General features: G+C 55.9%; 1 protein-coding gene across 1 annotated transcript; it reads left to right on the top strand.

Annotated features, from left to right (window-relative positions):
* Positions 1-14,807: 14,807 nt before the first annotated feature.
* On the top strand, positions 14,808-68,109 carry ATP13A3 (ATPase 13A3). Its single transcript, XM_060242871.1, has 32 exons — positions 14,808-14,856; positions 15,166-15,339; positions 15,484-15,642; positions 15,981-16,051; positions 16,160-16,240; positions 18,008-18,077; positions 19,065-19,199; positions 20,104-20,176; positions 20,539-20,670; positions 20,787-20,966; positions 21,473-21,630; positions 22,166-22,354; positions 25,037-25,098; positions 26,268-26,418; positions 28,700-28,816; positions 31,175-31,192; positions 31,303-31,456; positions 31,549-31,669; positions 33,595-33,719; positions 35,830-36,008; positions 36,392-36,514; positions 37,239-37,318; positions 42,263-42,305; positions 42,398-42,507; positions 42,896-42,992; positions 43,087-43,159; positions 43,254-43,431; positions 43,891-44,081; positions 44,591-44,679; positions 65,608-65,688; positions 66,718-66,807; positions 67,891-68,109. The coding sequence occupies exons 1-32, from the start codon at positions 14,809-14,811 to the stop codon at positions 68,086-68,088; spliced, it is 3,750 nt and encodes a 1,249-aa protein (XP_060098854.1). The 5' UTR covers position 14,808; the 3' UTR covers positions 68,089-68,109.
* Positions 68,110-69,096: the final 987 nt, after the last annotated feature.

Genomic DNA, 69,096 nt, shown 5'->3' with positions numbered 1-69,096 from the left:
TCCTGGCCCCACTGGTGGACCTCCTGGTGGCCCCTGGGGGTTTTGGCCTGCTGGACTAGAGGGGCGTGGCCTGGCCCAAGAGGGCTTCTCTTATGCTCTTATGTGTGGGGCAGGGATGCTCTGTGTGTGGGGGGGCTCCTGGTGTCCTGGCCCCACTGGTGGACCTCCTGGTGGCCCCTGGGGGTTTTGGCCTGCTGGACTAGAGGGGCGTGGCCTGGCCCAAGAGGGCTTCTCTTATGCTCTTATGTGTGGGCAGGGATGCTCTGTGTGTGGGGGGGCTCCTGGTGTCCTGGCCCCACTGGTGGACCCCCTGGTGCCCTTGGGGGTTCTGGCCTGTGGACTGGAGGGGCGTGGCCTGGCCCAAGAGGGCTTCTCTTATGCTCTTATGTGTGGGGCAGGGATGCTCTGTGTGTGGGGGGGCTCCTGGTGTCCTGGCCCCACTGGTGGACCCCCTGGTGCCCTTGGGGGTTCTGGCCTGTGGACTGGAGGGGCGTGGCCTGGCCCAAGAGGGCTTCTCTTATGCTCTTATGTGTGGGGCAGGGATGCTCTGTGTGTGTGGGGGCTCCTGGTGTCCTGGCCCCACTGGTGGACCTCCTGGAGGCCCCTGGGGGTTTTGGCCTGCTGGACTAGAGGGGCGTGGCCTGGCCCAACAGGGCTTCTCTTATGCTCTTATGTGTGGGGCAGGGATGTTCTTGGTGCTTGGGGGGTGGGCACAGTGGGGGGGGCGGGGCTTCTGGACCTCCTGGTGGCCCTGGGGGTTTTGGCCTGTGGAGTGGAGGGGCGTGGCCTGGCCCAACAGGGCTTCCCTCGTGTTCCTCGGCCTCTCCCAACCCCCTTGAACTTCTGGCCAATGACAGGCGGCTCTTCCAACGGCTGGTTTTGGGGGCGGGGCCTCCGCCTCTCCCTCCCGCGCGCGGCCTCGGCGTCACTTCCTGCTGCGACGGGGCGGAGGCGGAAGCAGGCGGCGGCGAGGCTGGTGGTGGGTGGGCGGTGGGAGGGAGGGGACCCCGCCGCCCCTCTTCCCCCCCCCCCGCACGAGGGGCCCCGGCCGGAGGAGGAGGAGGAGGAGGAGCGCCGCCCGCAGGGGTCCGCCGGGGAAGCACGTGCCAGGAGGGAGGGCGGCAGGCAGGCAGCGCCCCGTGTCCCTCGGCCTGCCCGGCGGGTGGAGGTAGGCTTCGTCCCCCCCGTGGCCCGCCTTTCCTCGGGGGCGCGAGGAGCACCGCTCTGGGGGAGGGTCCCGGGAGTGGGGCTGGGGTCCCAAGGGCAGAAAGCTGCGCCTGTTGAGCGGCTGCCTGAGGGAGCTCATGCTGCTCTCCTCCGAGCGCCCCGCTCTTTCTCCTCGGCCCCTAAACGCCGAGGGTGGCGGGTCAGGAACGGCAAAGAGACACCAGCGGCTTCTTTCCCGAGAGGACACCTCTGGGGGATTAATCGGGAGGGCTGGCGTTCTTGCAGCCTGCTGTGCTCCTCTGATGGCGGCCTCCGTGTTGGGCTCCGTTTGCGAAAGGCTGGGATTGGGAGAGCGAGGGAAAGCGTGGCTGCCGGTGATGGGAGCAGTCTGGGTCTCCAACCCCAGCGCTGAGCCGTGAGGCTTCCCTGCCCCGTGCCCTCCGGATGATGTTGGCTGCGGGGCTGAAGTACAGCTAAGAAGCAGCCGTTGGCTGTGTGGCGAGCAGCCGCTTCGCTTAGCCCGTGGAAGAGATGGATGATGCATAACTCCCCCTTAAGAGGGCAACGTTTCATTCCCCAGCACCATAAAACCGCACCGTAGATTTCCCCCAAACAGGAGACCTTCCTGGTACTTGAACGTGTTTGAACTGCCAAAAGGAAAAGAGTTGTACACGTGGGCATGTGAAGAAAAACCATTTGCCCACCACCAGCCTTTCACTTCTGGTAGGTAGGCGGGAAGGCAGCGTTTGAAGACCTTCACCCTGCCTCCCCAGTCATGACTGGGATGTGATTTGGTGCCTGTTGCCACTGAGGCCGCCTGCTCTGCTCAGGCTCCTGATACCAGGTTGTAGTTACTCATTCGTTTAGAGCATTTCTGGGCTGCCTCTCCTAAGACCCACTGAAGAACAAGGCAGGGCATAGAAGCAGCACAGGGAGTAGCCTCGGGTGGGGTCAGTAAAACCGCCCTCAGGTCAGAAGCAGAGCAGAAAATGGCACAGGCGGCTTAGTGGAAAGGCAGGCTTTGGCTGGTGCCAGGAAGAAAGCAAGACTGGTGCTCAGCGTTGAGTCCTGTGAGGAGGGTGTTCTGAAGGCCAGAGAGAGGGGCTGGGCAGCTTCTGTCAGGAACTGGGGGCTTAACTCTGTTCCTTTGTTCTTTTCACTGTTTTCTTTGAGTCCTGGCTGAGTAGAGAAGAACTGATGAAAAGGGCTAAAGACAGAAAACAGAAGTAATGCGGACATGAAGTCCTGCATCTGCCTTCTGTTGAGGCTGGACCCCCGAGGGCAGTGGGCTCTTTCCCTGACCCATTGAACTGCAGGCCCTGCTGGGGGATCAACCTGGGACCTACTGCATGTCCAGCAGGTGCTCTGACCCTGAGCCATTCCCCATCCCCCAAGTAATTTGGAGGTCACTTCCACCCCGCCCCCCATCGTTCATTGACTGAAAAGATCCCCTGAATGCTTTGGAAGAAGCTGGAAGCCGGTCCCAGACTTCTCAATGACAGACACATGCAGACCGGGCTGCAGAAGCTCTTCAAACTCCTGGAACCTGGAATCCTGTTTCTAGGCAGCTATGGCAGTGCCAGCAGCTGCAAGTCACCAGCCACGCTTGCACATGCCACTGCTGTGCCGAAATACTACATTGGGGAGGGTTCCTGTGGCTCAACTTGCCAGTCCAGTCAGCTGTGACTGTTTCCCCTTCTGCAGATGTTTCCTCACATGGCCCTTCTTTACTGCTAAGCTCTCAGCCCTAAGTTCTAGTGCTCCACTGCCGGTATTTCCCCAAGGATTTGCCACAGCTTCCCTTTGGGATGCCGCCTTCTGAACCGGCGGCTCTCGAGTGCCTCTCCGCTTTCCTGCAGGGGTTAGTTGAAAAGCTGCTTTGCCACCTGTTTTGCTGTTAGGCACCAGCAGCCTGGTTCCCTTTTGGTTCAAGCAAAACTTTTGTACAGTTTCATTTTGTCCTAGACAGTTCTATGCCATAACAAATCTAAACCCTTTTAGTGTTGCTCTCTCCGCTGCTGCATGTTGAGACCCTCATCTGTGCCTGCGTGTGGAGACCCCCGTCCCATTTTCACAGCCACGTCCCGAAGAGCCTTCTGCACAGAGATGTGGCCATGTGGGAGGAGCACATCTCTCTAGCAAGAGCTGCTGTGGCTTCACTTCCAAGGAAATGCAGTTTCCTTGCAACACAGGAAATGTGGATGCCCCACCAGTGGAGGCTTTGTGGTGTGCAGTTATTTTTCAGAGCAGAGGTGATCTTTACCAGCTGTGTCCTCCCTTGGCTTTCTTGGGGAGGAGGGGGGTGGAAGGTTGGCTGGTGTTATTTCAGGAAACACTGTTGGTGGGCACAGCTGGGCACTGAGCTTGGTGGTTATTTGGGTCTCAACACAAATGCTACGTTTCCCAGAACTAGCATTTCCACGCCACTTTCCCATGCAGCTATGAAAGAGATGTGTTGGCATCTCTCTGTTTTATGTTCTTTGGCCCCAATGAGCGTGCAACAATTAAGCGGTGGGCTCATTAGAAGCGAGGGCTGGGCAGTTGCCCAAAGCATTTAACTGGATGAGTCTTGTGTAACCATGCCAGCTCCCTGGAGGCTGTCCTCATCACAGAAGGTGACATCTTCGTGAGCCAAGGCCTAGCTGGCCCCTGGAGGGGTGGATGTGGCCAGGCCAGTCAGCCCTGGAGGAATGAGCTCCTGCCAGTTGGAAAGCAATGGCTGGGCTTGAGGGGAAGACCGAGTGGTTGGGGGCTGTGGAAGCTGATCGAAGCCTGCGGGGTTTCCCTGGCTGGTGAGCAGTAGGAGTGCCCCTGGACCTTGGCAGTGCTTGAAGGAAAGAGCCTGTATGGGGTGGGGGGTGGGGCTTAATCAACGGAGAAATCTGTCCATGTAGGTTGGAGCCACCCCATGTCTGCCAGGCGCTGGGAGCCAGCAGGACACACCATTAAGCCCTTCCTGGGAATTGACGGCAGCATTTCTGCTTTCAGAGCTGGTGGGCCTTCAGCTGGAGCCTGCGTGGCGACTGTTGATTCCACAGCTGCTGGAGTAGCTTAAGAACTGCCTGGGCTGTAGCCTCGAATGGTGTCAAGAGCAGGTGGGATGGCCCTTCCTGTTGCTTTGGCATCCACTTCGGCTGAGCGGTCAGTCCCTCCACACAAGTAGTGCCAGTTTTCCTGGGCAGAACTTAATTCTGCTTGTGGTTCCTTGGACAGAAGCCTCCTGGAGTCCAGTGGACGGGATGATCTGCAGTCCGCTTGCTGGGATCAGCCAGTCTGGCGATTAAGTCCCTGACTTCCAAGACTGTCTTGCTGGACAGAATGCAGCCTCATTTTTTGCAGTCTGCGAAAACATCACACTCTATCAGGAATGCCCTTTTTCCAAATGTAAATACCATTTTGGTGTAGTGCTTGTTAGGTACAATGGTCTTCCTGAAGCTGAAATTCTGGAACAAAAGCCTGCATTATACCAGAAAGCCCAAGATGGGAAGCGATAAAATGGGCATTGAGCAGAGAGCTTTGTTAGAAACTAGCAGGGAGACTTGTAAAATTTCCAGGTATTCATGAGGCCATGATGTCACGCTCATTGTAACGGGGCAGCAAGTGGGGCAAAGCGTGAACCTTTGTCAGCCGCTCTGCAGCTCGGCGGTTGCCATCGCTGGAGAAATTCCTCCAAGAACTTGTCTGCACTGGGCAGCAGCCTCTGCAGACAGCGAGGCAGTCCAGGGAGTTGGGTGCAGTTATTCCCTGGGGGTCGTGGAGCCCAGCTCCCTCCTAGCTGCTGCTTGTGCCAGTCTGAGGCAGGAAGCCCTGCGGTGAGGCATTGCAGGGCTGCTTGTGCAGCCAAAATGTCGGAACATGTGCTTTGTTAAGAAATGGGCTCCTCCATCACCGCTGTCGGCTGTAACGTTACTGGGTACACAAGCAATCACGTGCACTTCATGGACATGTGTTATTTGTTTGTCAAAAAGGAAAAGCTATTCTGATATGGAATGATATGTCCGTTTTTCTGCTGAGAGATGCAGCAGTAAAATTGTTGCTTGGCCCCGCGAGGGCATTTCTAGGTGCCACGGCAGCCTGGCGCCTGGGATTTGTTCAGTCCTGCTGGGATACAAGCCACCATCCTGGGGCCGCTGAGCACAAAGGCGTGTTGACAGCAGAGTGAAGAAGAAGAATTGCAGATTTATACCCCGCCCTTCTCCCTGAATCAGAGACTCAGAGCGGCTCACAATCTCCTGTATCTTCTCCCCCCACAACAGACACCCTGTGAGGTGGGTGGGGCTGAGAGAGCTCTGCCAGAAGCTGCCATTTCAAGGACAGCCTCTGTCAGAGCTATGGCTGACCCAAGGCTATTCCAGCAGGTGCAAGTGGAGGAGTGGGAATCAAACCCGGTTCTCCCAGATAAGAGTCCGCACACTTAACCATGGCACCAACTGGCTCTTCATGGAGAGGAGGCAGGGGCCTTTCCTTGGGGAAGGGGGGTGGTGGTGGTCCTGTTGTCCATTTTGATGGACCCTGGGGCTGAATGCGGCAGAGTTCAAGTCCTCATCTCATCTCCTCAGCCGAGTCAGTCTGAAATGGCTCCTTCGGCTCTCCTGTGCCTGGCCTGTCTGGCTCTTCGGGGTCAACAAGACCAGCATCTTGCGCAGAGGCCGAAGGCTCATGAGCATCCTTTGAGAATTGGTGTGGGGTGTCCCACATGGCTTGTCGTCCACAAGGCAGCCCAAGGGACCGTTGTGTATCCTGGATCTGAAGTTGCGCACATGAGACCCACATTTCACCAGTGTTTGGGAAGGCCCCGTTCAGCCACTTTCTGTCCTGTGACACAGATCCACCTGGCGCTTGAGCTCCACACTTTTGTGTTCCCTGCTGTCACATGCGAAGAATGGCTGAGCTGAAACCCTCTGGGGGAGGGGGAGATTGCAGCCGTTAGGGCCTTGAGGATGGGAACCCACAGCCTTGGCAGAGGTCAGCAGGCAAGTGTGTGAACTGTGGTTTGTGTTGGCTGAAAGGCACGGGGAAGCGCAGCTGGGCAATTTCACCTGGGTGTGTGTGTGTGTATTTGCTTCGTTCAATGGGCAGAGATGTCGTTGTTGTTCAGTCGCACAGTCGAGTCCGACTCTTTGCAACCCCCTGGACAAAGTCACGCCAGGCTGTCCTGTCTTCCAAGTCTGCTCAAATTCGTGTTTGTTACATCAGAGACAGAGGAATGTAAACTCTTGTTTCCAATTTGATTTCTTTTTCAGAACTCATATGCTGCAGTTGTCAGATGTGTCTCTCATGCATTTGTTTGAAAGATGGTGACCTGGGGATGTTACACGACAGCCCCCTTCTTAAAATGTTGTATGTGCGTGCACCAAGAAATTATTGCTGGATGCATCTTAGCTTGGTGCAAATGTGGAACGCCCCCAACTTTTAATGGAAGGAGACCTCTGTGTGTGTGTGGTGGTGGTGGGGATCTAGTCTGGCAGTGGAATAAACCCTGTGCCCAAACTTCCTGGGGTGTCTGTGGCTGGAGGCTGGACAGCCGATGGCAGATTTCCATCAGGTTTTGTCTGTGGGCGTGGAAAGGTCATTTTTTAGGACAATTGTGTTAAGCTGGTTTAAGTCTTTTTAGGGTATCTTCTCAAACTGCCCCCATCTCTCTTCTCCCCCCCCCCGTCTGTGAGATTTGTGTCTGCCTTCAGAGACTGCATTCTCTTTTGTGTCAGGGGAGGGTAGTGGATGGCTCTATGAAGATGTCAAGCCCTGCGGTGCTGCGGAGGTGAAAAAGGCAAACTCTGTATTATGGGTTATTCGGAAAGGGGCTGAGAATAAGACAGCTGCATAGTCTGTGGTGTGGCCTCACTTTGGAAATGCTGTGTATAGTTCTGGCTCTGTCTCTCAAAAAGAGAGAAACCAACATAATTAGGAAGCTGGAGCACATTGTGAGTCTGAGACTGGGGGGGGGGGCATGAAAGAGGTTTATCAAATCCCTGCTCTGCTGTGGCAGCCCACTGGGTGATCTTGGGCCAGTCTCTCTCTCAGCATTCCCAGCCAGAAAGGGTGGGGGTTGAACCAGGTTTGATTCCCCACTCCTCCACATGCACCTACTGGAATGATCTTGGGTTAGCCAGAGCTCTCGCAGGAGTTGTCCTTGAAAGGGCAGCTTCTGTCAGAGCTCTCTTGCCTCACAGGGTGTCTGTTGTGGGGGGAGAAGATAAAGGAGATTGTGAGCTGCTCTGAGTCTCTGATTCAGAGAGAAGGGCGGGGTATAAATCTGCAGTCTTCTTCTCCACTTGCACCTGCTGGAATGGCCTTGGGTCAGCCATAGCTCTGGCAGAGGTTGTCCTTGAAAGGGCAGCTGCTGTAAGAGCTCTCTTAGCCCCACCCACCTCACAGGGTGTCTGTTGTGGGGAGAGAAGATACAGGAGATTGTGAGCCTCTCTGATTCAGGGAGAAGGGCGGGGTATAAATCTGCCGTCATCCTCTTCTTTCTTCTTCTTTTCAGGACATGGGTGTGTTGAGGGAGAGGGGGCTTGATGTCATCCACCAGTGATGCCCTTTGGGCCTGCGCAGGGCTCACAGATGAGCAGTCCTTACCTGGCGTGACAAGCTGTGAGGAGGATGGTGCCTGGCCCTCTCTTGTGCCTTCTGGGGATGGGTCAGCTGTGCAAGGAGGGCTGTTTGAAAACAAGCCAAAGACCGATGCAGTCCCCCCCCCCCATTGCAGCTGGGTTTGGTTGAGAGGGAGAACGGAGAGCAAGGCCCCTCCCTGCCCTTGGGCCTGGAATCTCCCCGGAGCACCAGAAGGGTTGTGCAGGGCTTGCTTGCCACTGGTGCCCCCCACTTGCCTTCCAGGCCTCTCCCCCCACCCCTGCTTTGGCAGTGCTCCTCCATGTGTCCTGCTGCCCTTGTCGGAGTCCTCCCCTCTGGAGCACAAAGTGGCCCATTGTGCCGGGAAGGAAGGGTTTGGTCAGCCCTGCAGATAACATCATCATCGGGGCTTCTGCAGGCCCAGGAGGTTGGGGGGGCGGCATTGGCCCACCCTGAATAGAGGGAGCTCCCTCCCACCCCCCTTCCAGCTGGCAATTGTGTGTGTGTGTGTGATTAAATGCGCTAGACAAGCCAGGGCAAATGCTCTTTTGATAAGGCAGTTTCCTTTGGAGTCTCCTTTCCCCCCAAAGGGCTTAGACAAAATAGTTCATTGGCAGGGTTTCCCGTGCAGATAGGCAGGCAGGCGGCTGTGCCTTCTTCGGTGCTGCTTGCTAGGAGGTGGCGCTTTGAGTCCTGGAGGACGGCTGCAGGGAGCCTGCTGGTAAGATGCTCTTTCGCTGCTGCCAGAGCATTTCTCAGCACAGGTGCTCTTCCTCGTAGGCGGCTTTTAGTGGTGCGGAATTGGCTGCTCCCTGCGCCTCTTGCCTGACGGATGCGAGGCACGGGGAGGAGGTGTTCGCCCAGGTGGAATCGGTTGAGCTGAGCAGCTTTTGGTGAGGGGGCCTGCCCCCCCTTCCCTCCACTTCCTTGTATACTTGGCCATGCAGAATTTAAACGAGGCGCCAAGTAAGGGGTTGCTTTTGGGATATATTTCAAAAAATATTGTCTCATGTTTTTCTTCTGCCACGGTCAAGCTTTTCCAGCAAAGTTATCCTTGCTGTTCTGGCTGCTCCTGCTACTCAACCTTGCAGTGAGATTAAAAAGCCCAACAACCTTGCAGTGAGAAGATGTGCAAGACGAGCGTGCTGCTGCTCCAAGTGGAGAACGGAAGCGTTTTAGGGGTGGATTACAGCTTTATTTATAGGTCTCATCTGGTTAAAGATACCTTAGTAGGTTAATCAGTGGATCAATTAAATCTGTATTATTTTGCATGTGATCCAAAGAGCCTTTGGAGGAAAGTGGATCTCCCCCCTCCCCTTTAAAGGATACCAGAATGTTCCGCCGAAGGGATTCTTTTCAGCTTTTTATAAACATGTATGTGATTTACAATGTGTTGCTCAGCCCTGTTAATCAAGCAGGGCTTTTGAACTGACGCAAGTTTTGATGAAGCTCAGCAAGTCTGGTTATTTATCATTATCTGAAAAAGCAAGCAGTGGCTCAAGGAAACTCGTGTCTTGCCACAAATGCTGTTTGCCTTTAAGGTGGTCCTGGACACTCTCTCTCTCTCTTTTTACTCTGTCCCTTAAATGTAGACTTTCCAGAATCTTCTAAGCCATTGTGTGTGTGTGGGGGGGGGGGTCAGGAAGGCTGTGTCTGTTCCAGAACTTGGGGGAGCAAAGGTGGAAAATGGGGGGGGGGGACCGAAATGTATGCCAAACCTACCTCCTGCATGCACACAAGTCTCCTTTTTGGTGTATTTCTGAAACGGGAACATGCAGATGCCTCAGTCCTAACCAGCGAGTTGCTGCAGAAATGTGCCGCAGAAGGTGCCGGGCCCTTTGGTGGCTCAGCCCCTCCTATTCAGGGCAGTCTGGGAAAATGGAAGAGAAGCAAGTGCTGGGGATTAAGGAAGACGGGGGAAGCTTTTCCAGCCAGCATCCCCCAGAAGCAGGCAAGGCCTGTCATGCTGGCTTTCCAGCCTGGGGTGGGATTCTGGGGCTGCTGGGGGGGGTGGGGGGGCGGTCTGCATATCAGGTATTACATGACTTTGCCAAAATCGGCAGTCAAGGCTCGGTCGGCTGGACAGCTCAGCTGCTGGGGTGCCCGAGGAGGGACCTCCCACAGTGACTTCTGTGCCACCTGCTTGGCTCTGCTGCCCTCTCTGCTTTGGGACTGGGCTGCTGGCCAGAGAGCGAGCTGTGGGTCCTGCCTGGGCAGCTGCCGTCTGCCTGATGCTGCCAGCTAAAGGGAGAGCCAGTGTGGCATAGTGATGGGATCTGGGGGAGCCGCGTTGGAATCCCACTCTGCCAGGGGAACTCGCTGGGTGACCATGGGCCAGTCACATATGCTCAGTCTCGCCTACCTTGCAGGGTTGTCATGAAGGCGAGGAGGAGAGTGGAAGCCAGCTTGGGCCTCTGTGGGGGAGAAAGGGTAACATAAAGGAGGCAAATCAGCAATAAAAATGTCAGTTTATTAACCAGCCTATTTGGTTAACTGGGAGCCCCAGTTCCCTGTGGAAGGATTTTAGTGTATTGATAACATGTACTTCATTCCTATTCCCCCTTTCTCCCCAGGGTATCCTGTTCCTCCTCCATCCCCTCCCCATGACAACTCTGTGGGGTGGGTGAGGCCCAGAGCATGTGACTGCCCCCCCCCAGGGCAGAAGGGGGTTTTGAACTTGGGCCTGACACTCCAATCGCTCCACTGCACTGGCCATTACCTTAAAAGGCATTTTATGCATCATGCCAGAAGGGGAAAATAGGTTGGAGGTTTTTTGGTCTGCTTTCCTCCCTGAATTTTCTTTGGGTTGTTTTAAAGGCCGGGGAGAGGAAAGAGACAGAAGGGTTGCCAATCTCAGCAGGTGGGAGCCTTTCCCATCTCTTCCCCGTCAGATGATGTTTTGCTGCCAGTTGGTTGTCGAGGCGGGTGTGCTGTTGATAGTATGAACCTTCTCTCTCTTCTCTAGCTCCACCTGTGTGACTGGCGGTGGTGTGTGCGGGGGGAGGGGGCAGGTTGCTGCCCGAGACAGCCTCCTGAGCCCAGGACTCCTGCCTCTCCCCCCCACCCCTGCAGTGACGCTGCTTCTTGGTCTTTCTTTTCCTCTTCCTGCCCTAGGTGGGTCTCCTCTCCGGGGCTGGTGGTCTTGCCTGGCAGGGCTGCAGCGGGCCCTTCCGGGGAGCGATGCCAGGAGTTCTCCTTGCTAGCCATCGACTTCACCAGACTCTAGGATTCCTCAGAGGGGTGGTGGAGGTGGTGGTGATGCTCCTTGTGGGGCCTTTCCCTCTCCTCTCCTCCCCTCCCCTCCCCTCCCCTCCCCTCCCCTCCCCTCTCCTCTCCTCTCCTCTCCTCTCCTCTCCTCTCCTCTCCTCTCCTCTCCTCTCCTCTCCTCTCCTCTCCTCTCCTCTCCTCTCCCCTCCCCTCCCCTCCCCTCCCCTCCCCCCTCCCCTATATAACTTTTTGGCTACTGTGTGATACATAGTGTTGAACTGGATGGGTCATTGGCCTGATCCAACATGGCTTCTCTTATGTTCTTATGACCCTCCAAGCAATGCAGCCTGCTTGAGAGAGTTGAGAGTCCCAGAAGGAGCTATGTGGGAAGCCTGCCTGGTGGGGGTGGGGGGTGGGATCTTGCCTTGGCCCTGTGCCTCTTCTCTTGAAGGCCCTCTTGTGAACAAGATGCACCCCTGGGATGGGCTCTGGCCAGGAGCGCCGAGGTGCGCAGAAATCCCAAGGAAATGATGCGCAAGGTCCAGCTTTTAACAAAGCATCAGAACGGACAGAGAGGGCAGGCTGAGCGCCTGTGTGCTCTGCCTCAAGCGTGAAGCCTGCCAGAGCCTGAGGCCACCTGCAGAACTGAAACTAGGCCCCTCCTTCCCAAAGTGACCTCATTGCTGGAGCTCTCTCCAGCCCTTCGATGAGCCACCCAGCCGGCTTGCACCTGGCTTCCAGCAGGGGAGAGAAGAAACCACCAGGCTTTGAAGATCAGGGCTGCTAACAAGCACCAGCGGGAGGAATGTTCTCTGGGGGGCCCACAAGGCTCAGGGCCAGCTGGCACCAACCTGCAGCAAAGGGGAGTCGGCAGGCCGTTCAGCGCCCTGCAGCTGGGGAGGGGGCCCTTCCGTGCCAGCACAAGGCATCTGGGGGAGAGGAGGAGGTGGGATGTTTTCTCCATTGGGGGGAGCAGCCGGCTGTTGGGGGCAGCAGGGACAGGGGTGTTCCTCGTGTGCATTTTGTCGTAGGCTCCGCAATGGTGGGGTGAGAGGGTCAGTTGGCGTCTTGGGTGGGCGAGAGGCTCGGTTGATCGGGGTGATCTTGCCTGTGCCTCTGAAGGCCCCGGGGGTGGCGGGATGAGGGATTAGGCCTGAGGCTGTGGGAGAGAGAATCCCCCTCCTCTCCGTAATAGTAGAAGTTCTGGACACGCAAGGAGGTTGGTGGTCAGGAGGTCCAGGGCAGACTGGAGGGGGTTTTGCTTCTCTCATAGGAGTTAACTTCTGGAACTCACCGCCCCAGCTTGTGAGTTGGCTGACGGAGGTCTCCACGTGCAGAGACTTTGCACATTGACTTCTCGTGCGGGCCGCTGTTGGCCACATGGCAGCTTTGTGGGTTTTGGGGAGGCACCGGCTGATCCCTTGGTGGAATGGAGGCTGCCCCGGAGGGACCTCGGCCTGCGCGCTCAGCTCTTTGCGGTGGGGGGGAGGAGTCCACTGGGAGGGGCCACGGGCTCTGTGGAATGAGAGGGCCTTCTGGGTGGGTGGATTTTTCTCTTCTCTCCTGGATGATGGTGGACTTTCCCCCAAAGGCCCCCCAATCCTTTCATTTGCCCAGATGATGGCCTCGTGAGCCCTCCCAGGCCATCTCCTGTTGCTGTCCTCTTGAAAGCCTTTCATAAATTTAGGGCAGAATATTTCGAGGGCGATGCTCCACCCCCCCCCGCCCCCCATTACAGCTGGGTGATTAATCTTCTGTGTGGTGCTGAACGGCCACGGGAGTCTTTGATTCACATGTAATGTAACGCCTGGCTGAGAATCAAGGTGCTGCCGCTCCGTGTGTAGAAGGAGAAGAGAAGGAGGAGGAGGCGGGATTTATACTCCCCCCTTCACTTGGAGACTCAGAGCGGTTTCCCATCTCCTTCCCCTCCCCACAACAGGTACCCTGTGAGGCAGGTGGGTCTGAAAGAGCTCCTGAGAGAGCAGCTCTAAGAGTAGAATTGTGACTGACCCAAGGTCACATCAGTAGCTGCATATGGAGAAGGCAGAGGGGAATCAATTCTGGTTCTCCCAGAACAGCTACACCAAACTGGCTCTCTTAACCACTACACTGAACTGTAGAATCAGGAGTTGGAAGGGACCTCCAGGGTCATCTGGTCTAACACCCTGCCCAATGCAGGAAACTCACAAATACCTCCCCCTAAATTCACAGGACCTTCATTGCTGTCAGATGGCCATCTAGCCTCTGTTTAAAAACCTAGAATCCTAGAGTTGGAAGGGACCTCCAGGGTCATCTAGTCCAACCCCCTGCACAATGCAGGAAACTCATAAACGACTCCTCCTAAATTCACAGGATCCTCATTGCTGTTAGATGGCCATCTAGCCTCTGTTTAAAAACCTCCAAGGAAGGAGAGCCCACCACCTCCCGGGGAGGAAGCCTGTTCCACTGAGGAACCACTCTAAACTCACAAACACCTCCCCCTAAATTCATAGGATCTTCATTGCTGTCAGAGGACCATCCAGCCTCTGTTTCAAAGCCTCCAAGGAAGGAGAGCCCACCACCTCCCCAGGAGGAAGCCTGTTCCACTGAGGAACCACTCTAACGGTCAGGAAGTTCTTCCTGATGTTGAGCCAGAAACTCTTTTGATTTAATTTCAACCCATTAGTTCTGGTCCTACCTTCTGGGGCCACAGAAAACAATTCCATGCTTTGGTGTGGCAGCCAAGGCAATCTGTTCTCCCCCTTCCTTTTAAATACCGTTTTGATGTTAGAAGCTGTGCCCAGTGAAGTGCAAACTGCGGAGGGGGTGTGTGTGTCTGCTCCTCTCCCAGAAAGACCAGGGCAAGAGCTCCAAAGCAGGACAGCTTGTAACTGACTTGGGCCACTTCCTGCCCCACGTGACTGTCCTGCAGGCTGAGGGGGCAGGGATTCTTGGGAGGAGCCCCTGGGGAGGACATGCTCGGATGGGGGGAGACGAGGGCCTTGGGAGGGAGGCCTGCAGACGGCCACGGCTGTCATTGGCCCAAGACTCAGGGAGCCTTCTCTGCTGGGCTTTGGTTGGAGGGCTGAGCCACGCACAGTGGGGGTCAGGGGTGCAGTGCCCAGCGCACCAGGCTTTTGTTCCTCTAAGGAGGCCCGGGTGGTACACAGATAGGCATTTCAAAAGCAAATGATGGGCTGGGGGAGCCATGCTTCTTGCTTGTCTGAGCACTGCCGCCCCCCCCCCCCACGCAGTGGGGCTCCCCCGTAGCCCCTGGAGCAGCAGGACCCCCTCGTCATGCTGGTGCCCCCCGGTCCCCCCCTGGTCTTCCCGCAGCCCCTCTGCGAGGTGGTGGAGGCGGGGGGGGGGGGGGTCTGAGCATCAGAGCAGTGAGAGCACTATCAGCCCATAGTAAGTCTTTTGACCCTCGTCCAAGACTGCGACCATCTTGTAGCAAAGAGCCCGAGTCCAGCAGCCCCTTAAAGACTGACGCGATTTGGGGCAGGCTGGGGAGGGGCTTTCGTTGGGAGTCCCTCCTTGGTCTCAGCCCCACATCACCCTCGTGCTCTTGCTTTCTGTGGACACGCTGTGGGGCAGAGGCCCCTTTTCTTTCTTCCTTGCCCCACGTGCTGATGGGGGCTTCTCTCTTCTGCCGTTCCTGCTGCAGAGATTCCGTCGGTCTCCTCTCTGAGCGGGGGGGGGGGGGGGCACAAGAGGGTGCTGGGGTGGGGTGGGGTCAGTGGGGGGGGGAGTCGCAAGCCCCGTGTGTGGGGAGACGTCCCGGGCAAGCCCCATTCACGGTGCATCTGTTTCCTTCCTGTCCCTTCTGCAGGCCTTCTCCTGCCTGAAGCCGAGAGATTCTGTGCCGGGGGGGAAGGGGACATGGAGAACGAGGAAAAGCTCATCAACAGAGGCGAGGAAGAGGAGATGGTAAGGGGGTCTTCCTCAGCTGAGCGGGTGGGCCAGCCTTCCCTCTCGGGAGCAGATGGCAGCAGGTGGTCTCTGAGCTTGGCAGAATGCTCTCCCCCCCCCTTTGCGAAAGGCTGTGGCAAGGAGCTGCCACGGAGAGGCCTCTGCTCTGCCTGCCGTCTTCTGGTAGCTGATTTCTGCTCTGGGCATCACGGGGGACTGGAGAGGGGGGCTTTGAGGGAGCTCCTGCCATTGCTGCCCAGGGGTGGGGGGCAGGAGAGCCACCTGGGGAGGCCTGATGGGGCTCCGTGTTGGTCCTTCCTCCCGCAGGAGATCTGCGGCTACAGCCTTTGCCGCTGGAAGCTGGCTTTGGTGGCTGGAGGGGTGCTGTGCACGGGCGGGCTCCTCCTCCTCCTCCTCTACTGGATGCCCGAGTGGCGGGTGAAAGCGACCTGCGCCAGAGCCCCCCTCCGAGGCTGCCAGGTGGTGCTGCTGCGGACCACGGTGAGTGCTGGCCCTCTGGCCCCCAGGAGCACTGGGCTGGGGCCGCAGCCCCAGAAGGGGGAAGAAGGAACGGCAATCTAGAGACTTGGCTCCTTGTTTGTCTGCAGCTGGGACTCTCATGCAGCTTCCCTCTTGTTTCCCAAGGACGAATTCCACAGCTGGTTTTGCGCAAAAGTCCGCGTTGTGCTTTCTCTGGGATGCCGCCCTCTGCAGACACCGGCATTGATGATCGGTGACTGTTTGTGTCCAGAGGCTGCTGAAGAGAACGGACGGAACCGGTTCTCCCGGGGCCAACTACAGGAGGTACCTACCTACCCTTTCCGGGCAGAATAGTTCTCTTGGTGGCATCCCTCACAGAAATGCAGCCGTGGGCGCGGGGGGAGCGGGTGTCCCTTTGGGAAAGACAGCTGTGGTTTTGCTGCAGAAGCAGTCAGTGTTCACCCCCCCCCCCCATGCAAGTGTTTGCCCATAGCTGCCCCCCTGCCCCGTGCTCAGCTTCTCAGGCTGGAAGGCAGAGCAGATCGGTGGGGGCTGTGGCACAGCATGCCAATGAACCCTCCCTCCCCCTCCCCCCGGGGTTTCCACCCTTCCTGGAGCTCAGCTGTCTTCTTTGAGAGCAGCAAGTGTTCTCTGCCTTCCAGATCCGGCATTTCACCCACCACAGTGTGAAGTACTTCTGGGACGAGGGGGTCCAGAACTTCGGGTCCATAAAGTAAGAGGTGCTGCGGGTTTCTGTCCCTTCTTTGGGCTCCCCCAGAGGTGGAAGCGACCCCTTCTGAATCTCTCAGGAGCACTCTCCTCACCTGACCTTTTGCTTTAGGGGCCTGGACGAAGCCGTTCCCTGCTCCTCCATCCACAAGGAGCACAGCGCAGGCTTGGCTGAGGGGATCCGCGATTACAGGTACCCGATTCCAGTCCTGCTAACAGGCCACAAGGCACGTGGCTGGTGCTACACCTGTGGGGTGGGGGCAGTGTGTGCGTGAGAGGAGGCAGGGGTGCTTGTGGCTGGGAGAGGAGGCTTCCCCTTACACCGCTGGGCTTGGGTGCCAGACCTTGAAGCTGAGAGACGACTCCTCACCCCAGTGGCAGGCTTCCCCCAGCTTCTTAGGCTCTGGCAGGTCTGAAGAGTGGCTTTTGCACATTCGGAACCTCTCCTGAGCCGGCCCTTGACAGAGCTACTTAATTTCCCAAATGCCTGGAGGTGACATCCGAGCCCAAAGCTCCAGGGGCTTTTCTCATCAGGCGGCAGTAGCAGCAGCAGGGGGCCCACCCAGTTGCAAGCACATGACAGGAAGGGGTGTGACCTCAGTCACGTCACAGGATGAGGCATGGTTCTTTGGGCCTGTGGGGTGGTGCCCAGAAAGCCAGCAGCTGTTGAGCAGCCCTGGCCAAGATGGCCTCTTCGGACCGTTGCTAGAAGATTTGAAATTAAAGCAAAAGAGTTTCCGGCTCAACATGAGGAAGAACTTCCTGACCGTTAGAGTGGTTCCTCAGGGGAACAGGCTTCCTCCTTGGGAGGTGGTGGGCTCTCCTTCCTTGGAGGTTTTAAAGCAGAGGCTAGATGGCCATCTGACAGCAATGAGGATCCTGTGAATGTAGGGGGAGGTGTTTGTGAGTTTAGAGTGGTTCCTCAGTGGAACAGGCTTCCTCCTTGGGAGGTGGTGGGCTCTCCTTCCTTGGAGGTTTTTCAAAAGAGGCTAGATGGCCATCTGACAGTGATGAAGATCCTGTGAATTTAGGGGGAGGTGTTTGTGAGTTTAGAGTGGTTCCTCAGTGGAACAGGCTTCCTCCTCGGGAGGTGGTGGGCTCTCCTTCCTTGGAGGTTTTTCAACAGAGGCTAGATGGCCATCTGACAGCAATGAAGGTCCTGTGAATTTAGGGGGAGGTGTTTGTGAGTTTCCTGCCTTGTGCAGGGATTTGGACTAGATGACCCTGGAGGTCCCTTCCAACTCTAGGATTCTGTGAAGTTCCTGACGGTTAGAGCGATTCCTCAGTGGATCAGGCTTCCTCCCCGGGAGGTGGTGGGCTCTCCTTCCTTGGAATTTTTCAACAGAGGCTCGATGGCCCTCTGACAGCAATGAAAATCCTGTGAATTTAGGGGGAGGTGTTTGTGGGTTTCCTGCATTGTGCAGGGGGTTGGACTAGATGACCCTGGAGGCCCCTTCTAGCTCTGTGATTCCAGGATTCCGTCTCCAGAGTCAGGGCCAGGCAACCCCTGCAAAGGCATCTGTGGGGGGGGGGCAGCTCTGGTGTTGGCAGAGTCCCCTCTCTGGCCCTCGGTGCTGCTGCCCCTGGCTGCATGGGCCTGGTGGAGGAGCAGCCTCTGCTGGACACAGAGGGACTCTCAGCAAGGCATCAACCCCCCCTTGGGTAATCCTGCAAGCCCCCCCCCCACCAGTTCTCTCTCCACCTTTGGCTGACCTGTGCTGAGTCCCTGGGATGCGAAATCTGTGTAAGGCCGAGGGGGAGGGGCACAGCACCTTGTTTCTGTGGCTCCTCCCTCAGTGCTGGCTTCCCCCTCCCCCCCGTGGGCACCAGCTGGTGCAGTGCCTGCTTTCCCTCATGCACCGTCTGCTTCTGGCTCTTCCTTGTCGTGTTGGTGTCGGAAGTGTGCACACCTGTATGGACAGGCGGAACCTTCAACCCTTTTTTATCCTGTCTCATGCAGGAGATTATTCTACGGAGTCAATGAAATAACCGTGAAAGTGCCTTCTGTTTTTAAACTTTTGATTAAGGAGGTAAGAACTGCCAGTGTTTTTGGTGGGGGAGGTGCCCTTTGAGGAGCCCCTCCCTGTTCCGGGGGCTGGTGGTTCCCTCCCTGGCACAGATTTTGGTCCTGTGAGCCTCCAGGTGCAGCCGAGAGGGTGGGGAGAGGGGCCTGGGTCCCTGTTCGGGTTGAGGCTGCACTAGCTTGGGGATGCTGCTGGTCCTCCTGTTCAGTCAGCAGGGGGCAGCTGTGGCCAAGAGTACCTTTCACCAGCAGCTGCAGCTCTTCTTGTTAGGAAAGGTATTTCCAATGCAATGGATGCCCTGTTATGTTAGATTGCTACAATGCGTATAACATGGGGCTGCTCTTGAAGACTGTCCAGAAGTTACACCTGGTACAGAATTCCGCAGCCAGGGTGTTGACTGGAGCGGGTCGTAGGGACCGTATCAATCTGTGCTGGCTTCCAGTTTCCTTCCAGGCTCCATTCAGGGTGTTGGTGCTGACTTCTGGAGCCCCTTGCAGCCTGGGAGTGCCACGCCTTAAGGGACCACCTTTCCCCTGACAAGCCCGCCCACCCATTCTGGTCGCCCCTGGAGGCCAGGCTTCGGTTGCCCCCTGGGGCTAGACGAGTGGCGGTGACCCAAGGAAGGGTCTCCTTCGTTGCAGCACCAGAACTTTGGAACTCCCTCCGCAGGGGGAATGGTCTGTCTCCCTCCACGGGGGCCGTCCACCAGCGGGTGAAGACTATGGCTCTTGTCCCGTGTGCTCCCAGGAGCAGTTCTTGCCTCTGTTATTTTTGGTGTATTTTTATTGAGTTGCGTCATAATTTCCAATGTTGTTTGTAATTATTCAAATGTGTTAGTGTTTTTTATGTGCTGCCCCCTTGGGGCCCCGTATTGGGTGAAAAGGCTTTAAATAAAAAGGCTTCAAATGCATGAATGGAACTGCTTCCTGCAAAGGGCCTAACCTGGCGTGCTTTTTCTCCCCTCCCTCCCTCCCTGCCTGTCGCCCTCCCCAGGTGCTGAATCCGTTTTACATTTTCCAGCTGTTCAGCGTGGTCCTGTGGAGCACAGACGAGTACTACTACTACGCCCTGGCCATTGTGCTCATGTCTCTGGTGTCCATTGCCAGCTCCCTCTACACCATCCGCAAGGTAGGGCTCCTGGGGGGGGGCTTGAGATTCCATGGGGCTGGCAGCCCTCTTGGGCGCTTCCACTTCTGCAGCCTTCTGGCCCCAGCCCCCCAACCCCGTGCGGGCCTGCCGCCCAGAGGATGTCAGCTGGGAGTTCATTTCTTCTTCAGCGAGTCGACTGCTGGACTCTCAACTCTCTTGCAGCTCTGAGGCTGGGCCTGGCCTGGGCCTTCCAGAGGGCGGGGCATCTGCTGCAGACTGAGCTGCTCCCTTGTGGTTTTCCCCGTGCCCTTCCGGGGTCTCCTGGGCAGCTGCTGGGTGGAGTCTTGCTCTTCAGCATGCTCAGAGGAGAGGCACCGACGTCCTGGGCCTCCAGCCTTGAGAGGCCCAAGCCTCAGGGAGAGCGGGCCATGAAATGCCTCCTTGTCTCCCTTGCTGGTATTGCTCTGGCATCCTCGCTCTCTGTGTGAGGGGCCTCGGAAAGCCCGTTACAAAATACGTTTCCCTTCCACCAGCACAAGTAAATCCCCACAGCCCCCAGACCCCCTTGCTTTTGCCCAAGGGGCAGCACCCAGCCTCCCGTGGGGCTCCTCAGGTGAGCTTCCCAAAGGGGAAGAAAGCAGCAGCCCTCTGAAGGGCCCTTGGGGGCCTCCTGCCAGTCCTGGGCCAGCTGTGCTGCTTGGGGAGGAGGGGAGAAGGGCGGCCACAGTGCTCCATCAGCAAAGGGGCCCCTGGCTGTTCCGAGAACCCCCCACCCAGCCCTCTTGGGCGTGAGGAGGTGGTGTGAGTTCTGCCAGGGATGTCATGTGCTCCTGCACTAGACGTGGCAGCCCCGCTTGGGACTGGGGAGTCCTGCCCCTCAGCAGCCCCTGGGACAGGAGCCGGCTCTGCTTGCCCTCGAGATGACTTCTCCTCCTCTCTGCAGCAATACATGATGCTCCACGACATGGTGGCGGCGCACAGCATCGTGAGGGTGTCGGTCAGCACAGCAGATGGAGGTAGGGCTCTCAGGTGTCGCTGCCTTGAGGAGGGCCTGTGCCTGGGTGGCTCCGCCTTCCTGGCACTTCAACTCCCTCCGTCACAGCCAGCCAGCTGTACCTGGGGGCCTTTCCCTTACTCCCTTCTGTGCCTCTCCTCGGATCTGGCTCCTGCCCTTGGACCCTCCCCGGCCAGGCACTTCCATGGAGCATGAGGCCTCCTCCTCCTGCTCTGTGCCTGCCTGTTGCTGGTGTGCACCCCGGCTCATCCATCCTGCCCTCGTTCCCTTCTGGTGCACCACACTCACACCGTTCCAGCAGTGCGGGCTGCTGGGTCGTGCACGTCTGGGCTGCACACTTCCCCGTCTCTCTCCATCTGTCAGGCATTGACGAGATCCTGTCGGGGGACCTGGTGCCCGGGGATGTCATCGTGATCCCCTCGAATGGGATGATCATGCCCTGCGACGCGGTGCTAGTCAGTGGCACCTGCATCGTCAACGAGAGCATGCTGACAGGTAGGCTCACCTGGGCCGGCTGCGAAGAGGCCTTCTCCCCCTTGGAGACTCCGGGGAGCAGCTGCCCTCCTCCGCCTCCAGGTGAAAGCCCTGTGTCTCGGGTCCTTCCGCTCCAGGTGAAAGCGTTCCCGTCACCAAGACCAGCCTGCCAAACCCCTGCGAGGACCCCAAAGCCCCGCAGCCGGAAACCTACAGCCCAGAAGTGCACAAGAGGCACACCCTCTTCTGCGGCACAACCGTCATCCAGACCCGCTTCTACCCGGCAGAGCTGGTCAAAGCCGTGGTGGTTCGAACCGGTCAGTGGGGTGCCCGGCTGCGGGGGGAGGGGAGCAGCCTCTCTGAGACGCCGAGTGAAGGGGGGGGTAGGAATCCAATCTCCTCTTCTTCTTCCTCCTCTTCATGTGCCACCGCCTATTTCTGCTGTTGCCGGTGTTCTCTATCTCTCTGGCAGCCGTGTGAGCTTTGCAAACAAATGCCACTTCCCAGGACGGTTGGCCTTGCGTTCTGGGGCCGTTTGACTCAAAGGTTCATCCTCCTCTCCCCTGTGTCTACCTGCCTCTCCTTCTTTCTTTGGGTCATTTTTTTAAAATAAAATCCCTGCAGTGCCAACCGGAAGAACCCGGCCCGTGGAGCAAGCTTTTTGAGTTCTCCTGAGCTCTTCAGATGGCTTCCTTCTTATCCCCAAGTGCCAACTGCACAATGCTTGGGGTTCTGGCCCACCTGAGCAGCCTGCCTGCTTTCTGACCCGTGACATGTTTTGGGTGGGGGGTGGGCTGAAGGCATCCCTCCTTGTTCCCTGCAGGCTTCAGCACATCCAAAGGGCAGCTGGTCCGTTCCATCCTGTACCCAAAGCCGACAGATTTTAAGCTCTACAGGGATGCCTACATGTTCTTGCTCTTCCTTGTCGGGGTGGCTGGTGTTGGATTTCTGTACACCGTTGTCAACAGCATCCTTCATGAGGTATGCCTTTCTCCTCTGGCCCCTTGGATTCTTGGGCCAACCTCTAGATGCCGTCAGCAGCAGCCTCTTCCCGCGGAGAGCTGCATCCAGCTCCTGTTGCCACCGTGGTCGTGGGGCAGTTCTGCAGGCGGGAATGCTGGCTCAAAGAGCATCCTTTGGAACCACAGATCGTGGGGCTCACGGGCGCAGTTCTGGAGGGGGGCCGTGGCTCAGTGGAAGAGCCTCCGCTCAGCTTGCAGAAGGTCCCAGGTTCAGTCCCCGGCAGCAGCATTTCCAGTTAGAAGGAGCAGGCAGGAGGAGCGGATGGGAAAGACCTCTTGAGGCCTGTCTTGAGACCCTGGGAGGAGGGAATACTGAGTTTGGTGGACCAAGGGGGGGGGGCGGGGGGAGCCTGACTCGTGTGTTGTGGCTCCCCCCCCCCCTCCAAACCATGGGCCGGTCTCTCCTGGGGCCTTGGAAGAGTGTTCTGGGAGGAGCCCAATTGGGCTGCCTCTGTGGGAGCTGACTGGCCGTCCTCCTCCTCCTCCTCTGTCAGGTTCCTGCCAAGATCATCATCATCGAGTCGCTGGACATCATCACCATCACGGTGCCCCCCGCCCTGCCCGCTGCAATGACTGCTGGGATTGTGTATGCGCAGAGGCGGTTGAAGAAGGTCGGGATCTTCTGCATCAGCCCCCAAAGGATCAACATCTGCGGGCAGCTGAACCTCGTCTGCTTTGACAAGGTGCGGCCTCTTGGCCTCCTCTTCTGCTTGTGCTGGGGGGGAGCTCTGCCCACACCCCCTGCAGCCTCACTGCCGAGACCAGCCAGCCCTTCCCTTTCGGAGCCCGCGTGTGGATTGTGCGGAGCTGGAGGCAGAGGGTGTGGCATGGGCACCGGAAGTGTGACTGCCCCGCTCACCCTGGCCGGGGGGAAAGAAAAGGAAAGAAATAACTCATCAGAACACCCTGGAGGCAGCAGATACAAGCCCCTGTCTGTTTAGGCCATTGCTGTTCAAGTGGTGGGAAGCCAGGGCCAGCGTTTTCCACAGAGGGCCTGGCCAAACTCCCCAGCCTGCCTCAGTCAAAGGCAACGCTTACTGGTCTCTTATGGGAATGGAAGAAAAGGGATGGGGTGGGGGGCACAGGCCTACCCTGTTAGAGAGCCAGTTTGGTGCAGTGGTGAAGTGTGCGGACTCTTATCTGGGAGAACTGGGTTTGATTCCCCACTCCTCCACTTGCAGCTGCTGGAATGGCCTTGGGTCAGCCATAGCTCTGGCAGAGGTTGTCCTTGAAAGGGCAGCTGCTGTGAGAGTCCTCTTAGCCTCACCCATCTCACAGGGTGTCTGTTGTGGGGGAGGAAGGGAAAGGAGATTGTGAGCCGCTCTGAGACTCTTTGGAGTGGAGGGCGGGATATAAATCCAATATCTTCATCTACCTCACAGGGTGTCTGTTGTGGGGGAGGAAGGTAAAGGAGATTGTGAGCCGCTCTGAGACTCTTTGGAGTGGAGGGCGGGATATAAATCCAATATCTTCATCTACCTCACAGGGTGTCTGTTGTGGGGGAGGAAGGTAAAGGAGATTGTGAGCCGCTCTGAGATTCTTCGGAGTGGAGGGCGGGATATAAATCCAATATCTTCATCTACCTCACAGGGTGTCTGTTGTGGGGGAGGAAGGGAAAGGAGATTGTGAGCCACTCTGAGACTCTTTGGAGTGGAGGGTGGAATATAAATCCAATATCTTCATCTACCTCACAGGGTGTCTGTTGTGGGGGAGGAAGGGAAAGGAGATTGTGAGCCACTCTGAGACTCTTTGGAGTGGAGGGTGGAATATAAATCCAATATCTTCATCTACCTCACAGGGTGTCTGTTGTGGGGGAGGAAGGGAAAGGAGATTGTGAGCCGCTCTGAGACTCTTCGGAGTGGAGGGCAGGATATAAATCCAGTATCATCTTCTTCCTTAACCCCCTTCCCCAGTCTATCTCATTGGGTTGGGGGATCAAGGGGGATTCTTGTGCTTCCTCCTCCAACTCAAAACTTCAAATAGAGAAACCCCTGGCTGGATGAGGCCTCCTTATTTTAACTGGTGCTGCTGTAGTTATTGTTGTGTACAGTGGAAGTTTTGCCACGATGAAATCATTAGGAGCCTCAGCGCCTTGCGTGGGGAACATTTCATGGTTTTTCTCCCCTTGTGCTTTGATTTGTAACTGACCCCAATACCATTTTAATGAAACTTTCAGCTTAAACCTTTTCTGCAGCAGCGGGTAGGCACTGAACCGCCACAGAAGAATCAGTCCTTTGTTAGGGAGAAAATGCACGGGGTTCGAGCAGCACAAGCCTGAGGGAAAAGTTCACAATGTTCTCCGTTCCCCTTTCCGTGTTGGTTGCAACCCCAGCGTGGAGGAGAGTGGCCTTCCTTAGCAGGCTGCGCCGGTGCAGGTTGGAGCTCTCTTGTCCTTTGGACCAGGCGGCCCTGCTCTCTGCTCTCCGGGAAGGCCCATTTCTCTGCTTCCTCTCAAACGGTGGTTTTTTCTCTTAGGAAGTCCTTTGCATCTTAGGCCACACCCCCTGATGTAGCCAATCCTCCATGACCTTAAAGGGCTCTTCTTCCAGGAAGACTGGCTACATCAGGGGGGCGTGGCCTAAGATGCAAAGGAGTTCCTGCTGCAAAAAAAGCTCTGTGGTTTTCCATAGTTGTCCCCCGCCGCCGCCACTTCTAGAGGGGCATGGAGGAGCTTGTGCCAGGTCTGGAGGAGAGATCCGTCCCCGGGAAGTGGCGAGGGGAAGGGCATCGCGAAAGGGTTCCAGTGAAGTGCCTGGCAGGGTGCCGTGTCCCGTTTCCTGGGATTTGGTTTTCTCTGTAACAGCTGGGGGTGGGGAGGAGAGCTGTCCACCTTCCGCAGGGGCTCTTCCTTCCCTGCCTCTGGGCAGCAGTTGTTGTCTGACCTACTTCTGGGGGGGGGGGCAGGAGGAGGGGCCCCCACCCCTTGCTTGGGCATGTGGGTAGGGGCAGTTTTTCCCTGCTGGCGCAAAGTGAGAGACCTCTGTTCCATCTGTTTCCTGTCACTTGAGCATGGGCAGAGCGGGGCAGAGGCTGTTCAGAGAGTGCAAACATTGTCTGCACTGAGATCCTTATGTCTGGATGCTCCCCCCTCCCCTCCCCTCCCCCAGCTTCCATTTGCCCCAGCCAGTGAAGGAGTCTCAGCCCGCTTTATTGCAGAGGCTGCCTCCTCTCCTCTCTCCCACCTTTCGTTTCCTTTTGCAAGACCCCCCGGCGGAGCAGTTCAGTCTCCCCCTCAGGCACCCACTCAGGCTGGGCCGGTTGAGCTTCAGCAGCAGAACAAAGAGGAGGATTTGCACCAGTGACCTGAGAGATGTTCCCAGTAATTGCAAACATGACTTATTAAAGTTGCTTTCCCTCCCTGGCAGACAGGCACTCTTACTGAAGACGGCCTTGATCTCTGGGGGATCCAAAGGGTGGAAAACGCTCGGTAAGTACCTGTCAAGCCAAGCTAAAGAAAGCTGCAGTTGCTGGGAGGGAGTAGGAGAGCATCTGGGGGAGGGGCTTGGGTGAGTCTGCTAGGAGGCTGTAGGCCGTGCACTTCAGACCTTGGGGTTAGTCCCAGTGGGCCGAGGGCAAGGTAAGGGGAGGGATGGTGGCTCAGTGGCAGAGCATCTGCTTGGGAAGCAGAAGGTCCCAGGTTCAATCCCCGGCATCTCCAACTAAAAAGGGTCCAGGCAAATAGGCATGAAAAACCTCAGCTGGGGACCCTGGAGAGCCGCTGCCAGTCTCAGTATAAAAGAGTGACTTTAGGGAGGGACAGTGGCTCAGTGGTAGAGCATCTGCTTGGGAAGCAGAAGGTCCCAGGCTCAATCCCCACTGGCATCTCCAACTCAAAAGGGTCCAGCAAGTAGGTGTGAAAAACCTCAGCTGGAGACCCTGAAGAGCCATGAATGGGGCTGTGGCTCAGTGGCAGAGCATCTGCTTGGTAAGCAGATGGTCCCAGGTTCAATCCCCGGCATCTCCAACTAAAAAGGGTCCAGGCAAGTAGGCATGAAAAACCTCAGCCTGAGATCCTGGAGAGCCGCTGCCAGTCTCAGTATAAAAGAGTGACTTTAGGGAGGGACAGTGGCTCAGTGGTACAGCATCTGCTTGGTAAGCAGAAGGTCCCAGGTTCAATCCCTGGCATCTCCAACTCAAAAGGGTCCAGGCAAAGAGGCGTGAAAAACCTCCGCTGGAGACCCTGGAGAGCCGCTGCCAGTCTGAGTAGACGATACTGACTTTGATGGACCAAAGGTCTGATTCAGTAGAAGGCAGCTTTATATGTTCATATGTACTTGTGTGACTCTTGATCAGGGGGGACACAATTTCCTGGACTGCTGAGCTGCCCCATAGATGAGAGGGGATGCAGGAAACCCTATCATAGCTATTACTTAAAAAGAAGCCAGTTACATTTACCTTTAGTTGCCCTGAATGTTTTGCGTCCTCTGCAAAACCAGCACCTCTTCTCTGCTGCACTCCCCTCTCCCAGGTTACTGAAAGAAAATTGTTCCCTCAAGCCCTTTACCTAAAGGGATGTCTGAGAATGTAGAGGTCTGATGTTCTGTGTTAGAAGCAGAGCTAAAGTGCCAGACTGATGTCGATCGTTTCTGTGCTCAGCTTCCTTTTGCCAGAAGAAAACGCTTTCAGCAAACCGCTGGTCAAGTCTCCCTTCATTGCCTGCATGGCAGCATGTCACTCCCTCACCAAGATTGAAGGCGTGATCTCGGGGGACCCTCTGGATCTGAAGATGTTTGAAGCCACAGGCTGGGTGAGAAGCCAAGTCAGGCCCAGAAGGCCAGAAAAGGGGCCTGGAGGGGGGGGGGGGTCAGGGGGAGGGGTTTGTGAATTTCCAGCATTGTGCAGGGGGTTGGACTAGGTGACCCTTCCAACTCTTTGATTCTAAGTCACCATAAAAAGATGAATGCTGTTGTGCTTGTCATTAGCTGTAATAAAAACTACACACACGTACAGCCCCCAAACATTCTGCTCCTGTTGCTAGCCTTAAAGGGCAAGCTTCTGGCAGATGGACAGACACCAAGGAAAGAGGCCATTTTGCCCCTGGTGGCCAGTGCTTTTCCCTAGCCCTCCCTGGCCTGTGCAGCTAGTGAGGCAACTTGTTGTGGCTGGAATGCAGCCCCCCCCCCCCCCGTTCCCATGTCTCTCAAGGGGAGCAGGCTGTACATAAGAGCTCATCAAGCTGCCTGCTGCTGGATCAGACCACTGCGGGGCGGGGGGGAACCACTGTGTCTGTACGGTCCACCTAGACTGGCAGGGGGTTTCCTGGCCCTCAGGTCTTTTGCATCACCCACTGCTGGGTCCTTAAAAAAAGAAAACACAAACTGGAGATGCTTCCAGGGGGATTGAACCAGGGACCTTCTGCATGCCCAGCAGAGACAGGCCCCTTCCCAGAAATGAACATAAGAACATAAGAGAAGCCATGTTGGATCAGGCCAGTGGCCCCTCCAGTCCAACACTCTGTGTCACATAAGAACATAAGAGAAGCCATGTTGGATCAGGCCAGTGGCCCCTCCAGTCCAACACTCTGTGTCACATAAGAGAAGCCATGTTGGATCAGGCCAGTGGCCCCTCCAGTCCAACACTCTGTGTCACATAAGAACATAAGAGAAGCCATGTTGGATCAGGCCAGTGGCCCTGGCCAATAATATATATATATATATATATACATACACACACACACACACATACACACATACACACACACACACACACACACACACATATACATATATATACACACTGTGGCTAATAGCCACTGATGGACCTCTGCTCCATATTTTTATCTAAACCCCTCTTGAAGGTGGCTATACTTGTGGCTGCCACCACCTCCTGTGGCAGTGAATTCCACATGCTAATCACCCTTTGTGTGAAGAAGTACTTCCTTTTATCCGTTCTAACCCGACTGCTCAGCAATTTCATTGAATGCCCATGAGTTCTTGTATTGTGAGAAAGGGAGAAAAGTACTTCTTTCTCTACCTTCTCCATTCCATGCATAATCTTGTAAACCTCTATCATGTCACCCCGCAGTCAACGTTTCTCCAAGCTAAAGAGCCCCAAGCGTTTTAACCTTTCTTCATAGGGAAAGTGTTTCAAGCCTGTAATCATTCTAGTTGCCCTTTTCTGCACTTTTTCCAATGCTATAATATCCTTTTTGAGGTGCGGCGACCAGAACTGCACACAGTACTCCAAATGAGACCGCACCATTGATTTATACAGGGGCATTATGATACTGGCTGATTTGTTTTCAATTCCCTTCCTAATAATTCCCAGCATGGCATTGGCCTTTTTTATTGCAAACGCACACTGTCTTGACACTTTCAGTGAGTTATCTATCATGACCCCAAGATCTCTCTCTTGATCAGTCTCTGCCAGTTCACACCCCATCAACTTGTATTTGTAGCTGGGATTCTTAGCCCCAATGTGCATTACTTTGCACTTGGCCACATTGAACCGCATCTGCCACGTTGACGCCCACTCACCCAGCCTCAACAGATCCCTTTGGAGTTCCTCACAATCCTCTCTGGTTCTCACCACCCTGAACAATTTAGTGTCATCCGCAAACTTGGCCACTTCACTGCTCACTCCCAACTCTAAATCATTTATGAACAAGTTAAAGAGCATGGGACCCAGTACCGAGCCCTGCGGCACCCCACTGCTTACCGTCCTCCACTGCGAAGACTGCCCATTTATACTCACTCTCTGCTTCCTATTACTCAGCCAGTTTTTGATCCACAAGAGGACCTGTCCTTTTACTTCATGACTCTCGAGCTCTCAGGAAGCTGCCTTTTCCTGAATCAGTCCCTGTTGTCTCCCCTGGTGGGCAGCGGCTCTCCTGACTCTCAGAGATTTTTCACATCACCTCCCACTGGATGCTTTTTCAAAATACTGGGGATGCTGCCAGGGGGGATTGAGCCCGGGGGCCTCCTGTGCACCGAGCCACAGCCCTCCCTGAGCCCTGCCTGCTGTCTTTGCCCATGGAATATGGTGCTGCAGTTACCTCCTCTTGAAACCTGCAACTGTGTTTCCTGCAGATTCTGGAAGAGGCGACGGAGGAGGAGACGGCCCTTCACAACCGCATTATGCCCACCGTGGTCCGGCCACCAAAGCAGCTTCTTCCGGAGCCCCAGCCGGCAGCGAGCGAAGACCTGGTAGGAAGGGGCCCCGGCCTGTGTGCTCTCCCCCCTTCTCCTGCTTGTCCCCAGCAGCGGGGTCTCTGGTGTGCTTGGGGTGGTGTGGGGCACAGTGGCCTCTGCCCCCCTAGCTTGTGGGGGACCCTGCCTTGGTGCCCTCAGCGGGGATGTGGCAGGGGGGGGGGAGAAATTGGGCCACTTCATACAGCAATTTCATCTTGCCCAAGAGCACAGGGGGAAATAGGTTTGTTGGTGGGGATGGGTGAGGAATGATGGGTTCCTTCAGGTTGATTGGTGGTGTTTGCAGATGACAACCCCCCATGAAACTGGAGGGTATTTGACCGCAGGAGTCCCTGACGAAGGGAGCTTTGGCTCTCGAAAGATGCCCCCTCCCCCCGAAAATCTTGTGGCTCTCTCAAGTCTCAACTCTGGTGGTCCTGCTGCTGCCGGACAAGGTTGCCTTCTGAGGCTGACGGGCTGACTGCATGAGACAACCCAGCTGTCCTACAGATGTGTGCCATTGAGTCTGCTGGTGCACGTGCCCACCGTTTTGGGAAGCAATGGAACAAAAGGCCTTAGTTCCATTGCTTCGGACCAACACGGCTGCCCACCTGAGCCTGCGGAGAGCAGTTAGCCCTGTGAGACAAGCAGTTTTGTCCTGGGGTGACGGAAATGAGAAGAGGACGTTGAGTTTCCCCTGGGGAGCTTGTGCGTCCTAAAGTCCCTGGGACAGGGCTGGAACCAGGCCAAGAACCAGTCGCTTGGAAAGTGCCCCCAGGGCAGGGAGTTACCCCTGATGTCCCAGATGGACAGGAGCGATGCTGTCAGTCCCTGCGGCGGGGGGTGGGGTTATGGGTGTCCTGGTGGCTGCGGGCCAGTGTGGAATCCATCCATTCTTAAAGGCAGAATTAGTAGGCATACCGATGAACCGAAACTATGGAGAAAGAAATCAGCATGGATTCAGCAGGGAAGATCTTCTCTCTCACCAACTTTTTATAGGTCTTTTTTTTGGGGGGGGGAGGGTGAACAAACATGTGGACAAGTAGTAGATGTTTCCCTGGACTTCCAGAAAGCCTTTGATGCAGTTCCTCCTCAAGGGCTCCTAAGTGAACTCAGCAGTCCTGGGACAGACTTCCTCCTCCTCCTCGGGAGGTGGGCGGGGGGGTGGGCTCTCTTTCCTTGGAGAGCCCGTTTGGTGTAGTAGTGAAGTGTGCAGACTCTTATCTGGGAGAACCGGGTTTGATTCCCCCCTCCTCCACTTGCACCTGCTGGCATGGCCTTGGGTTAGCCATAGCTCTGGCAGAGGTTGTCCTTGAAAGGGCAGCTGCTGTGAGAGCCCTCTCCAGCCCCACCCACCTCACAGGGTGTCTGTTGTGGGGGAGGAAGATATAGGAGATTGTGAACCACTCTGAGACTCTTCGGAGTGGAGGGCGGGATATAAATCAAATATCTTCATCTACCTCACAGGGTGTCTATTGTGGGGGGGAAGGGAAAGGAGATGGTGAGCCACTCTGAGACTCTTCGGAGTGGAGAGCGGGATATAAATCCAATATCTTCATCTACCTCACAGGGTGTCTGTTGTGGGGGAGGAAGGGAAAGGAGATTGTGAGCCGCTCTGAGACTCTTCGGAGTGGAGGGCGGGATATAAATCCAATACCTTCATCTACCTCACAGGGTGTCTGTTGTGGGGGAGGAAGGGAAAGGAGATTGTGAGCCGCTCTGAGACTCTTTGGAGTGGAGGGCGGGATATAAATCCAGTATCTTCATCTACCTCACAGGGTGTCTGTTGTGGGGGAGGAAGGTAAAGGAGATTGTGAGCCGCTCTGAGACTCTTCGGAGTGGAGGGCGGGATATAAAGCCAATATCTTCATCTACCTCACAGGGTGTCTGTTGTGGGGGAGGAAGGGAAAGGAGATTGTGAGCAACTCTTGAGACCCTTCGAAGCGGAGGGCGGGATATAAATCCAATATCATCCTCTTCTTCTTGGAGGCTGGGTGGCTACCTGACAGCAATGAGGATCCTGTGAACTTCGGCGGATCACAGGAAGGAGGGCAGGAGGAAGGGTTGCATCCAGGCTTAGGTCCCGTCACTCTGACAGACAGTGGGGCTGGGGGTCAGCGAGAAGATTGCAGTCCCATTCCAGTTGCAAATGCTGAGGTTTAGTTTCATTGTTAAGTAAGGGGGGGGTGTTCTGTGGAGGCTGCATGCCAGGGGTGGTTTCTGAGGGAATTCGGGGAGGGCAAGGGGGGTGGGCACTGATCCAGCCCTGCATGCCTGTCTGAGGGGGGGGAGCAGCAGCAGCTGTGTGCTAGTTGTGCTTTGGGCTGGGCCAGTGAGGTGACGCCTCTTCCTCTCTCTCTCTCGTTCCTTTGGCAGGAGCTGTTTGAGCTTCCGGTGAGTCCCTTTGCTCTTCCTCTTGGGTTTGGGGCTTCCCAAACTGGGCAGGCGGGTGGGTCAGCCTGACGCTCGTCTTTGCTTCCTCCTCCTGCCTCTTGCTGGATCAGGCCACTTACGAGATTGGGATCGTGCGGCAGTTCCCGTTTTCGTCTGCATTGCAGCGGATGTGTGTGGTGGCCAGAGCCCTGGGGCAGAAGAAGATGGATGCCTACGTGAAGGGGGCACCTGAGGTGGTGGCTGGCTTGTGCAAGCCCGAGACAGGTAAAGGGGGAGGGGTGCCGGGGACCCTCGGCCGCTGCAGTGGGGGGGGGCTGCGATCCCGTCTGAGGCTGCTCTGTCTCTTCCTTTGCTAGTGCCTGTTGACTTTGAGCGGGTGCTGGAAGAATACACCAAGCAGGGGTTGCGAGTCATTGCCGTCGCTCACCGGAGGCTGGAGTCCCGGCTGACTTGGCACAGAGTGCAGAATGTGGGCAGGTAAGTTTCCCTGCCCAGGCTCAAAGCAGCGTCAAACAATGCCAGGTTAAGAATCAGGAGGTTAACAATCAGGAAATGACAGAGAAGATACTCTCCGTGTTACAAAACAATATCAAAATATAATTACAATACTTTCCATGCACAACATAGTATTACAATGTAAATTTCAGTAACAAATTCAGTGACAAATACCATCCAAAGCACACAACTTCACTGCTGTCCATAAGATGATATCATAAGGATCCGAAACGAGAACAGACCAGTTTTGCATCGTCGGACTGTATTGTTTGGAAAGAACCTATCATCTTATGGACAGTAGTGAAGTTGTGTGCTTTGGATTGTATTTGTCACTGAATTTGTTACTGAAATTTGCATTGCAATACTATGTTGTGAATGGAAAGTATTGTAATTGTATTTTGATATTGTTTTGTAACACGGAGAGTATCTTCTCTGTCATTTGCAGGCTCCAAGCAGCAGCAGCAGGGTCTGGGTGGGGTGGTTGGGGACTTCTCTCCCCCTTCTCTTGGAGTGGGGCCAGTGGACACACTGCCTCCCTGGTTCTGCTGCAGGGCAGACTGGCGTGAGCTCCCCCCCCCCCCCGGGGCACGGGGCTCAGAGAGAGCCAGCATTGCGTGGTTGGGTCAGAGCCAAGGTCCAGCTGGCTTCCACAGTAGCTGGGAGGGAGGGAGGGCAGTCTGGCTGGCTGTTCCTGCAGAAGAGAGGGCTGGAACCAGGGAGGGGACCAGGCTGCTGGCCCTTCAGTATGCAAAAAGAGGCAGAGCAGCCTTCGGATGAGCTCTTGGGGCAAAGCTGTCAGGAGGTGGGCCTAGAAGCATGACGTTGCCGTGAGCAGGCCGGGTGACGGAGGAGGGAGTGGACGGGGGCTCAGAAACAAGTTGCTGGAGGGGGGCAGGGGGAGAGGAGAGGCAGCTTGCCAGCCAAGGCAGGGCTTCAAATCACAAATGCCCAGAAGTAGCATCACTAGTGCATCTAGGTATTTCAATCACATATTTCCTATACAAAATAGTTAAAACAGTGCAAATGCAAAAGAAAGGCCTTCATAAACCACAGTGCAAAAGTGCATATATTGCAATGCAGTTGTCAAGTGTATTTCTGGAAGTCTTGTGCAAGAAAGGGGGGTTCCAGAAGGATGGGTATGGGGGCCGGTGCTTTTGGGTTTGTGCCTCAGTTCTTTGTCGTTGGGGGTGAGGAATGTAGTAGCCAAGTTTGCAGATGATACCAAAATGGTGAAAAGCAGAGCTGGTTTTGAAGAGGTTCTGTCTGAATTGGGTGAGGGGGTCACAGTGTGGCAGATGCAGGTGCCTGAAAGGAACAAGAACTCCCAGGTTCAAATCTATTCTGGTGGGTTCTGAAGTGGCAGAGACTGAGGGTGAAAGAGATCTCGGGGTCGTAGTGGAAAGCACAATGAAAACGCCATGTCTGTGAGGGGCAGCTGTGAAAAAGGCAAAAGTCCATGCTGGGAAACGTTAGGAAATAACTGGAATATGCTTTGTCCAGTTCTGGCCCCCTGTCTCCAAAAGGACCTTGCAGAGCTGGAAAGAGTCCAGAGGAGGGCAACCAGGATCATGGGGGGGGGGGCGGGGCATGGAGCTTCTTCCCTTTGAGGAGAGGCTGAAGAGCCAGGGACTTTTCCGTTCAGAAAAGAGATGGGGGGAACATGACAGAGGTTTATAAAATTATGCATGGGGTGAAGAGAGTGGAACAAGGTCCCTCCCCGCCGCCTGGTAATACAGCTTTAAGAGGGGATTGGAGAAACCCATTGAAGTCAGGCCTGTGGGTGGCCATGGCGACGCAAGGGACCGCCCCCCCCCCTGCAGTGGTGAGAAACCCCCAAGGAGGGCCTGGGCCGGGAGGCAGGAGGGTTCCGTAATGGTGTTTCTTCTCTTTCTCTTTCTCCCTCGCAGAGAGGCCATTGAGGCCAATATGGGTTTCTTGGGCTTAATTATCATGCAGAATAAACTCAAGGGAGAAACTCCGGCCGTGCTGGAGGAGCTGCACAGAGCCAGCATCCGCACCGTCATGGTGACAGGTGAGCAAACCCTGCTGCTGCTGCTTGGGGGGCTGGAGGTTGGGGGTGCAGGCAGGGAGCTGCTGGGCCCTGGGAACTGCTTCTGGCAGGGGGCCGTCAAGGGGCTCTTACGAGGCAGCTTTGGGAAAAGATCCAGCAAGCCAGCAGGGCCATACCAGGGGCGGGGCGGGGGGGATGACGTGAAGTTGCTTGTGCTGAATCCGGCCCTCAGACTGGCAGCAGCTTTCCCGGGTCCCCAGGTGGAGGGAGAGAGAGAGAGAGAGAGCTCTTCCATATCAGCTGCTTCCTGCAGTCCTTCCCACTGGAGATGCTGGCGGGGATTGAACCTGGGACCTTCTCAAATCAAAAGAGGTCCATCTCCCCCCACCCACCCCACCCCGATAATACAGCTTAGACAGCTTTAAGAGGGGATTAAAGAGACCCGTGGAAGTCAGGTCTGTGGGTGCAGCAGGCTTCCTCCCCGGGAGCTGGTGGGCTCTCCTTCCTTGGAGGTTTGTAAGCAGAGGCTAGATGGCCATCTGACAGCAATGAAGATCCTGTGAATTTAGGGGGAGGTGTTTGTGTGTTTCCTGCATTGTGCAGGGGGTTGGACTAGGTGACCCTGGAGATTCCTTCCAACTCTAGGATTCTAGATTTTTCAACAGAGGCTAGATGGCCACCTGACAGCAATGAAGATCCTGGAATTTAGGGGGAGGTTTTTGTGAGTTTCCTGCATTGTGCAGGCCGTTGGACTAGATGACCCTAGAGGTCCCTTTCAACTCTAGGATTCTATGAACTTCCCTACCATTAGAGCGGTTCCTCAGTGGAACAGGCTTCCTCCTGGGGAGGTGGTGGGCTCTCCTTCCTTGGAGGTTTTTAAGTAGAGGCTAGATGGCCATCTGACAGCAATGAAGATCCTGTGGATTTAGGGGGAGGTATTTGTGAGTTTAGAGCGGTTCCTCAGTGGAACAGGCTTCCTCCTTGGGAGGTGGTGGGCTCTCCTTTCTTGGAGGTTTTTCAACAGAGGCTAGATGGCCCTCTGACAGCAATGAAGAACCTGTGAATTTAGGGGGAGGTGTTTGTGAGTTTCCTGCATTGTGCATGGGATTGGACTAGATGACCCTGGAGGTCCCTTCCAACTCTTCTATGATTCTAACAGGCTTCCTACTCAGGAGGTGGTGGGCTCTCCTTCCTTGGAGGTTTTTAGGGGGAGGTGTTTGTGAGTTTCCTGCATTGTGCAGGGGGTTGCACTAAATGCCCCTGGAGGTCCCTTCCAACTCCAGGCTTCTGCGCACCAGGCAGAAGCTCTTCCCCTGAGCCATGCAGCATCTTGTTTCCCACAACAGCCAGTCAGGTGCCTGGAAGACTCGCAAGGCCAAGGGCTCCTCCCCCAGGGTGCCCCAGTGGTCTCTTCTGCCTCGGAGGGTGTGTGTTTCCTGGGGCACCGTGGCTGAGGGCAGGCCGATGAGACACTCAGCCACAACTCGGAGGGAGCTTTTGCAGGGCTTGGCATCCTGTGGTTGAAGGGCCCTGAGAGCATCCTAGGTGTGCTGCAGCTGAGGCTGGGTGTGTTGTGCTAGAGGGACACACTGGGCTGGGGCGTGTTGTGCTAGAGGGACACACTGGGCTGGGGCGTGTTGTGCAGCGCTGCGGTCAGGAGGCCTTTTCTTGAGGTAGGTCTTTGAGGGTTTCCTGCATTGTGCAGGGGGTTGGACTAGATGACCCTTCCAACTCTTCTAGGATTGATTCTTCTCTCTGAGAAGCAAGTTTGACCAAATGTTCCCAATGCCGAGTTAAAAACATCTAAGCCAAATGTTGCCTAATGCAAAACCAGAAGCTTGGGAAGGAAAAACTGGTGGCCCATTTATTGAAGACGTTGCTGTGGTGAAGCGGGACTCTGCCTCAGGGGCAGAAAGTCCTGGGTTCGATCCCAGGCGGCCTCCGCAGCCGGGATTGGTCGGGGAAGAGGTGGTGGGAAAGGGTCCTCCTGAGCTCCTGTGGAGCGGCCGCTGCCGGTCTGGCTGGCCTTGATGGACGAGTGGGCCTGGGGTAGGAGGAGGCAGCTGGACGGGGGAGCAGCGGCGGAGCCCCAGCCTCAGCCTCCCTCCCTCCCACTCTGCTTGCTTCACAGGGGACAACCTGCTGACCGCCATCTCTGTGGCCAGGGACTGCGGGATGATCCAGCCTCCCGACAAGGTGATCGTGGCGGAAGCCCTGGCTCCGAAGGACGGGCAGCCCGCCAAGATCAACTGGCACTACGCAGACATGCTCAGCAAGAGCACCGATCCCTCACCCGCCATTCACCCAGAGGTAGCTCTCAGTCCTGCCCTCTGCCTGTGGGGGGTGTGGGGGGGGGTCTCTTGGCAGAGTCCAGGTGGGTCCTGAGTGGAGCCCGGGGGAGGGCCAGAACCAGCAGGGGTGGGGCCTCAGTGGCTGGGTGAGGCCTCCCGAGCAGAGGTTGTTATCCACGGGGCTGAGGCTCCCCTGTCTTGTTTGCCTTCCCCTAAAGTTGCCCTTTGCCCCACGGGGAGGATAAAGATCTGTCCTGGGCCAAAGATGTGTGCATGGGGGGGTGTGGAAGCGGCATGGTGGGAGGAGGTTGCCCTGCTCGCGGAGCCCAGGCGGGAGAGGGAGGGGGTGGGCAGCTGGGTGACTTGTCCAGTGATGTTTCTTCCCCCCCCCCCCTTGGGCAGAAGATCCCTCTGAAGCTGGCCCCGGAGAACCTGGAGGACGTCCCCGTGACCAAGCACCACTTTGCCATGAGCGGGAAGTCCTTCGCAATCATCCAGGAGCACTTTCTGGACCTCCTGCCAAAGGTGTGTGCATGGCCTGGCCTCTTGGAGCTGCCTAGCTGGCACTGCCCCTCCTGCCCAAGACGCTCCCCATGGGGAAATGGGGGTTCTAAACATTATAGAGGGGTGGGTGGGTTTGTGGAGCAGGCCAGGCGCAAGCCCTGAGCTCTGGGTTCAGGTGGGTGAGAGTCCCTTGAGGGGCACCTGGAAGACCCCCGCAGGGCACACGCGGGGCTTCTGGGTGCCACTTTGTACTGAGCTCTGCGGTTTGTGGCTTTCCTTTCTGAAGGGGCAGCTGTGTTGCTGAGTGTGTGGCTGTGCCTGCAATGGCCCCCCCCCCCGTATGCCTCCCCCCCCTTTCCCACAGCTGCAGTGCCCCACATGTCCAGCAGAGGGCTCCTTGTCGCACAGTATTTGCTTTCTTCACGGCACTGCAGTGGGAAGGCCGGCCTTAGTTTTGAGAGCTGCCCCCAGACAGCCCACGCCTGCCCCCAACCTCCCCTTGCCCCATCCCCGCCCCGGCTGGAGGCTTCAGAAACGCTTCTGCCCAGCGCTGCCCAAGTCCCCTCTTTCGCCTGCCCTCCATCCTCCCCCTGGGGGACCCTCGGTGGCTGACACGGTCTCCTCTCCTCACAACAACAACAACCCTGTGAGGTGGGTGAGGCTGAGAGCAGAGCTGCTGCCTTTCCTGGGTCACAGCCCCTCTGGCTCTCAGGCCCAAACCGTGCCTGTCTCGTTGCCCCCACAGCTCGTCCTGCACGGCACAGTGTTTGCTCGCATGGCCCCAGACCAGAAGACCCAGCTGGTGGAAGCGCTGCAGAGCGTGGAGTGAGTAGCTGCTCCTTGTGCCCCGGCTGCCTCCGCAGCAGCAGCTCTGGGGTGTGGCCTCCTCTGACAGCAGGCCTGGTGAGGGGCAGAGTCGGGCCTCAGGGCTGCTCAGTTCCCTCTGACTTCCCAGCAGGCCCCAATCCTCCCTTCTTCTCCTCGGCTGGAGGCACCGGAGGGAAACAGCTGATGAGTCCAGATGGGCAAAGGAAATCCTGCTTTCCCTGAGAAGCAGCTGAACTGCGGGGTTTGCTGCCAGGGGAGGAGTGGTGGGGGAGGAGAGGAGAGGAGAGGCCCACCCCCCTGTGGCCACCAGGCTGAAAGGCAGCCTCTGTGCGTGTGTGTGGAGGGGAGAAGCTGAGAGGCAGCATCGGGGGGGGGGGGGCTCAGCTGCTGAGCCCCCCCTCTGGTCAGCCTTGTGGAGCAGCTGATGGGCCCTGGTGTGAAGCAGGTGCTGGTCTAGGTGGGCCCTCACTGGCCTGGCCCAGCCGCTGGATCCTGCGCAGAGTTGGTGTGGGAGGGAAGCAGTGTCCGTGGGCAGGGGCACACCCTTGTGCTGGGGCTCCCTGGGACCAGCGAGGGGCTACAGGACGTGCCCCTTCCGGGGAGCAGCCAGGCCAGGGAGCTACAGAGAGGGTGGGTGGGGAGGGTGGGCTCACAAAATACAGTTCTTGCTCCCAAGGCTCCACAGCTTAGAGGGAGTCTTACCCCTGAGTCTGAGCCAAGGGGCTGGGCTGGGGGGGAGGCTTTGGCTTTGGGAACCTGCCCTCTTCTTCCGCTGCTGCTCCCAGGTTTTCTTGCCTCGTTTGTCCCACTCTGCGCACTCGTTTCTGTGTTGGTGGCCCAACCCCGTGAGGCAGGGCTTGTCTGGGAGGTGCCTGGGCTGCTTCCGCTCAGGGTGGTGTAGAGCTCAGACAAGACCCCAAAGCCGCTAGGACGAGTCAGGGCAAGGAAACAGCATAAATTACACACTGAGCAGCCTAAAAGGACGTTAGATGAAGCAGGCTGTAAAACAGTAGAAGCAGATACACCTGGGTAAAAGGAATGTTTTCGCTTGCCTAAGAACATCAGGAGAGCCTCGCTAGGTCAAGCCAGGGAGGGTCCATCCAGTCCAGCCTCCTGTCCAACACAGTGGCCAACCAGTTCCTCTGGAGGGCCAACAACAGGGCAGAGAGGCCGAGGCCTTCCCCTGAGAACAACATCAGGAGAGCCTCGCTAGGTCAAGCCAGGGAGGGTTTATCCAGTCCAGCCTCCTGTTTCACACAGTGGCCAGCCAGTTCCTCTGGAGGGCCAGCAACAGGGCAGAGAGGCCGAGGCCTTCCCCTGAGAAGAACATCAGAAGAGCCCTGCTGGGTCACACCAGGGAGGGTCCATCTAGTCCAGCCTCCTGTCTCACACAGTGGCCAGCCAGTTCCTCTGGAGGGCCAGCAACAGGGCAGAGAGGCCGAGGCCTTCCCCTGAGAAGAACATCAGAAGAGCCCAGCTGGGTCAGACCAGTGAGGGTCCATCTAGTCCAGCATGCTGTCTCACACAGTGGCCAGCCAGTTCCTCTGGAGGACCAACCACAGGGCAGAGAGGCCGAGGCCTTCCCCTGAGAAGAACATCAGAAGAGCCCAGCTGGGTCAGACCAGAGAGGTTCCATCGAGTCCAGCCTCCTGTCTCACACAGTGGCCAGCCAGTTCCTCTGGAGGGCCAACCACAGGGCAGAGAGGCTGAGGCCTTCCCCTGAGAAGAACATCAGAAGAGCCCTGCTGGGTCAGACCAGACAGGGTCCCTCTAGTCCAGCCTCCTGTCCAACACAGTGGCCAACCAGTTCCTCTGGAGGGCCAACAACAGGGCAGAGAGGCCGAGGCCTTCCCCTGAGAATAACATCAGAAGAGCTCTGGTGGGTCAGACCAGTGAGGGTCCATCTAGTCCAGCCTCCTGTCTCACACAGGGGCCAGCCAGTTCCTCTGGAGGGCCAACAACAGGGCAGAGGGGCCGAGGCCTTCCCCTGAGAAGAACATCAGAAGAGCCCTGCTGGGTCACACCAGGGAGGGTCCATCCAGTCCAGCCTCCTGTCTCACACAGGGGCCAGCCAGTTCCTCTGGAGGGCCAGCAACAGGGCAGAGAGGCCGAGGCCTTCCCCTGAGAAGAACATCAGAAGAGCCCAGCTGGGTCAGACCAGTGAGGGTCCATCTAGTCCAGCATGCTGTCTCACACAGTGCCCAGCCAGTTCCTCTGGAGGACCAACAACAGGGCAGAGAGGCCGAGGCCTTCCCCTGAGAAGAACATCAGAAGAGCCCAGCTGGGTCAGACCAGAGAGGTTCCATCGAGTCCAGCCTCCTGTCTCACACAGTGGCCAGCCAGTTCCTCTGGAGGGCCAACCACAGGGCAGAGAGGCTGAGGCCTTCCCCTGAGAAGAACATCAGAAGAGCCCTGCTGGGTCACACCAGGGAGGGTCCATCCAGTCCAGCCTCCTGTCTCACACAGGGGCCAGCCAGTTCCTCTGGAGGGCCAGCAACAGGGCAGAGAGGCCGAGGCCTTCCCCTGAGAAGAACATCAGAAGAGCCCAGCTGGGTCAGACCAGAGAGGTTCCATCGAGTCCAGCCTCCTGTCTCACACAGGGGCCAGCCAGTTCCTCTGGAGGGCCAACCACAGGGCAGAGAGGCTGAGGCCTTCCCCTGAGAAGAACATCAGAAGAGCCCAGCTGGGTCAGACCAGACAGGGTCCCTCTAGTCCAGCCTCCTGTCCAACACAGTGGCCAACCAGTTCCTCTGGAGGGCCAACAACAGGGCAGAGAGGCCGAGGCCTTCCCCTGAGAATAACATCAGAAGAGCTCTGGTGGGTCAGACCAGTGAGGGTCCATCTAGTCCAGCCTCCTGTCTCACACAGTGGCCAGCCAGTTCCTCTGCAGGGCCAGCAACAGGGCAGAGAGGCCGAGGCCTTCCCCTGAGAAGAACATCAGAAGAGCCCAGCTGGGTCAGACCAGTGAGGGTCCATCTAGTCCAGCATGCTGTCTCACACAGTGGCCAGCCAGTTCCTCTGGAGGACCAACAACAGGGCAGAGAGGCCGAGGCCTTCCCCTGAGAAGAACATCAGAAGAGCCCAGCTGGGTCAGACCAGAGAGGTTCCATCGAGTCCAGCCTCCTGTCTCACACAGTGGCCAGCCAGTTCCTCTGGAGGGCCAACAACAGGGCAGAGAGGCTGAGGCCTTCCCCTGAGAAGAACATCAGAAGAGCCCTGCTGGGTCAGACCAGACAGGGTCCCTCTAGTCCAGCCTCCTGTCTCACACAGGGGCCAGTCACTTCCTCTGGAGGGCCAACAACAGGGAAGAGAGGCCAAGGCCTTCCCCTGAGAAGAACATCAGAAGAGCCCTATTGGATCAGACCAGGGAGGGTCCATCCAGTCCAGCCTCCTGTCTCACACAGTAGCCAACCAGTTCCTCTGGAGGGCCAACAAGGCAGAGAGGCTGAGGTCTTCCCCGGAAAAGAGCATCAGAAAAGCCCTGCTGAATTAGACCAGGGAGAGTCCATCTAGTCCAGCCTCCTGTCTCACACAGGGGCCAACCAGTTCCTCTGGAGGGCCAACCACAGGGCAGAGAGGCCAAGACCTTCCCCTGAGAAGAACCTCAGAAGAGCCCTGCTGGGTCAGAGCAGTGAGGGTCCATCTAGTCCAGCCTCCTGCCTCACACAGGGGCCAACTAGTTCCTCTGGAGGGCCAACCACAGGGCAGAGAGGCCAAGACCTTCCCCTGAGAAGAACATCAGAAGAGCCCTGCTGCGTCAGACCAGGGAGGGTCCATCTAGTCCAGCCTCCTGTCTCACACAGTGGCCAACCAGTTCCTCTGGAGAGCCAACCACAGGGCAGAGAGGCTGAGGCCTTCCCCTGAGAAGAGCATCAGAAGAGCCCTGCTGGGTCAGACCAGTGAGGATCCATCTAGTCCAACCTCCTGTCTCACACAGTGGCCAGCCCGTTCCTCTGGAGGGCCAACCACAGGGCAGAGAGGCTGAGGCCTTCCCCTGAGAAGAATATCAGAAGAGCCCTGCTGGGTCAGACCAGTGAGGGTCCCTCTAGTCCAGCCTCCTGTCTCACACAGTGGCCAACCAGTTCCTCTGGAGGGCCAGTAACAGGGCAGAGAGGCCGAGGCCTTCATAAGAGCATCAGGATCAGACCAGTGAAGGTCCACCTAGTCCAGCATTCTGCCTTTCACTGAGTCCAGCGGGGTCCTCTGCATAGCCAACAGCAGGGCACAGAGGCTGAGGCCTTCCCTTCACATTGGCTCCTGGTGTTGGAATTCAAAGGATGAGTGCCTCTGACTGTGGAGGTTCCCCTCAGTCACCATGAATCCTCCTCCATGAGTCTGTAACCCCCTTTATAAGCTCCCTGTTCCTGAGGCGATCACCACCTCCTCTAGCAGTGAGTTCCACGTTCTCTCTGGAAAGCAGTTTTTCCTTCTGTCTGCTCTGAACCTGTTTCCCAGTGGCTTCATTGGAGGGCTAGCATTTTGGGTGAGGGAGAGGAATTTGTCTTGGTCGAGTCTCTCCCCCCCCCTTTGCATAATGCTCTAAACCTCTCTCATGCCCCCCCCCTCCTTCCCACAACGGTCAGAGCAGTGGGGGGTCTGGTCCCCCTGCGAGCAGCTGCTCACCTTTGCCTCTCGGGATGGGGCCTTCTGTCCTTCCCCGCCAGCTTTGCCTGGGCATCCAAGAGGGCTCCTGGAGACCTCGCACTGGGGGAAGGGCGGGGCAGGGCGGCTGCGCCTCTTGGTGGGTGGAGCGGGGGGGGCCCTGTGAGGAAGCTGCCTTCCCTCTCCCAGCGGGGGAGGAGAATCCCCTTGAAGCCCCACTGCTGCCCCCCCCCAGCACTTGGCTCTAGGCAGTTGCGCTGAGCCGTCGTCTTGCAGGGTGGGGGGAGGCCCTTGGGCTGATCTCCAAGAGGAGCCTAACGGGGGTTTCTCCTTTGGCAGCTACTACGTGGGCATGTGTGGCGACGGAGCCAACGACTGTGGGGTGAGTAGCCTCCTTTGGAGGGCACAGGGCTCTGTTTGCCTGGCGAGGGCAGAAGAAGTGGCCCTCACTGTCTCTCTCTGCCCCCCCGGCAGGCGCTGAAGAGGGCACACGGAGGCATTTCCTTGTCTGAACTGGAGGCTTCGGTGGCCTCGCCCTTCACCTCCAGGAGCTCCAGCATCTCCTGTGTGCCAAATCTTATCAGGTAAAGCTGCTCAGAAGGTACCTGGCTCCTCTGACCGATGACGCAGGGCGTGGGGCCCTCTCACTCTCAGCTGCAGGCCCTGCTGTCGCCCACATGCCGGGCTCCAGAGCTGGGGGTGGAGACAGGGCATTCCCTCGCTGCTTCATAGATTTCTACGAGAGATGTGGGGGTGGGGGAGAAGGAGGTCTTTGTGGGTTTCCTGCATTGGGCAGGGGGTTGGACTAGATGACCCTGGAGAGCCCTTCCAACTCTAGGATTCTAATCCATCAGTTCCTCAGGTAGCGCCTGGGCCTCTTCCCCTCCCCTCCCCTCTGATCTAGAGGGGGATTGGATCTCTCCCAGGCCCCAGTGCTGGCTGCTGCTGAGAGGGCCTCTGTTATTCCCCCAGGGAAGGCCGGGCGGCTTTGATCACCTCCTTCTGCGTGTTCAAGTTCATGGCCCTCTACAGCATCATCCAGTACGTGTCCGTGACCCTGCTGTACTCGGTGAGTGAGTGGCAGAGCTCTCCCTCCTGCCCCGGAGCCCCCCCAGGCCGCCTTCTGGTCTCCCCGGGACAGACGCGTGACCCCTTCTTTGCAGATGCTGAGCAACCTGGGAGACCTGCAGTTCCTCTTCATCGACCTGGCCATCATCCTTGTGGTGGTCTTCACCAGTGAGTCCCCCCCTGCCCCACTTCTGCCCCTCTCGGGACCTGCTGAAGCGCCCATCGTCCTTGGGCCTGCCTACCTGCCCCTCTCTCTCTGCAGTGAGCCTGAACCCGGCTTGGAAAGAGCTGGTGGCCCAGAGGCCCCCCGCAGGCCTCATCTCCGCGCCCCTCCTGTGCTCCGTCCTCACCCAGATCCTCGTCTGCCTCGGCTTCCAGACCCTGGGCTTCCTCTGGGTCAGGCAGCAGCCCTGGTACCAGCCCTGGACCCCCCACTCCAAGTAGGTGCATGAGGGGGAGATTTCCCTGGGCTGGCCTCCCTTGCCTGGTGGGCGCCGCTCTTGCAAGGGCCGCTGCACAGAGCAGTTGTTCCTCTTCCCTGCTGCTGGCTTGGCCCAGTTCCCCTGCTTGCTCCCCCTGCTGGGCACTCCCTGGAGTTCTCTGGACTGCTGTGGCCTCCCGCAGCTGTGAGCCGGCCTGTCTGGCGGGGCGGAGGGGGAGAAGCTGAGGCAGGGTGACCTGGGTTCAGATCCCCACGGAGCAGTGGAGCTTGCTGGGTGCCCCGGCCAGGCGACTTCCCCCTCTCCCGGCAGGGTGGGAACCCAAGGCAGGTGTGCTGCCCCCTGCTGCTGGGCTAGAGGCTGGTGGCCACGTTGCTGAGCTCCAGGAGGCCCTCCCCTGCCGGGCTCCTCCTCCTCCTCCTTTGTCACGCTGTGCCAGGGTTCCCCTTCCCTCTGCAGTGCCTGCAGCTCCTCCAGGGCCCCCGAAGGTGCCAACGCCTCCTCCCAGGGGAACGAGACTCTCCACGATGAGCACAACATCCGGAACTACGAGAACACCACCCTCTTCTTCATCTCCAGCTTCCAGTACCTCACCGTGGCCGTCGCCTTCTCCAAGGGGAAGCCCTTCCGGCAGCCCTGCCACAAGAACTGTGCGCATCTGGCGGGGCGGTAGAGCTCGTTGTCTGGGCTGGGTGGGAGGGGAAGGGAAGGGACCCTGGGAGCCGGCCTGGCCCCAGAGGGGTGTTGCAGCCCACTCAGAGCTCCTCCTACCTCTCTGGCCAGTCTGCCGGCTCACAGGATAAGTGGAGGTTTGGCCAAGAGCTCTTGTTCCTGAAGCCGCCCTTGCCTCCACAGTGCCAGGAGGAGCCAGGCCAGTCCGTTCCAGGAAAGCCCATAAACCAGCCAGGAGGGGGTGGGGAGGTCAGCCCAATGGGAGCCACGTCCAGCGGGGCTGAGCCTGGGAGAGAATCGCCTCTCTGCCGGCTGGTTGCTCAAAGGGCGGAGGGGGGGGAGCCGTAAGTGACCCCAGCACTCCGGCAGATCTCTCTCGGGGCCCCACACTTCTTCCTTCTGGCCCCGGAAGATGTGGAGCAGCAGCAGCAGCAGAGAAAGCGTGAAGCAGCCTCCTTCTCCTCCCACCCTCCCTTCTCTCCGGCAGATCTCTTCATCCTGTCGGTGCTGGTGCTGTACGCCTTCACCCTCTTCATCCTCCTGCATCCCGTCCAGCCCATCGACTGGGCCCTCGAGGTAGGAGCCCCCTCCCTGCTGGGCCTCCGGAGGGGTTCTGGGGAGGAGGCTGGGAGACTTAGCTCAGGCAGGCACCGGGGCAGAGGAGGGGGGGGAGCCTCCCTGCCTCCACCTTGTTCCTAACCTAAAACAGCCCCTCCTCCGAGAGCTGCCAACTGCCCACTGGGGGCAAAGATCCAGGCCCCTGGATCTGGACTGCAGAGTTGCATCCTGGGGAAAAGGGGGAAAGGGGAGGGCTGAAGCCCCTCTGCAGCGGCAGCAGAATCTTTCAACATGGCCGGCCTGAGAATGGAGCCTGTAAAAATCTGCTCTGGCCACAAAACTCGCTCCCAGGGCCTTGCCTGGTTTGGGCTTCTGGCTGCAGCTCAGCAGAGAAGAAGAGTTCCAGGCGGCAGCCATGTTGCCAGTTGCACCGGAGAGATCAGGGAGATTTTCAGGGCAGAGTCGGAGATCAGATGGCAGGGTCTATCTGTGGTCTTTGCCTCAAGGTATAGAGGGGGCCCTCTGCTCTGACTTCTTGGTGCTGGGGGGGAGGCAAAAGTGGACCTCCTGATGGCCCCTGCTTTTTGGCCCCTGTGTGACAGAGTGTTGGACTGGATGGGCCACTGGCTTGATCCAACAGGGCTTCTCTTATGTGACACAGAGTGTTGGACTGGAGGGGCCACTGGCCTGATCCAACAGGGCTTCTCTTATGTTCTTATGTGACGCAGAGTGTAGGACTGGATGGGCCACTGGCCTGATCCAACAGGGCTTCTCTGATTTTATGTGACACAGAGTGTTAGACTGGATGGTCCATTGGTCTGATCCAACAGGGCTTCTCTTATGTTCTTCTGTGACACAGAGTGTTAGACTGAATGGTCCATTGGTCTGATCCAACAGGGCTTCTCTTATGTTCTTCTGTGACACAGAGTGTTGGACTGGATGGGCCATTGGCCTGATCCAACAGGGCTTCTCTTATGTTCTTATGTAACACAGAGTGTTGGACTGGAGGGGCCATTGGCCTGATCCAACAGGGCTTCTCTTATGTGACACAGAGTGTTGGACTGGAGCGGCTATTGGCCTGATTCAACATGGCTTCTCTTATGTTCTTATGTGACACAGAGTGTTGGACTGGAGGGGCCATTGGCCTGATCCAACAGGGCTTCTCTGATGTTCTTATGAGACACAGAGTGTTGGACTGGAGGGGCCATTGGCCTGATCCAACAGGGCTTCTCTGATGTTCTTATGTCTGGGGCAGTGAGGCTCTGTATTCTTGGTGCTTGGAGGAGGGGGCAACAGTGGAGGGGGGGGCTTCTGGTGTCCTGGCCCCACTGATGGACCTCCTAATGGCACCTGGGGTTTTTTTGAGCACTGTGTGACACAGAGTGATGGACTGGAGGGGCCACTGGCCTAATCCAACATGGCTTCTCTTATGTTCTTATGTGACACAGAGTGTTGGACTGGATGGGCCATTGGCTTGATCCAACAGGGCTTCTCTTATGTTCTTATGTCTAGGGAAGTGATGCTCTGTATTCTTGGTGCTTGGGGGAGGGGGCAACAGTGGGGGGGGATTCTGGTGTCCTGGCCCCACTGATGGACCTCCTGATGGCAACTGGGGGTTTTTTTGAGCACTGTGTGACACAGAGTGATGGACTGGAGGGGCTGTTGGCCTGATCCAACAGGGCTTCTCTTATGTTCTTCTGTGACACTGAGTGTTGGACTGGATGGGCCATTGGCCTGACCCAACATGGCTTCTTTGATGTTCTTATGTCTGGGAAAGTGATGCTCTGTATTCTTGGTGCTTGGGGGAGGGGGCAACAGTGGGGGGGATTCTGGTGTCCTGGCCCCACTGATGGACCTCCTGATGGCACCTGGGGTTTTGTTGAGCACTGTGTGACACAGAGTGATGGACTGGAGGGGCCGTTGGCCTAATCCAACAGGGCTTCTCTTATGTTCTTATGAGACACAGAGTGTTGGACTGGATGGGCCATTGGCCTGATCCAACATGGCTTCTCTTATGTTCTCATGTCTGGGACAGTGATGCTCTGTATTCTTGGTGCTTGGAGGAGGGGGCAACAGTGGAGGGGGGGGGGCTTCTGGTGTCGTGGCCCCACTGATGGACCTCCTGATGGCACCTGGGTTTTTTGGGGGGCATTGTATGACACAGAGTGATGGACTGGATGGGCCACTGGCCTGATCCAACATGGCTTCTCTTATGTTCTTATGTGACACAGAGTGTTGGACTGGATGGGCCATTGGCTTGATCCAACAGGGCTTCTCTTATGTGACACAGAGTGTTGGACTGGATGGGCCATTGGCCTGATCCAATATGGCTTCTCTGATGTTCTTATGTCTAGGGAAGTGATGCTCTGTATTCTTGGTGCTTGGGGGAGGGGGCAACAGTGGGGGGTATTCTGGTGTCCTGGCCCCACTGATGGACCTCCTGGTGGCAACTGGGGTTTTTTTTGAGCACTGTGTGACACAGAGTGATGGACTGGAGGGGCTGTTGGCCTGATCCAACAGGGCTTCTCTTATGTTCTTCTGTGACACAGAGAGTTGGACTGCAGGGGCCATTGGCTTGATCCAACATGGCTTCTCTTATGTTCTTATGTGACACAGAGTGTTGGACTGGATGGGCCATTGGCCTGATCCAACAGGGCTTCTCTTATGTGACACAGAGTGTTGGAGTGGATGGGCCACTGGCCTGATCCAACAGGGCTTCTCTTATGTTCTTATGTGACATAGAGTGTTGGACTGGATGGGCTATTGGCCTGATCCAACATGGCTTCTCTTATGTTCTCATGTCTGGGACAGTGATGCTCTGTATTCTTGGTGCTTGGAGGAGGGGGCAACAGTGGAGGGGGGGGCTTCTGGTGTCATGGCCCCACTGATGGACCTCCTGATGGCACCTGGGGTTTTTTTGGGCATTGTGTGACACAGAGTGATGGACTGGATGGGCCACTGGCCTGATCCAACATGGCTTCTCTTATGTTCTTATGTGACACAGAGTGTTGGACTGGATGGGCCATTGGCTTGATCCAACAGGGCTTCTCTTATGTTCTTATGTCTAGGGAAGTGATGCTCTGTATTCTTGGTGCTTGGGGGAGGGGGCAACAGTGGGGGGGATTCTGGTGTCCTGGCCCCACTGATGGACCTCCTGATGGCAACTGGGTTTTTTTTTGAGCACTGTGTGACACAGAGTGATGGACTGGAGGGGCTGTTGGCCTGATCCAACAGGGCTTCTCTTATGTTCTTCTGTGACACAGAGTGTTGGACTGGATGGGCCATTGGCTTGATCCAACATGGCTACTCTTATGTTCTTATGTGACACAGATTGTTGGACTGGATGGGCCATTGTCCTGATCCAATAGGGCTTCTCTTATGTGACACAGAGTGTTGGACTGGATGGGCCACTGGCCTGATCCAACAGGGCTTCTCTTATGTTCTTATGTGACACAGAGTATTGGACTGGATGGGCCATTGGCCTGATCCAACATGGCTTCTCTTATTTTTTTATGTGACACAGATTGTTGGACTGGATGGGCCATTGGCCTGATCCAATAGGGCTTCTCTTATGTGACACAGAGTGTTGGACTGGATGGGCCACTGGCCTGATCCAACAGGGCTTCTCTTATGTGACACAGATTGTTGGACTGGATGGGCCATTGGCTTGATCCAACACGGATTCTCTTATGTGACACAGAGTGTTGGACTGGATGTGCCATTGGCCTGACCCAACATGGCTTCTTTGATGTTCTTATGTCTAGGAAAGTGATGCTATGTATTCTTGGTGCTTGGGGGAGGTGGCAACAGTGGGGGGGATTCTGGTGCCCTGGCCCCACTGATGGACCTCCTGATGGCACCTGGGGTTTTGTTGAGCACTGTGTGACACAGAGTGATGGACTGGAGGGGCCGTTGGCCTAATCCAACAGGGCTTCTCTTATGTTCTTATGAGACACAGAGTGTTGGACTGGATGGGCCACTGGCCTGATCCAACAGGGCTTCTCTGATTTTATGTGACGCAGAGTGTTAGACTGGATGGTCCATTGGTCTGATCCAACAGGGCTTCTCTTATGTTCTTCTGTGACACAGAGTGTTAGACTGAATGGTCCATTGGTCTGATCCAACAGGGCTTCTCTTATGTTCTTCTGTGACACAGAGTGTTGGACTGGATGGGCCATTGGCCTGATCCAACAGGGCTTCTCTTATGTTCTTATGTGACACAGAGTGTTGGACTGGAGGGGCCATTGGCCTGATCCAACAGGGCTTCTCTTATGTGACACAGAGTGTTGGACTGGAGCGGCTATTGGCCTGATTCAACATGGCTTCTCTTATGTTCTTATGTGACACAGAGTGTTGGACTGGAGGGGCCATTGGCCTGATCCAACAGGGCTTCTCTGATGTTCTTATGAGACACAGAGTGTTGGACTGGAGGGGCCATTGGCCTGATCCAACAGGGCTTCTCTGATGTTCTTATGTCTGGGGCAGTGAGGCTCTGTATTCTTGGTGCTTGGAGGAGGGGGCAACAGTGGAGGGGGGGGCTTCTGGTGTCCTGGCCCCACTGATGGACCTCCTAATGGCACCTGGGGTTTTTTTGAGCACTGTGTGACACAGAGTGATGGACTGGAGGGGCCACTGGCCTAATCCAACATGGCTTCTCTTATGTTCTTATGTGACACAGAGTGTTGGACTGGATGGGCCATTGGCCTGATCCAACAGGGCTTCTCTTATGTTCTTATGTAACACAGAGTGTTGGACTGGAGGGGCCATTGGCCTGATCCAACAGGGCTTCTCTTATGTGACACAGAGTGTTGGACTGGAGCGGCTATTGGCCTGATTCAACATGGCTTCTCTTATGTTCTTATGTGACACAGAGTGTTGGACTGGAGGGGCCATTGGCCTGATCCAACAGGGCTTCTCTGATGTTCTTATGAGACACAGAGTGTTGGACTGGAGGGGCCATTGGCCTGATCCAACAGGGCTTCTCTGATGTTCTTATGTCTGGGGCAGTGAGGCTCTGTATTCTTGGTGCTTGGAGGAGGGGGCAACAGTGGAGGGGGGGGCTTCTGGTGTCCTGGCCCCACTGATGGACCTCCTAATGGCACCTGGGGTTTTTTTGAGCACTGTGTGACACAGAGTGATGGACTGGAGGGGCCACTGGCCTAATCCAACATGGCTTCTCTTATGTTCTTATGTGACACAGAGTGTTGGACTGGATGGGCCATTGGCTTGATCCAACAGGGCTTCTCTTATGTTCTTATGTCTAGGGAAGTGATGCTCTGTATTCTTGGTGCTTGGGGGAGGGGGCAACAGTGGGGGGGGATTCTGGTGTCCTGGCCCCACTGATGGACCTCCTGATGGCAACTGGGGGTTTTTTTGAGCACTGTGTGACACAGAGTGATGGACTGGAGGGGCTGTTGGCCTGATCCAACAGGGCTTCTCTTATGTTCTTCTGTGACACTGAGTGTTGGACTGGATGGGCCATTGGCCTGACCCAACATGGCTTCTTTGATGTTCTTATGTCTGGGAAAGTGATGCTCTGTATTCTTGGTGCTTGGGGGAGGGGGCAACAGTGGGGGGGATTCTGGTGTCCTGGCCCCACTGATGGACCTCCTGATGGCACCTGGGGTTTTGTTGAGCACTGTGTGACACAGAGTGATGGACTGGAGGGGCCGTTGGCCTAATCCAACAGGGCTTCTCTTATGTTCTTATGAGACACAGAGTGTTGGACTGGATGGGCCATTGGCCTGATCCAACATGGCTTCTCTTATGTTCTCATGTCTGGGACAGTGATGCTCTGTATTCTTGGTGCTTGGAGGAGGGGGCAACAGTGGAGGGGGGGGGCTTCTGGTGTCGTGGCCCCACTGATGGACCTCCTGATGGCACCTGGGTTTTTTGGGGGGCATTGTATGACACAGAGTGATGGACTGGATGGGCCACTGGCCTGATCCAACATGGCTTCTCTTATGTTCTTATGTGACACAGAGTGTTGGACTGGATGGGCCATTGGCTTGATCCAACAGGGCTTCTCTTATGTGACACAGAGTGTTGGACTGGATGGGCCATTGGCCTGATCCAATATGGCTTCTCTGATGTTCTTATGTCTAGGGAAGTGATGCTCTGTATTCTTGGTGCTTGGGGGAGGGGGCAACAGTGGGGGGTATTCTGGTGTCCTGGCCCCACTGATGGACCTCCTGGTGGCAACTGGGGTTTTTTTTGAGCACTGTGTGACACAGAGTGATGGACTGGAGGGGCTGTTGGCCTGATCCAACAGGGCTTCTCTTATGTTCTTCTGTGACACAGAGAGTTGGACTGCAGGGGCCATTGGCTTGATCCAACATGGCTTCTCTTATGTTCTTATGTGACACAGAGTGTTGGACTGGATGGGCCATTGGCCTGATCCAACAGGGCTTCTCTTATGTGACACAGAGTGTTGGAGTGGATGGGCCACTGGCCTGATCCAACAGGGCTTCTCTTATGTTCTTATGTGACATAGAGTGTTGGACTGGATGGGCTATTGGCCTGATCCAACATGGCTTCTCTTATGTTCTCATGTCTGGGACAGTGATGCTCTGTATTCTTGGTGCTTGGAGGAGGGGGCAACAGTGGAGGGGGGGGCTTCTGGTGTCATGGCCCCACTGATGGACCTCCTGATGGCACCTGGGGTTTTTTTGGGCATTGTGTGACACAGAGTGATGGACTGGATGGGCCACTGGCCTGATCCAACATGGCTTCTCTTATGTTCTTATGTGACACAGAGTGTTGGACTGGATGGGCCATTGGCTTGATCCAACAGGGCTTCTCTTATGTTCTTATGTCTAGGGAAGTGATGCTCTGTATTCTTGGTGCTTGGGGGAGGGGGCAACAGTGGGGGGGATTCTGGTGTCCTGGCCCCACTGATGGACCTCCTGATGGCAACTGGGTTTTTTTTTGAGCACTGTGTGACACAGAGTGATGGACTGGAGGGGCTGTTGGCCTGATCCAACAGGGCTTCTCTTATGTTCTTCTGTGACACAGAGTGTTGGACTGGATGGGCCATTGGCTTGATCCAACATGGCTACTCTTATGTTCTTATGTGACACAGATTGTTGGACTGGATGGGCCATTGTCCTGATCCAATAGGGCTTCTCTTATGTGACACAGAGTGTTGGACTGGATGGGCCACTGGCCTGATCCAACAGGGCTTCTCTTATGTTCTTATGTGACACAGAGTATTGGACTGGATGGGCCATTGGCCTGATCCAACATGGCTTCTCTTATTTTTTTATGTGACACAGATTGTTGGACTGGATGGGCCATTGGCCTGATCCAATAGGGCTTCTCTTATGTGACACAGAGTGTTGGACTGGATGGGCCACTGGCCTGATCCAACAGGGCTTCTCTTATGTGACACAGATTGTTGGACTGGATGGGCCATTGGCTTGATCCAACACGGATTCTCTTATGTGACACAGAGTGTTGGACTGGATGTGCCATTGGCCTGACCCAACATGGCTTCTTTGATGTTCTTATGTCTAGGAAAGTGATGCTATGTATTCTTGGTGCTTGGGGGAGGTGGCAACAGTGGGGGGGATTCTGGTGCCCTGGCCCCACTGATGGACCTCCTGATGGCACCTGGGGTTTTGTTGAGCACTGTGTGACACAGAGTGATGGACTGGAGGGGCCGTTGGCCTAATCCAACAGGGCTTCTCTTATGTTCTTATGAGACACAGAGTGTTGGACTGGATGGGCCACTGGCCTGATCCAACAGGGCTTCTCTGATTTTATGTGACGCAGAGTGTTAGACTGGATGGTCCATTGGTCTGATCCAACAGGGCTTCTCTTATGTTCTTCTGTGACACAGAGTGTTAGACTGAATGGTCCATTGGTCTGATCCAACAGGGCTTCTCTTATGTTCTTCTGTGACACAGAGTGTTGGACTGGATGGGCCATTGGCCTGATCCAACAGGGCTTCTCTTATGTTCTTATGTGACACAGAGTGTTGGACTGGAGGGGCCATTGGCCTGATCCAACAGGGCTTCTCTTATGTGACACAGAGTGTTGGACTGGAGCGGCTATTGGCCTGATTCAACATGGCTTCTCTTATGTTCTTATGTGACACAGAGTGTTGGACTGGAGGGGCCATTGGCCTGATCCAACAGGGCTTCTCTGATGTTCTTATGAGACACAGAGTGTTGGACTGGAGGGGCCATTGGCCTGATCCAACAGGGCTTCTCTGATGTTCTTATGTCTGGGGCAGTGAGGCTCTGTATTCTTGGTGCTTGGAGGAGGGGGCAACAGTGGAGGGGGGGGCTTCTGGTGTCCTGGCCCCACTGATGGACCTCCTAATGGCACCTGGGGTTTTTTTGAGCACTGTGTGACACAGAGTGATGGACTGGAGGGGCCACTGGCCTAATCCAACATGGCTTCTCTTATGTTCTTATGTGACACAGAGTGTTGGACTGGATGGGCCATTGGCCTGATCCAACAGGGCTTCTCTTATGTTCTTATGTAACACAGAGTGTTGGACTGGAGGGGCCATTGGCCTGATCCAACAGGGCTTCTCTTATGTGACACAGAGTGTTGGACTGGAGCGGCTATTGGCCTGATTCAACATGGCTTCTCTTATGTTCTTATGTGACACAGAGTGTTGGACTGGAGGGGCCATTGGCCTGATCCAACAGGGCTTCTCTGATGTTCTTATGAGACACAGAGTGTTGGACTGGAGGGGCCATTGGCCTGATCCAACAGGGCTTCTCTGATGTTCTTATGTCTGGGGCAGTGAGGCTCTGTATTCTTGGTGCTTGGAGGAGGGGGCAACAGTGGAGGGGGGGGCTTCTGGTGTCCTGGCCCCACTGATGGACCTCCTAATGGCACCTGGGGTTTTTTTGAGCACTGTGTGACACAGAGTGATGGACTGGAGGGGCCACTGGCCTAATCCAACATGGCTTCTCTTATGTTCTTATGTGACACAGAGTGTTGGACTGGATGGGCCATTGGCTTGATCCAACAGGGCTTCTCTTATGTTCTTATGTCTAGGGAAGTGATGCTCTGTATTCTTGGTGCTTGGGGGAGGGGGCAACAGTGGGGGGGGATTCTGGTGTCCTGGCCCCACTGATGGACCTCCTGATGGCAACTGGGGGTTTTTTTGAGCACTGTGTGACACAGAGTGATGGACTGGAGGGGCTGTTGGCCTGATCCAACAGGGCTTCTCTTATGTTCTTCTGTGACACTGAGTGTTGGACTGGATGGGCCATTGGCCTGACCCAACATGGCTTCTTTGATGTTCTTATGTCTGGGAAAGTGATGCTCTGTATTCTTGGTGCTTGGGGGAGGGGGCAACAGTGGGGGGGATTCTGGTGTCCTGGCCCCACTGATGGACCTCCTGATGGCACCTGGGGTTTTGTTGAGCACTGTGTGACACAGAGTGATGGACTGGAGGGGCCGTTGGCCTAATCCAACAGGGCTTCTCTTATGTTCTTATGAGACACAGAGTGTTGGACTGGATGGGCCATTGGCCTGATCCAACATGGCTTCTCTTATGTTCTCATGTCTGGGACAGTGATGCTCTGTATTCTTGGTGCTTGGAGGAGGGGGCAACAGTGGAGGGGGGGGGCTTCTGGTGTCGTGGCCCCACTGATGGACCTCCTGATGGCACCTGGGTTTTTGGGGGGGCATTGTATGACACAGAGTGATGGACTGGATGGGCCACTGGCCTGATCCAACATGGCTTCTCTTATGTTCTTATGTGACACAGAGTGTTGGACTGGATGGGCCATTGGCTTGATCCAACAGGGCTTCTCTTATGTGACACAGAGTGTTGGACTGGATGGGCCATTGGCCTGATCCAATATGGCTTCTCTGATGTTCTTATGTCTAGGGAAGTGATGCTCTGTATTCTTGGTGCTTGGGGGAGGGGGCAACAGTGGGGGGTATTCTGGTGTCCTGGCCCCACTGATGGACCTCCTGGTGGCAACTGGGGTTTTTTTTGAGCACTGTGTGACACAGAGTGATGGACTGGAGGGGCTGTTGGCCTGATCCAACAGGGCTTCTCTTATGTTCTTCTGTGACACAGAGAGTTGGACTGCAGGGGCCATTGGCTTGATCCAACATGGCTTCTCTTATGTTCTTATGTGACACAGAGTGTTGGACTGGATGGGCCATTGGCCTGATCCAACAGGGCTTCTCTTATGTGACACAGAGTGTTGGAGTGGATGGGCCACTGGCCTGATCCAACAGGGCTTCTCTTATGTTCTTATGTGACATAGAGTGTTGGACTGGATGGGCTATTGGCCTGATCCAACATGGCTTCTCTTATGTTCTCATGTCTGGGACAGTGATGCTCTGTATTCTTGGTGCTTGGAGGAGGGGGCAACAGTGGAGGGGGGGGCTTCTGGTGTCATGGCCCCACTGATGGACCTCCTGATGGCACCTGGGGTTTTTTTGGGCATTGTGTGACACAGAGTGATGGACTGGATGGGCCACTGGCCTGATCCAACATGGCTTCTCTTATGTTCTTATGTGACACAGAGTGTTGGACTGGATGGGCCATTGGCTTGATCCAACAGGGCTTCTCTTATGTTCTTATGTCTAGGGAAGTGATGCTCTGTATTCTTGGTGCTTGGGGGAGGGGGCAACAGTGGGGGGGATTCTGGTGTCCTGGCCCCACTGATGGACCTCCTGATGGCAACTGGGTTTTTTTTTGAGCACTGTGTGACACAGAGTGATGGACTGGAGGGGCTGTTGGCCTGATCCAACAGGGCTTCTCTTATGTTCCTCTGTGACACAGAGTGTTGGACTGGATGGGCCATTGGCTTGATCCAACATGGCTACTCTTATGTTCTTATGTGACACAGATTGTTGGACTGGATGGGCCATTGTCCTGATCCAATAGGGCTTCTCTTATGTGACACAGAGTGTTGGACTGGATGGGCCACTGGCCTGATCCAACAGGGCTTCTCTTATGTTCTTATGTGACACAGAGTATTGGACTGGATGGGCCATTGGCCTGATCCAACATGGCTTCTCTTATTTTTTTATGTGACACAGATTGTTGGACTGGATGGGCCATTGGCCTGATCCAATAGGGCTTCTCTTATGTGACACAGAGTGTTGGACTGGATGGGCCACTGGCCTGATCCAACAGGGCTTCTCTTATGTGACACAGATTGTTGGACTGGATGGGCCATTGGCTTGATCCAACACGGATTCTCTTATGTGACACAGAGTGTTGGACTGGATGTGCCATTGGCCTGACCCAACATGGCTTCTTTGATGTTCTTATGTCTAGGAAAGTGATGCTATGTATTCTTGGTGCTTGGGGGAGGTGGCAACAGTGGGGGGGATTCTGGTGCCCTGGCCCCACTGATGGACCTCCTGATGGCACCTGGGGTTTTGTTGAGCACTGTGTGACACAGAGTGATGGACTGGAGGGGCCGTTGGCCTAATCCAACAGGGCTTCTCTTATGTTCTTATGAGACACAGAGTGTTGGACTGGATGGGCCACTGGCCTGATCCAACAGGGCTTCTCTGATTTTATGTGACGCAGAGTGTTAGACTGGATGGTCCATTGGTCTGATCCAACAGGGCTTCTCTTATGTTCTTCTGTGACACAGAGTGTTAGACTGAATGGTCCATTGGTCTGATCCAACAGGGCTTCTCTTATGTTCTTCTGTGACACAGAGTGTTGGACTGGATGGGCCATTGGCCTGATCCAACAGGGCTTCTCTTATGTTCTTATGTGACACAGAGTGTTGGACTGGAGGGGCCATTGGCCTGATCCAACAGGGCTTCTCTTATGTGACACAGAGTGTTGGACTGGAGCGGCTATTGGCCTGATTCAACATGGCTTCTCTTATGTTCTTATGTGACACAGAGTGTTGGACTGGAGGGGCCATTGGCCTGATCCAACAGGGCTTCTCTGATGTTCTTATGAGACACAGAGTGTTGGACTGGAGGGGCCATTGGCCTGATCCAACAGGGCTTCTCTGATGTTCTTATGTCTGGGGCAGTGAGGCTCTGTATTCTTGGTGCTTGGAGGAGGGGGCAACAGTGGAGGGGGGGGCTTCTGGTGTCCTGGCCCCACTGATGGACCTCCTAATGGCACCTGGGGTTTTTTTGAGCACTGTGTGACACAGAGTGATGGACTGGAGGGGCCACTGGCCTAATCCAACATGGCTTCTCTTATGTTCTTATGTGACACAGAGTGTTGGACTGGATGGGCCATTGGCTTGATCCAACAGGGCTTCTCTTATGTTCTTATGTCTAGGGAAGTGATGCTCTGTATTCTTGGTGCTTGGGGGAGGGGGCAACAGTGGGGGGGGATTCTGGTGTCCTGGCCCCACTGATGGACCTCCTGATGGCAACTGGGGTTTTTTTTGAGCACTGTGTGACACAGAGTGATGGACTGGAGGGGCTGTTGGCCTGATCCAACAGGGCTTCTCTTATGTTCTTCTGTGACACTGAGTGTTGGACTGGATGGGCCATTGGCCTGACCCAACATGGCTTCTTTGATGTTCTTATGTCTGGGAAAGTGATGCTCTGTATTCTTGGTGCTTGGGGGAGGGGGCAACAGTGGGGGGGATTCTGGTGTCCTGGCCCCACTGATGGACCTCCTGATGGCACCTGGGGTTTTGTTGAGCACTGTGTGACACAGAGTGATGGACTGGAGGGGCCGTTGGCCTAATCCAACAGGGCTTCTCTTATGTTCTTATGAGACACAGAGTGTTGGACTGGATGGGCCATTGGCCTGATCCAACATGGCTTCTCTTATGTTCTCATGTCTGGGACAGTGATGCTCTGTATTCTTGGTGCTTGGAGGAGGGGGCAACAGTGGAGGGGGGGGGCTTCTGGTGTCGTGGCCCCACTGATGGACCTCCTGATGGCACCTGGGTTTTTGGGGGGGCATTGTATGACACAGAGTGATGGACTGGATGGGCCACTGGCCTGATCCAACATGGCTTCTCTTATGTTCTTATGTGACACAGAGTGTTGGACTGGATGGGCCATTGGCTTGATCCAACAGGGCTTCTCTTATGTGACACAGAGTGTTGGACTGGATGGGCCATTGGCCTGATCCAATATGGCTTCTCTGATGTTCTTATGTCTAGGGAAGTGATGCTCTGTATTCTTGGTGCTTGGGGGAGGGGGCAACAGTGGGGGGTATTCTGGTGTCCTGGCCCCACTGATGGACCTCCTGGTGGCAACTGGGGTTTTTTTTGAGCACTGTGTGACACAGAGTGATGGACTGGAGGGGCTGTTGGCCTGATCCAACAGGGCTTCTCTTATGTTCTTCTGTGACACAGAGAGTTGGACTGCAGGGGCCATTGGCTTGATCCAACATGGCTTCTCTTATGTTCTTATGTGACACAGAGTGTTGGACTGGATGGGCCATTGGCCTGATCCAACAGGGCTTCTCTTATGTGACACAGAGTGTTGGAGTGGATGGGCCACTGGCCTGATCCAACAGGGCTTCTCTTATGTTCTTATGTGACATAGAGTGTTGGACTGGATGGGCTATTGGCCTGATCCAACATGGCTTCTCTTATGTTCTCATGTCTGGGACAGTGATGCTCTGTATTCTTGGTGCTTGGAGGAGGGGGCAACAGTGGAGGGGGGGGCTTCTGGTGTCATGGCCCCACTGATGGACCTCCTGATGGCACCTGGGGTTTTTTTGGGCATTGTGTGACACAGAGTGATGGACTGGATGGGCCACTGGCCTGATCCAACATGGCTTCTCTTATGTTCTTATGTGACACAGAGTGTTGGACTGGATGGGCCATTGGCTTGATCCAACAGGGCTTCTCTTATGTTCTTATGTCTAGGGAAGTGATGCTCTGTATTCTTGGTGCTTGGGGGAGGGGGCAACAGTGGGGGGGATTCTGGTGTCCTGGCCCCACTGATGGACCTCCTGATGGCAACTGGGGTTTTTTTTGAGCACTGTGTGACACAGAGTGATGGACTGGAGGGGCTGTTGGCCTGATCCAACAGGGCTTCTCTTATGTTCTTCTGTGACACAGAGTGTTGGACTGGATGGGCCATTGGCTTGATCCAACATGGCTACTCTTATGTTCTTATGTGACACAGATTGTTGGACTGGATGGGCCATTGTCCTGATCCAATAGGGCTTCTCTTATGTGACACAGAGTGTTGGACTGGATGGGCCACTGGCCTGATCCAACAGGGCTTCTCTTATGTTCTTATGTGACACAGAGTATTGGACTGGATGGGCCATTGGCCTGATCCAACATGGCTTCTCTTATTTTTTTATGTGACACAGATTGTTGGACTGGATGGGCCATTGGCCTGATCCAATAGGGCTTCTCTTATGTGACACAGAGTGTTGGACTGGATGGGCCACTGGCCTGATCCAACAGGGCTTCTCTTATGTGACACAGATTGTTGGACTGGATGGGCCATTGGCTTGATCCAACACGGATTCTCTTATGTGACACAGAGTGTTGGACTGGATGTGCCATTGGCCTGACCCAACATGGCTTCTTTGATGTTCTTATGTCTAGGAAAGTGATGCTATGTATTCTTGGTGCTTGGGGGAGGTGGCAACAGTGGGGGGGATTCTGGTGCCCTGGCCCCACTGATGGACCTCCTGATGGCACCTGGGGTTTTGTTGAGCACTGTGTGACACAGAGTGATGGACTGGAGGGGCCGTTGGCCTAATCCAACAGGGCTTCTCTTATGTTCTTATGAGACACAGAGTGTTGGACTGGATGGGCCACTGGCCTGATCCAACAGGGCTTCTCTGATTTTATGTGACGCAGAGTGTTAGACTGGATGGTCCATTGGTCTGATCCAACAGGGCTTCTCTTATGTTCTTCTGTGACACAGAGTGTTAGACTGAATGGTCCATTGGTCTGATCCAACAGGGCTTCTCTTATGTTCTTCTGTGACACAGAGTGTTGGACTGGATGGGCCATTGGCCTGATCCAACAGGGCTTCTCTTATGTTCTTATGTGACACAGAGTGTTGGACTGGAGGGGCCATTGGCCTGATCCAACAGGGCTTCTCTTATGTGACACAGAGTGTTGGACTGGAGCGGCTATTGGCCTGATTCAACATGGCTTCTCTTATGTTCTTATGTGACACAGAGTGTTGGACTGGAGGGGCCATTGGCCTGATCCAACAGGGCTTCTCTGATGTTCTTATGAGACACAGAGTGTTGGACTGGAGGGGCCATTGGCCTGATCCAACAGGGCTTCTCTGATGTTCTTATGTCTGGGGCAGTGAGGCTCTGTATTCTTGGTGCTTGGAGGAGGGGGCAACAGTGGAGGGGGGGGCTTCTGGTGTCCTGGCCCCACTGATGGACCTCCTAATGGCACCTGGGGTTTTTTTGAGCACTGTGTGACACAGAGTGATGGACTGGAGGGGCCACTGGCCTAATCCAACATGGCTTCTCTTATGTTCTTATGTGACACAGAGTGTTGGACTGGATGGGCCATTGGCTTGATCCAACAGGGCTTCTCTTATGTTCTTATGTCTAGGGAAGTGATGCTCTGTATTCTTGGTGCTTGGGGGAGGGGGCAACAGTGGGGGGGGATTCTGGTGTCCTGGCCCCACTGATGGACCTCCTGATGGCAACTGGGGTTTTTTTTGAGCACTGTGTGACACAGAGTGATGGACTGGAGGGGCTGTTGGCCTGATCCAACAGGGCTTCTCTTATGTTCTTCTGTGACACTGAGTGTTGGACTGGATGGGCCATTGGCCTGACCCAACATGGCTTCTTTGATGTTCTTATGTCTGGGAAAGTGATGCTCTGTATTCTTGGTGCTTGGGGGAGGGGGCAACAGTGGGGGGGATTCTGGTGTCCTGGCCCCACTGATGGACCTCCTGATGGCACCTGGGGTTTTGTTGAGCACTGTGTGACACAGAGTGATGGACTGGAGGGGCCGTTGGCCTAATCCAACAGGGCTTCTCTTATGTTCTTATGAGACACAGAGTGTTGGACTGGATGGGCCATTGGCCTGATCCAACATGGCTTCTCTTATGTTCTCATGTCTGGGACAGTGATGCTCTGTATTCTTGGTGCTTGGAGGAGGGGGCAACAGTGGAGGGGGGGGGCTTCTGGTGTCGTGGCCCCACTGATGGACCTCCTGATGGCACCTGGGTTTTTGGGGGGGCATTGTATGACACAGAGTGATGGACTGGATGGGCCACTGGCCTGATCCAACATGGCTTCTCTTATGTTCTTATGTGACACAGAGTGTTGGACTGGATGGGCCATTGGCTTGATCCAACAGGGCTTCTCTTATGTGACACAGAGTGTTGGACTGGATGGGCCATTGGCCTGATCCAATATGGCTTCTCTGATGTTCTTATGTCTAGGGAAGTGATGCTCTGTATTCTTGGTGCTTGGGGGAGGGGGCAACAGTGGGGGGTATTCTGGTGTTCTGGCCCCACTGATGGACCTCCTGGTGGCAACTGGGGTTTTTTTTGAGCACTGTGTGACACAGAGTGATGGACTGGAGGGGCTGTTGGCCTGATCCAACAGGGCTTCTCTTATGTTCTTCTGTGACACAGAGAGTTGGACTGCAGGGGCCATTGGCTTGATCCAACATGGCTTCTCTTATGTTCTTATGTGACACAGAGTGTTGGACTGGATGGGCCATTGGCCTGATCCAACAGGGCTTCTCTTATGTGACACAGAGTGTTGGAGTGGATGGGCCACTGGCCTGATCCAACAGGGCTTCTCTTATGTTCTTATGTGACATAGAGTGTTGGACTGGATGGGCTATTGGCCTGATCCAACATGGCTTCTCTTATGTTCTCATGTCTGGGACAGTGATGCTCTGTATTCTTGGTGCTTGGAGGAGGGGGCAACAGTGGAGGGGGGGGCTTCTGGTGTCATGGCCCCACTGATGGACCTCCTGATGGCACCTGGGGTTTTTTTGGGCATTGTGTGACACAGAGTGATGGACTGGATGGGCCACTGGCCTGATCCAACATGGCTTCTCTTATGTTCTTATGTGACACAGAGTGTTGGACTGGATGGGCCATTGGCTTGATCCAACAGGGCTTCTCTTATGTTCTTATGTCTAGGGAAGTGATGCTCTGTATTCTTGGTGCTTGGGGGAGGGGGCAACAGTGGGGGGGATTCTGGTGTCCTGGCCCCACTGATGGACCTCCTGATGGCAACTGGGGTTTTTTTTGAGCACTGTGTGACACAGAGTGATGGACTGGAGGGGCTGTTGGCCTGATCCAACAGGGCTTCTCTTATGTTCTTCTGTGACACAGAGTGTTGGACTGGATGGGCCATTGGCTTGATCCAACATGGCTACTCTTATGTTCTTATGTGACACAGATTGTTGGACTGGATGGGCCATTGTCCTGATCCAATAGGGCTTCTCTTATGTGACACAGAGTGTTGGACTGGATGGGCCACTGGCCTGATCCAACAGGGCTTCTCTTATGTTCTTATGTGACACAGAGTATTGGACTGGATGGGCCATTGGCCTGATCCAACATGGCTTCTCTTATTTTTTTATGTGACACAGATTGTTGGACTGGATGGGCCATTGGCCTGATCCAATAGGGCTTCTCTTATGTGACACAGAGTGTTGGACTGGATGGGCCACTGGCCTGATCCAACAGGGCTTCTCTTATGTGACACAGATTGTTGGACTGGATGGGCCATTGGCTTGATCCAACACGGATTCTCTTATGTGACACAGAGTGTTGGACTGGATGTGCCATTGGCCTGACCCAACATGGCTTCTTTGATGTTCTTATGTCTAGGAAAGTGATGCTATGTATTCTTGGTGCTTGGGGGAGGTGGCAACAGTGGGGGGGATTCTGGTGCCCTGGCCCCACTGATGGACCTCCTGATGGCACCTGGGGTTTTGTTGAGCACTGTGTGACACAGAGTGATGGACTGGAGGGGCCGTTGGCCTAATCCAACAGGGCTTCTCTTATGTTCTTATGAGACACAGAGTGTTGGACTGGATGGGCCATTGGCCTGATCCAACATGGCTTCTCTTATGTTCTCATGTCTGGGACAGTGATGCTCTGTATTCTTGGTGCTTGGAGGAGGGGGCAACAGTGGAGGGGGGAGGCTTCTGGTGTCGTGGCCCCACTGATGGACCTCCTGATGGCACCTGGGGTTTTTTGGGGCATTGTGTGACACAGAGTGATGGACTGGATGGGCCACTGGCCTGATCCAACATGGCTTCTCTTATGTTCTTATGTGACACAGAGTGTTGGACTGGATGGGCCACTGGCCTGATCCAACATGGCTTCTCTTATGTTCTTATGTGGCACAGAGTGTTGGGCTGGATGGGCCATTGGCCTGATCCAACATGGCTTCTCTGATGTTCTTATGTCTAGGGAAGTGAAGCTCTGTATTCTTGGGGGAGGGGGCAACAGTGGGGGGGATTCCGGTGTCCTGGCCCCACTGATGGACCTCCTGGTGGCAATTGGGGTTTTTTTTTAGCACTGTGTGACACAGAGTGATGGACTGGAGGGGCTTTTGGCCTGATCCAACAGGGCTTCTCTTATGTTCTTCTGTGACACAGAGTGTTGGACTGGATGGGCCATTGGCTTGATCCAACATGGCTTCTCTTATGTTCTTATGTGACACAGAGTGTTGGACTGGATGGGCCACTGGCCTGATCCAACAGGGCTTCTCTTATGTTCTTATGTGACATAGAGTGTTGGACTGGATGGGCCATTGGCCTGATCGAACATGGCTTCTCTTATTTGTTTATGTGACACAGATTGTTGGACTGGATGGACCATTGGCCTGATCCAACAGGGCTTCTCTTATGTGACACAGAGTGTTGGACTGGATGGGCCATTGGCCTGATCCAACAGGGCTTCTCTTATGTGACACAGAGTGTTGGACTGGATGGGCCACTGGCCTGATCCAACAGGGCTTCTCTTATGTTCTTATGTGACATAGAGTGTTGGACTGGATGGGCCATTGGCCTGATCCAACATGGCTTCTCTTATTTTTTTATGTGACACAGATTGTTGGACTGGATGGGCCATTGGCCTGATCCAACAGGGCTTCTCTTATGTGACACAGAGTGTTGGATTGGATGTGCCATTGTCCTGACCCAACATGGCTTCTCTGATGTTCTTATGTCTGGGGAAGTGATGCTCTGTATTCTTGGTGCTTGGGGGAGGGGGCAACAATGAGGGGGATTCTGGTGTCATGGCCCCACTGATGGACCTCCTGATGGCACCTGGGTTTTTTTTGAGCACTGTGTGACACAGAGTGATGGACTGGTGGGGCCATTGGCCTGATCCAACAGAGCTTCTCTTATGTTCTTATGAGACACAGAGTGTTGGACTGGATGGGCCATTGGTCTGATCCAACATGGCTTCTCTTATGTTCTCATGTCTTGGACAGTGATGCTCTGTATTCTTGGTGCTTGGAGGAGGGGGTAACAGTGGAGGGGGGGGCTTCTGATGTCCTGGCCCCAGTGATGGACCTCCTGATGGCACCTGGGTTTTTTGGGGGGGCATTGTGTGACACAGAGTGATGGACTGGATGGGCCACTGGCCTGATCCAACATGGCTTCTCTTATGTTCTTATGTGACACAGAGTGTTGCACTGGAGGGGCTGTTGGCCTGATCCAACAGGGCTTCTCTTATGTTCTTATTTGACACACAGTGATGGACTGGATGGGCCACTGGCCTGATCCAACATGGCTTCTCTTATGTTCTTATGTGACACAGAGTGTTGGACTGGATGGGCCACTGGCCTGATCCAACATGGCTTCTCTTATGTTCTTATGTGACACAGAGTGTTGGACTGGATGGGCCATTGGCCTGATCCAACAGGGCTTCTCTTATGTTCTTATGTGACACAGAGTGTTGGACTGGATGGGCCACTGGCCTGATCCAACATGGCTTCTCTTATGTTCTTATGTGACACAGAGTGTTGTACTGGATGGGCCATTGGCCTGATCCAACATGGCTTCTCTTATGTTCTTATGTGACACAGAGTGTTGGACTGGATGGGCCCTTGGCCTGATCCAACATGGCTTCTCTTATGTTCTTATGTGACACAGAGTGTTGGACTGGAGGGGCCGTTGGCCTGATCCAACAGGGCTTCTCTTATGTTTATAGGTTCTGAAATACTCTACAAGTCTTGTTCTCTAATCTCTAAGGTGATAGTGGACTGGAATGTAGTTAATCTAGAATGACCCTGGCCATTATTTGCGGTGTGTGGACTTCAGAACAGAGGGATGGATCTGAGGGCGGAATATTCTCATGCCACAATGGGATGTTTCCTGGACCTCTTTGCCTCCTTGGCTTCTGTGGACTTTGAAAGTTCTGAGTTTGCAGAGAAGTCCAGTTCAGCAGGGTTGGTGTGTGCGTGTGTAGAAGTTGCCCACAGAGTTGTGCTGTGAAGACAGCGGAGTGTGTATGGCCTCTCTTGGTAGATCTTTTGTGCAGAATTCTTCTTTAGCTTGCCTGCTTCTTTCCCAGTGCCCTGGGAAGGGGCCAGAAATGATGCCGTGTTTGGAACTGCAGCCCAGACTGTCTGGGAGGAGAGTCCCTCCAATGCCTCTCTGCTTGTCACAATGGGAGTTTGAGGGCCACGCCCCTCTGGTCTGCTTTCAGGAAGCTCCGGTTGTTGAGCCCTTCTCGGTGTATTTTGAATTGCATTTCAGCAGCTGTTACCTCGTTCTCCGTGGGGATTAAAAATGTGGGGTTTGCACGGGATGTGCTTGTGCCTTGTTCCTGCGAGAGGTTCCTTCCTTCTCCCCGTGTGAGGAACGAGGTCTGCCTCATAAGGACGAGGGGCAGGAGGCAGAAGGGGGGGGTGCCTCTTTCTGGGTGTGGTTCCCCTTGTTCTTTCCCCCGGGGTGGGGCTTTGTCTGGAGGGCTGATGCTGGAGGTGGCTGCGCAGTCAGGCCTCCCGCTCAGCTCTGTGGGGTCACCCCCTGGGCCACCAGCCCCTGGCGTGTGGGGGGATGCTCTGCTCACCTGCGGGGCCTTCTTTTGCAGCTGGTGTGCGTGCCCTTCCAGTGGCGGGTGGCGCTGCTCATCATCGTCATCCTCAACGCGGTGGTGTCCCTCCTGGTGGAGGTGAGTTATGGCGGGGGGGCGGGGTGGGTCACCAGCCTTCTCCTGCTTCACCTTGTAATGGTGCTGACAGGGTCTGTAATTTTGCATCGTTCCAAGGCGACATTTTGCAGTGGCCTGGGGACAGAGGCCCTTTCTCATTGGCGTTCCCCAGCAAGGAACCCCCCCCCCCCGGGTTTAGCTGTGTTGGCGAAGCAGAGCTCTGTTCTTTTGTGCAGCTCTTCCTCAGCATTTATTATGTGCAAAATGTTGCTCTGCTTCTGTGAGTCTTTGAGGGGGGCCGGACACTACAGGCTGCCCGCTCCAATCTCAGGGGTCTTCAGCAGCAGCCATGAAGCCTAGAAAGAGGTGGGGGGTGGGGGGTGAAGGCTGCCGGTCTGGAGATGCTGCCTTCTCCGCACTGTGCAAGGTCCTGCCCTTCTTCTCAGGCAGCTGCAGAGCTGCGGCCTCCTTGGCAACTGTGTCCAACTCCAGTGATCTCTGATTTGGAGAGGGGGCTTTGAAGGAATGGGGTGGTCCTCTGTCCCAGGCTCTAGTGGGGGGTGGGGTTGGCAGGAGTGGGAAGGGGCTTGTTGACTGATGCTGCTTTCGCGAACACTGTGGGAGGAGGAAGTCCTGTGGGACTAACCAGGGAGACCTGCAAAATGGTTCATGAACAATCCTAAATCCCAGAGCCTTTGCAGTGGCCTGGAGGTTAATTTTATCTGTTATTCAAACAGTTTGTTCCCTGCTTTTCATCTGGGCTCAAGCAATAAATACAGAACCACTGGATCAAAATTTACTAGCCTGAAAATGTGCAGCTGCAGCTTCCACAGTGCTTGTGAAACACTCACTCACGCACACACGCACACACATGCCCCCCCTTCTGCCCTGCCCAGCCCAGCCCAGGCCTCCCTGCCAGTGAACTCTTTGTTTGCCAAAGCCTCCCCACAGCTCCCTCCTGTGCAGGGTTGCCCCCACCCCCCGTTGCTTCTGCTTGCAAAGTGCTGACCCCGGTCTTCTTCATCTCCTGCTCCCTGCCGGCCCCCACAGAATGCCCTCCTTGACACGCTGCTCTGGAAAGTCCTCTTCAGCCAGGAGAAGCGAGGGGATTTCCGCCTGCCCTCCTCCCACCCACCACAGGTTGGAACGCCGGTCGAGCACGGGACGTGTCGTGTGGCGGGAGGCCTGGAGGGTGGAGCTGAGGTCTGTCCCCCCAGGGGAGGGAGATGCTGCTGGTGCCCCCCCAGACAAGGTTTCAAAGCCCACCAGAGCCCTGTTGGTAGTGATGGGAGGGGAGAGGGGTGTCTTGTCCCTGGAAGCTCTGAGTGTGGCCACAGCTCCGTGAGGCAGGTAAGACTGATGGGAGAGAGCAGCGGACTGGAGCTGCGTGAGGGAGGGGACCCTTTCCGTGTCTTGCAGCGCTGAAGTTCTGGTCTGTCATTTACACCCCCATCCCCCCCCCCAGCAGCAGCTGCTGTGGAATAGTTTGGAGGGGCGTATGTTGGGGGTAGCCCAGTTTGGGATTTCCTGCTTTTAACTGGGGAGGAGAACTAGATGGCTTCTAAGATCCCCTCTGGCCACAGGCAGGTAGCAGAAGGTGGCTGCCCAAGACCCCCCCCCATTCCCCCCGCCCGGCAGGTGCACTTCCATGCGGGAGGGGGGCCAGCCAGTGACACCCGACGGCTTTTGTGCAGAGTCCAGGCGCTCCAGCAGCTATGTGGTGAAGGCACCACGCTCCACACTTCTCCGCTCCCAGGGCCACAAGATGACTTCGGGGGGGAGGGGGAGGGTCCCAGGTCACGGGCCCCTCCCGCCATAGTAATATCAATATTAAAATTATTTTTGAAATAACGTCAACTACCTCAACATTTTTTCCTGTTTTAGGGAAAAATTTAATAGATTTTTGTGGGCCCTAAACATTTCTTTTTTCCCCCTGATGTGAGAAAAAAAACTAAAATATTTTCTTTTTCACTCCTTCTAATTTAAAAAGAAATCAAAACGTTTTCATGGTTCCCTAAAAGTATTGCGTGCCCTGGGCCTCATGGATGAGTCGGCCTTGCGTCCTCCTGCCTGTTCCCAGAGCAGTGTGGGGTTGCCCCCCGAGCCCCCCGCCCCAGGACACAGGCCATGGCAGTGGATTAGAGCGGCCGGCAGATGCCGTGAGCTGTGGCGTTCCCTGGGGGGGGGGCCTCACCCTCTCCGTTCTCTCTGCCCTTTCCACAGGAGGCACTGGAGGGCTGGCAGAGGTGCAGCCTGCCCGCTCTGCTCGGCTTCCGGAAGGGGCCCCCCAAGGCCAAGTACGCACACCTGGCCCAGGAGCTGCTGGTGGACCCCGACTGGCCACCCAAGCCCAGCACCACCACTGAAGCCAAAGCCCCCGTCCACGAGAATGGCTCCTGCTGCGTCGTCACCCTCACGTAGCATCGGATGGCCAGCCCACCCCACCCCTCCGCCTTCAGGGACGTCACAGCCTGCTGAGCGCGTCGGCCTTGGACTCTCTGACACTCTCCCGGGAGGGGGAGGAGACTCATTTCCTGTTGACGCGAAGCGTCTTTCCCCAACCAGTTTCCTCCGTTCTGCGCCCAGGCTGCCCTGGAGGGCCCCAAACGTCTGTTCTGAGGGCAGCGTCTTTTGGGGGATGGGGGAATGCAGGCCGCTGGGTTTATGGGCACAAATGCTGTCTGTCTCTTGGGGTTGCCGAGAGGGTGCTCTGCTCTCCCTGCTCCTTGCCCACATTGAGCTGGGAGCCAGCATGCCTTTAGGCCACGGCTGCCTCATGAGAGCCCAGCTGAACCAGGGAGCCCCTCACCTTCTGCCTCAGGCCCAGGCGGGGGGGGGGGGGGAAGCACCTGGTCTCCCCTCCCCTTGAACGAAGGTTCCTTGCAGCCGGCCGGGCTCTGTGAGGGACCTGCTCTGCGCCCCCCAAGGGCGAAGAGGGACACCCCCCCTGCTGCCCTTCAACTGACGGCCTCTGGCAGTGTGGCTTTTCTGAGGAGGCTTCCCTCACAGGCCCCCGGGGGGCCACTGCCTGCACTTGGAGGCGGGAAGAGCCAGGAAACCCCCACGGGAGGCACCTGACTCTCTTGGTTCTGCCTTCTTTCCTTCCGGGGGGGGAGGGGGGGTCAAGACTGCTTTGGTTCTGGCCCAGTGACTGACCCAGCCCTTGTGAGGCCAGAGCTGCAGAACGGTTCAGCTTGCAGAGGACTGCCGGGGCTTCTGGGGATCACCTGAGGTGTGTGGAGGGGTGTTGCCCAGTGACCTTTCCTGGAGACGACTGGCAGTGCGGGGCGGGGGAGGCAGGAGGCTGGGGGGGCAGCTGCCTTTCACATTCAGGTGATGCTAACAGGGAGTGGGGGAAAGACTCCCTTGTAGCTCTGCGCCTGTGACCTGGGCACTGTGACTCCCCAGCGCCTGGTTGGGCTGCCTGGG

Source organism: Heteronotia binoei, chromosome 6 (genome assembly GCF_032191835.1).
Source record: "Heteronotia binoei isolate CCM8104 ecotype False Entrance Well chromosome 6, APGP_CSIRO_Hbin_v1, whole genome shotgun sequence".
Taxonomy (NCBI): Eukaryota; Metazoa; Chordata; class Lepidosauria; order Squamata; family Gekkonidae; genus Heteronotia; species Heteronotia binoei.
Note: the sequence above shows the minus strand (reverse complement) of the source record. Positions and strands in the feature narration are given on the sequence as shown.

Coding starts and splice junctions, on each gene's coding strand:
- ATP13A3 (XM_060242871.1), top strand. CDS start 14,809: ATGGAGAACGAGGAAAAGCTCATCAACAGAGGCGAGGAAGAGGAGATG. Junction 42,306..42,397: donor ACGGAGCCAACGACTGTGGG/GTGAGTAGCCTC, acceptor CCCCCCCGGCAG/GCGCTGAAGAGGGCACACGG. Junction 66,808..67,890: donor CCTCCTCCCACCCACCACAG/GTTGGAACGCCG, acceptor CCCTTTCCACAG/GAGGCACTGGAGGGCTGGCA.